A 72,089-nucleotide genomic window follows, 5' to 3' on the forward strand; every position below is an offset into this window, starting at 1 on the left:
CGATCAGCCGAGCTCAAGTAAGTACTCCCAAATTACCAATACAAGTTTTATCATTATGATTAATTGTTCCAGTTTCAGTAGAACATCATGCTAGTATAGGACTAAGGATCTAGGAGGATGCCTTCTATGCCTGCTATATGTGTTACAACTTTATGAGAGTTGCATGCTAATATTGAGTAGACAGCAGTAGGATAGCCTGTTTAGGTTATGTCTGGTAGTGCGAGCTTAGCATTGTATGCTAGTGTAGTTTCTCGTTATGAGAATAGTTTTGCCTGAGTATGCTTCCTTATCCGAATGCTGCTTGCTCTGTGCTTTGTGGGACTCTGAGTGGTGGGAGTTAGCCATTAGGTGAATATGTTGTTGGATAAGGTGTCTAAGTCCATAACTTATTTGGTATATACTTGACCCGACCGGCATGGTCCATTTGGGTTGCATCTCATCCAAACTATTATGGATAATTTTATGAGAGTTATACACATATGTTTATTAATATATTATGAGTTATAATATATTAATATGGAGTTACGTTATTTAATTAGTTTTACTCTTAAATTAATTATGGATTAATTTAGAGATTAAAAGAATACTAATTAAATTATGGGCTATTTGTTTTATATAGTGTGGGCTAATACTCATTTGTTAATGGGCTAGGCTTATGTGGAAGTCCATGGATAGTCCATGGAGCTTTTAACCCATGGATCCTTGGTATAGGAAAAGACATGGGTTATTAGGGTTTCACCCTAACCATGCATACTATATAAGCATGCTTATGGAGCATGAAAAAGAGAAAAAGATAGCCTAAGAGAAAGCTAGTGTTCTAGTGTGTGTGTGCATGTGTGTGGCCGAAAATACAAGAGTGTGTATACTCTCTCAAAGTTTTCCAAGAGTTTGTGGTGTTTGTGATTCCATTTGAGGCATTCACACTATTGGTGCTTGGCCCTCAAACTCCTAAGAACCCAACACAACAAAGGTATGTAATCTCTTCTAACTCTTTTATGTTGAAATGTTCCCCATGCCATGTTAGATAGGTTATAAACCTTGGAAAATTATTATTTTGCATGTATTTAGACAAACATAGATCCAAGGTTTATTAGGGTTGCATGCACACTTAGGAAGTGTTAGATTGCTCAAAACCCAACAGTGGTATCAGAGCCTAGGCTTGCTTGTTTGATACTTGATGCAAAATAGTGAAAAAAGTCGAAATCGTTGCTGTCTGCATGCTAGACTCGCCGAGTCCATTGGGGGGACTCGCCGAGTCCAAGGCAAACTTCAACCTACTCGACGAGTCCGTTCATGCACTCGGCGAGTAGGATCGAAAGAATGCAGAATCTCGACTTTTGCTGCTGGAAATGGACTGGAAACATTACCCTAAATTGTTTTGGTGTTGTAAAACTTATTTTAGTTGGTGTAATGGTTGTTCTAATCCATTTACAATAGCATATATCAAAAATCCATGATTTTATGTGTTCATATAATTCTTGAATTTTTGATGATCATGTTCATGTTCTTATGAATTTAGAAAATGATAGGAATTATTTGCTGAATTGTTTAGAATTAATTCTTAATCATTTATGTGTTTTAATGGAGTCCATAATTTGTCCTCAAGTTATGGATTACCAAAGGTCACTTTCATTTAACACACACTTAAAACACATAAGTTACATGAAAATGAAGAGTCTTCATTTTTATGAACCTTTAATTCATAAGTTATGAAATGAAGAGTTTTGCAAAGTTACAAAACTTGTCCTCAAGTTTTGGAATTTGTAAAGTTTCACACACTTTAATAAACTTTAATTCCAAACCTTAGAGTTTTAATAGTTAAAATTCAACCCTTATACTATTTATAACATTAATGGTTAATTATTATATATATGTATAAGAATAAGTCGTTTTACCGTTAGTAGGCCTCATTCACGAAGCCGGTCTATAAGGTGGGTATAAGGTTGTTGCCTATAAAATGGCGACTTAATGGGTGTATACTCTCACCCACCGCTTGCTTGATCGGTGGAGGGTCGTTAGCCGAACGGGTAGAACAACGACTTTAAATCCTCATTAAAAGTATAATGAATATTATAAAATAACTAAACTCTTTTAATTCCCAATCTTAGTTATTTTAGGAAAATGTGAACATGGTGCTAATCCATGGAATTCACACTTTGTACCTTACCAAGTCGTTAGTGGAGCGTGTGTGGTTAACCGGCACACTAATTAGACTAGTAAGGATCACGAAGGGTAACTTAATGTTGTCATAGATCAATGGAGCGTGTGTGGTTAACCGGCACATTGATTAGGTGATAATATTAGGAGTACCAAGTGAGTTAGCATGGTTATTCACACCTTGTTTTGTGATCCTCGGCATCCCAGTCACAAAACTTGAAGGGCACAATCGAGATTGAAACATGCCATTGAAAAGTTCAATGAATCTCAAAAGAATCTAGGAATTTCAAATCCAATTAAACCTAATTAATCATTTCGTTTTCATGGTGGAAATTGGTGAATCGTCATTCGCCTACCTTTCAAATATATTATTACTTAGATTACGGCATCCCTCTTCTAAGTGTAATATATTGTGATTGGATCCTAGCCTTAATATTACATTTGGGTGTCTTATTAAGGATCCTAAATATCTAATCTAAACTTACTTTCTTCTTTCAGATGTCTTCCAACACTAATGCTTCAGGCTCTAACCCAACTGGTTCTTTCTCTCTCATGAATCTTTGTGGGAGGGTCATCTTTGATGGTTCCAACTTCATGGATTGGATTAGGAACATCAGGATGGTTACTCGTTACGAGGACAAGGAATATGTCCTCGATAAGGAGTTAAAAGAACTTGATGAGTCTACTGCTACTCCTGAGGAGATCGCTGAATTCAGGACTCATGAGAGAGATGCTACTAAGGTGGCATGTATCATGATGGCCACGATGACAGCCGAGCTCCAAAAGTCATATGAAGATTTCTACCCTTTTGAGATGCACCAAGACTTGATGGAAAGGTACCATCAGAGTGCTCGTCAGGAGCGGTATGAAATAATCTCCTCCATAATAACTACCCGCATGAAGGACGGTGAATCCGTCACGGGCCACATGCAAAAGATGCAAAGGTATGTGGACCGTTTGCTGAAGCTGAATGTTAACATCCCCGAGGAGTTAGCAATTGACATCATTTTGCACTCCTTGCCTTCTTGTTATGATCATTTTCGAATGACATATCATATGAACAAGGAGGAAGTTACCCTCAGCAAGCTTCAAGGACTCTTGAAGACCGCTGAAACCGGTCTTAAGGGTAAAGCGGTTGTTACCTCTACTACTCCTACTCCAACTTCTACCCCTGTTTTAGCTATTGGGCAAGGCAAAGGGAAAAAGAGGAAGCACCCTTCGAAGGGTACCAAGGGAAAGTCTCTTGAAGGCTCCTCATCCAAGACTAAGAATGGTTCTGTCACTCCTTCTGCCATTCCAAAGGATGCTGAATGCTTTTATTGCCATGAAAAGGCACACTGGAAGCGAAACTGCCCTAAGTACTTGCAGGATCTAAAGGATGGGAAAGTGAAACCCACCTATGCAGGTATTTACACTATATTGTCTAATTACTCAACATATTCTAACTCTTGGGTGCTTGATACAGGATGTGGTATTCACATATGTTCTGATTTGCAGGGCCTAAGAAGAAGTGAGGATGTGGAGCACGGGAAGATAAACTTAATCATGGGGAATAGGAAGCCTTCACCTGTTTCCAAGATTGGAGTTTATACTTTGTTGCTTAATAATGGGTTAAAATTAGATTTGAATAAATGTGTATACTCGTCTGAAATGGCGAGGAATATTATTTCTTTTCATGCTTTGTACAAACAAGGTTTTACCTTTTCGTTTGATAATGAATGTGGTGGTATTAATGCTTTCTTTAATAATGTGTTTTATTTTAAAGCATTACCTTGTGATGGCGTGTATGAAACTGTGTCGATTGTAGACAACTTAGGAAATAATGTGTTGTATATTGATTCTTCTACTAGCCTAGATAAAGCATCATTGTGGCATTGTCGTCTTGGACATGTAAACAAGAAACGCATAGACCAACTCCAAAAGAGTGGAGTCTTGGAATCATTTGACCTCAAATCAGATGATAGTTGTGAATCTTGTCTACTTGGAAAAATGACAAAATCACCCTTCACTGGAACTTGTGAGAGGGGTGAAGGTTTGTTGGACCTAATACATACTGATGTATGTGGGCCATTCAAAACCGCCACAAGGGACGCTAATCGGTATTATGTGACTTTTATTGATGATTATAGTAGATATGGGTATGTCTACTTGATCAAACACAAGTCCGAAACCTTTGAAAGGTTTAAGGAATTCAAACAGGAAGTAGAAAATCAATTGGGCAGGAACATTAAGATGCTTCGATCTGACCGAGGTGGTGAGTATCTTAGTACCGAGTTCCTTGACTATCTTAAGGAGTGTGGGATTGTCTCACAATTGACTCCTCCCAGGACACCACAGCTGAATGGTGTAGCTGAGAGGCGTAATCGTACCTTGTTGGACATGGTTCGCTCTATGATGAGTCGAGTTTCGTTACCAATCTCTTTTTGGGGGTATGCCTTAGAGACTGCCGCCCATATCCTTAATCTAGTCCCTACAAAGAAGGTTACCAAAACACCTCATGAGATGTGGACTGGGAAGGTTCCCAATTTGGACCACATCAAAATTTGGGGTTGCGAAGCATTCGTGAGGCGTGAAACTCATGATAAGCTTGAACCCCGAAGTGAAAGGTGTATTTTCATCGGCTACCCACAGAAATCATTCGGTTACCTTTTCTACAGACCCAGTGAGAATGTGGTCTTTGTAGCACGAAGAGGGATCTTTCGCGAGAAAGAATTTATAAGCCAAGGAGACAGTGGGAGGCAGATTGATCTTGAAGAAATTCAAGAATCAATTGGTGAAGGAACCTCAGACACTAGCAATCAACCTGAGGTAGAAACTCCTGTTGATCCAGCTGACGAGTCTGTACCTCCGAGATGTTCCACACGGGTTAGGAACACACCTTCGTTTTATTATGGTTTTCATATTACTACGGAAGGTGATACGTTTATTAGTGATAGTACACTAGTAATTTTGGATGAACCTAGCAGTGTTAAGGAAGCCATGGCAGGCCCGGAGTCTGCTAAATGGAAGGAGGCTATGGACAGCGAGATACAGTCCATGTATGACAATCAAGTTTGGAACTTGGTTGACAATGTACCAGGCCGTAAAACAGTCGGGTGCAAATGGATCTTCAAAAAGAAGACCGACATGGAAGGAAAAGTGCATACTTATAAGGCTCGACTGGTTGCGAAGGGTTTTACTCAAACTCAAGGTATTGATTATGATGAAACCTTCTCGCCGGTGGCCAAGATTAAGTCTATTAGGGTTATGTTAGCCATTGCAGCATTTCATGATTATGAAATATGGCAAATGGATGTCAAAACCGCTTTCCTTAATGGAAAGTTGGCTGAGGATGTGTACATGAATCAGCCAGAGGGTTTTGTCAATACAGAGTACCCTAATAGAGTATGCAAGCTTAAGAAATCCATTTATGGATTAAAACAAGCATCTCGTAGCTGGAATCTTTGTTTTGATGAGAAGGTAAAAGAGTTTGGCTTCTTGAGAAGCGAAGATGAGTCTTGCGTGTATGTCAGAGCTAGTGGGAGTATAGTTAGCTTCTTGGTACTGTATGTGGATGACATACTACTCATAGGAAATGACATCCCAACCTTGCAGGAGGTTAAGTCCTAGCTTGGGAAGTGCTTTGCTATGAAGGACCTAGGGGAGGCTACCTATATCCTAGGGATAAGGATATTAAGAGAAAGGAGTAGAAGACTAATTGGACTTAGTCAGAGTATCTACTTGGATAAAGTGTTGAAAAGGTTCAACATGGAGAATTCCAAGAAAGGAGATTTACCGATCCAAAGCAATACCAAACTGAGTAAGACTCAGAGTCCGAGTACAGAGGCTGAGATAGCTGAGATGAGCCAATTACCATATGCTTCCGCAGTTGGCTCGATCATGTATGCTATGACTTGTACCCGTCCTGATGTGGCATTTGCTCTGAGCATGGTCAGCAGGTATCAGGGGAACCCTGGCAAGGCTCATTGGACCGTGGTAAAGAACATTCTCAAGTACCTGCGGAGGACTAAGGATTGGGTCCTTACCCTTGGTGGCAGTGATGACTTGAGAATATTAGGGTATAGTGATGCTGGTTTTCAGACTGATAGGGATAATTTCCGCTCTCAGTCGGGCTGGATCTTTACCTTAAATGGAGGGGTAATTTCTTGGAAGAGTTCCAAGCAGGAGACGGTGGCTGATTCGACTTGTGAATCAGAGTATATAGCAGCGAGTGAAGCAGCGAAGGAGGCGATATGGCTAAAGAACTTCATCGGAGACCTTGGAGTTGTACCAGCTATTAAGGAACCTATAGAGATTTTCTGTGACAACAATGCTGCGGTTACCTTAGCCAAGGAACCAAGAGATCATGGCAGGTCCCGACACATTGACAAAAAATATCACTTCATAAGACACAAGATTGAAGAAGGACTCCTTGTGACAAGGAGGATATCGTCAGATGAGAATCCTGCAGATCCCCTTACGAAGGGACTGACGAGGGTTAAGCATTTTCAGCATGCGAGACGCATCGGGCTGAGGGACGATATTAGTTTTACAGATTAGATAGTTTTCCTGAAACTTGTAAAATGTAATCGACGTTTGATGATGAATAAAATTTGTGATTTATTTATGAGTAAAGTGTTACTATCATTGTCAATTATTTACTATTGTTTCAGTTTTGCATGTTTTGACTTCCAGAATAATTAATTTGTTCAAACCTCCACAATCGATCATACGTCGGAAGTAGGTATGAATCAAGATTGTCATGAATTGGGTTTGTAGATGCCTTAAAGGTGTTTAGGCATGGCAATGGTTGCTGCAACATTCATGAGTACTCATAAGTTATGAGTATTGGTATAAACCCACGCTCACTTGTATCACTTCATGGAATTTATCTCGAGTGATCGTGAGACGATAACAACATATAAATCTTTAAACCTAGAGATATGAGTTGTTACCTATGAGTTGGTTGTGCATTGATTGCACGTAAACGCATCAGTAACTTGATGTTATAAAACGTCCCTTTGTGTACAATTCAATAAGTAGTAGAACAAGCATATCAGTCGAAGTTTATCTGTTCCTTCTAGAAATAGAAGCGATATCCGGGCCCCTCGATGATTTTGTGTTGACCCATATACCAGGCCTGGTCAGAACTAAACCGATGTGTTCAGTGAAGTTCTTCGTCAAACAAATCGGATAATCGAGAAACAACTGTTAGACAATAAGCAAGACATAGTTCCATGTGTTTGTCCGGCTGATATCATGAGAACAGAGGATTATGTGATCACTTATCTAAAATGGCGCTTCATAGTTCGACAGAGTCTTCATTGTTCGAGGGAGTTTTCGAGAGCTACGATTGTTGGTTGGTTCCTGAAGTTATAGGCAAATATAGTTATTAGACTTATCCAAGTGGGAGTCTGTTGGATAAGGTGTCTAAGTCCATAACTTATTTGGTATATACTTGACCCGACCGGCATGGTCCATTTGGGTTGCATCTCATCCAAACTATTATGGATAATTTTATGAGAGTTATACACATATGTTTATTAATATATTATGTGTTATAATATATTAATATGGAGTTACGTTATTTAATTAGTTTTAGTCTTAAATTAATTATGGATTAATTTAGAGATTAAAAGAATACTAATTAAATTATGGGCTATTTGTTTTATATAGTGTGGGCTAATACTCATTTGTTAATGGGCTAGGCTTATGTGGAAGTCCATGGATAGTCCATGGAGCTTTTAACCCATGGATCCTTGGTATAGGAAAAGACATGGGTTATTAGGGTTTCACCCTAACCATGCATACTATATAAGCATGCTTATGGAGCATGAAAAAGAGAAAAAGATAGCCTAAGAGAAAGCTAGTGTTCTAGTGTGTGTGTGCATGTGTGTGGCCGAAAATACAAGAGTGTGTATACTCTCTCAAAGTTTTCCAAGAGTTTGTGGTGTTTGTGATTCCATTTGAGGCATTCACACTATTGGTGCTTGGCCCTCAAACTCCTAAGAACCCAACACAACAAAGGTATGTAATCTCTTCTAACTCTTTTATGTTGAAATGTTCCCCATGCCATGTTAGATAGGTTATAAACCTTGGAAAATTATTATTTTGCATGTATTTAGACAAACATAGATCCAAGGTTTATTAGGGTTGCATGCACACTTAGGAAGTGTTAGATTGCTCAAAACCCAACATATGTCACATCACATGTGAGCAGGGTTGAATAATCTCAGAGTGCTGGATTTGGCCCTATTGCGCAGCTCTTGTCTGAGTCCAACCGTTGTAGGGACGAGTCTATTGGTCGAAGGATTATCCGAGCCTCATTGCATGTGATGGTATTCAGGTAGTGGCTAATTAGCATTACAAGGAGGCCTTCAGCAGCTGAGGACTGGTTTGAGTGGAGTCAGAGATTTCCCTAGGGCAAGCCTAGGATGAGAGTAGCAGAGATCAGTAGTAGTAGAAGTGCCTTGGTGGAGTCAAGGCAGTTCTTGAGGAAAGTACAGATAGATGTGGAAGGTAGTATGGGCCCGTACTACTGAAAGCATAGGATTAGTACTCGAATCAAGGAAGGCCGAGACAAGACCAGGAAGCTAGTAGTAGTATCAATGATCCCTTGAGATATTTCAGTTTACTGATGTTGCTATGATGTGTTTCAGAATGGTGGTTTTGCGTCCGAGGACAGCAGCCGGCAGTGGAGGTGCCTGGGAGGGATCAGGATCAGGCTCAGGAGACGAGCGCATGGATGAGCAGACCAGAGAGTTTCTTTCTTCAGAGATTACTCGTATCATTTTAGAGCAGACTCCTGTGATCTTCGGTTCGATCAAGGAGGGTATCCAAGAGCTGATGGATGAGAGATTGGGCACTTTCCGTGACGAGGTGGCGGCCATGATGGGGTTGCGTACACTTACATTCAGGGAGTTCAGGGCATGTGGAGCTCCGGACTATCATGGGGCGCGGGACCCCATAGCGAGTACTAGATGGTTGGCGGATGTGGCCAACACGTTCCGCACTAGCAGGTGTCCCGAGGGGGACAAGGTCAGATTGGCGTCCTGTCTTCTGAAGGACAGGGCACGAGATTGGTGGGAGTAGGTCGGACATCCCATGGGAGATGATGCAGCATTGGATGCCATGACCTGGGCTGATTTCTCTACCAGGTTCAGGGCGGAGTTTGCACCAGTTATTGATGTGCAACAGTTAGCCAGAGAGTTTCAGGACCTCACCCAGAATACAGAGACCGTGGCGGAGATCACCGCCAAGTTCAGGGAGAGGGCTCTTCTTGTTCCTCAGTATGCGGCCGATGAGGAGATGAAGAAGGCCCGTTATCATGAGATGTTGCGGAGCGATATCCGTCAGTTTGTGAGCCAGTCCAGCTGTAAAATGCTGGATGACATGATTGCTAGGGCTCGGGAGAGGGAGATTGATCTCGAGATGGAGAAGAAGAGGAAACCGGAGGCGGATTCCGGTGCAGGCAGTTCGGGCAAAAAGCCCAAGGTTTCAGATCACAGATCCAGGATTCAGCCGAGCCACAGTCGATGTGGCAGGTGTGGGAAGATGCACGATGGGGTGTGCAAGGCAGGGAGTTCCGGCTGCTTCAAGTTCGGTCGGACTGGGCATTTGAGCAGGGATTGTACGGATCCTGCTACTGCCGTGGCAGCATCAGATCTGATTTGCTTTCAGTGCAATCAGAGGGGACATAAAAAGTCCCAGTGTCCGAGTTTAGCTGCAGCAGGGAAGGTGGCTGCACCTGGCCCATTGAAGTTGGTCAAATAGATCGTCTATGCGAGGCAGAGGGTAACGATTTTTGACCGTCAGTTTGTTGAGTTCCCTGTAGTCGATACACATACGGAATGATCCATCTTTCTTCTTAACAAACAAGACTGGTGCTCCCCAAGGCGAGAAGCTTGGTCTTATAAAGCCCTTGCTGAGTAGTTCGTTAAGTTGACCAGATAATTCCTGCATCTCTGCTAGTGCTAATCGGTATGGCGACTTAGCTCCTGGAATTAAGTCGATTCTGAACTCGACCTGTCGTTGCGGGGGTAATCCTGGTAGCTCTTCTGGGAAAATGTCGGGGAAGTCGCTCACCACTGGGATGTTCTTTAGTTCTTTCGTTTCTAGGCTTGTATCGACAACGTGAGCAAGGAACGCGTGATATTCTTTACATAGGTATTTATGTGCTTGGATACTGGAGATAATACGAAGACTTGTACTGGGTTTGTCACCGAAGATTATGAGAGTTTCGTTAGACGGGAGGTTTAGACGGATTGCTTTCTCGAAGCACATGATGTCGGCGCGATGAAGGCTCAACCAATCCATGCCGATGATAATGTCGAAGCTTTTAATGGAAATCGGCATGAGGTCGATTGGAAATGAATGGTTATCTAGAGTTAAGGTGCAACCTAAGTATAAGGTATGACGTTTGGCACCCGCAGACCTGCCGGTCCGGCTGTAGCTAGCAGCAAGGTGTAGGATAGTCAATCCAGTATAGATCTATACGCAAACTCACGCTCTCCCTCCAAGAGACTCTGGCTACAACTCGGGTCATGACAATTAAGGCATGCTCCGATACAGTGGATCACAATTGTTAACGTATTCATGTATATGTAATTTAATGTTACTTGTTCTAGTAGTGTTGTATATGTTCTCGTCCTATTATAGTTGTATATGTTCTCTTTCTAGTATAGTTGTATATGTACTCATAGTAATGTAATGTATATGTTCTCATAGTAATAAGTATTGACTCATGAATGAACTGACTCATTGATCTAGAAATAGTATAAGTGAAATTCTATGTTACCCCAATGGTAACTTACTAATGATGTAACTGATACTCATGAATATGGAAGTACTTTTATGTCTATATATGCACATAATATATATAATTAATATTGGAACGACCCTCGGACGGCTACCCGACATTCCACCAGACCACATCCAAATCGAGGAAAAGGAAATAGGGCGGATGGCCTTCCTAAGCCTTTTAAACATTTCTTATATATCTATGCATATATGGGCATGCAATTTATAAGAAGTATAACAAGGTTTAAATAAAATTATTTGATAAGTAAAAGAGTTTGTAAAACATTTTGAAGTAAAGCAGTTTGATAAGCAGTTTGAACAGTGATAAAATCATTGGTTTTCTAGTTATTAATCACATGTGATTGATGTAATAACCATAAGCATTCAACTTGTATCCCCCCCATAAAAGTATTTAAAACATTTAAAAGTATTTCAAGGGTTAATTAAAGGGGTATGATGTCACACCCCCAAACCAGAACGGCGGAAACGTTCGGGGGCGGAGGACGTCATATTCAGTATCATAACAGTTTATAGAAAGGAAAGTACACACCACCATATATAAAGGTTTAAAAAATGTTTACATCGTTGTATTCATTACATGTTCAAAAGATAAATGCATAAACATCTTTCAAAAGAAGTAAATAATGCCAGCGCGTTATTCACCAAAAGTTGATTTCCAAACCTGCTTAACGATTCCCTGAGAATACAAGTTATTTCAAAGAAAAAGTGTCAACAATTAAGTTGGTGAGTTCATAAGTGATTTAGAAACATTGAATGCCATTCCAAAAACAAGTGTATATTTTCCAAGAAAATCCCATATTTCCTTATAAAAGTGTGAAATGCATGAGAATGTTGGTATTGAAAAACGTAGATAGTTGAAACAAGAAAATCCCTTATTTTCCTAATAGTTGTTTGTTTAATGTTCAGGGCTAACATTTTGAAGCAATCCACATGCTTTAGAAAAGTTTTAAACATAGATTTATATAATAAACCTATTAGAAGATTTCAGTTTGTTAGATAATGAATAACCGTAGTAACTGCTTATTCATTATTCAAAAGTACTATAATAGTTGTATATCCGATGAGTTTTATAACCATACTGAACATAATATGCCTGTAGCGACGTTCTTCAGGCGTCGTAGCATTATGACAAACTGTCACCCCAAAAGACGGACTGTAGCTATCAGCCAGGGTGCGGGATCATGACTTCCCGTATAGATCTATACACATTTGACACGTTCTCCGAACGGGAGACTCTGGTTATAGACAGGACTTGTAGCGATACCTTTTATCTAAAAGGCAATGTTTGAAGATATACACGTCTCATGGATTCTCAACTAAGTCTGTATTAAAGTGATATTTTTGTATGCAAAGTTTATCCTTTTTCACAATGTTTGACCAACATAAATCACAAGTTTTTAGAATATATGAAACCGTTTAACAACGAAAGATGCTTTGGTGTTACTAAATACTTTGTATAAATCTATTGCATGCAAAGTATAAGAAGAGTTTTCGCATAATAGAACTAAATCACAAGTGATTCATTTGATAGAAACGAGTAAAGGAGATTTTTATGAAATACATGATAATAACGGTATGTTTACTTGTATTCCTCCCCTAAAAGAGTATAAAAGCATTTAAAATGTATTTAAAGAGTGTTCGAAGGGGGATATGAACTCACTTGATAGTTTGAAGATAGCGAGATGGAAAACCGGACAAAGTTTCGCCTCGGGAAATGGACTTTTCTCGGGATTCTCGGGAATCTCGGGAGTAAAATCGACCCTCGGGACTTGAGCAAAAATGAACAGGGCTTCTGGTTTGAACGGGCACGGAAATCTAGGCAAGATCGTGAGAGAAAGGAAAGAATTGAGCATTTTTTTCGGAAAGCCTCGCATTCTATTTATAGGGGGTCTGAGAAGCCTCGTACGTGGGGCGTACGCTCGTACGCAGCGCGTACGCGTACGTCATGCATTACCGAAGCCTCGACTGCCTCGGCTTCGGATGGGACGGCGGGTCGGTAGCCTCGCATAGGGCGACGTGGACGATCCAAGGCCAAGGCCCTCGAGTACGCAGGGCGTACAGGGGTACGCGGCGCGTACCTCGGATGAGGACGCTGACTCCTCTTCGGATAATACTCGATTTTTGAATTATATAAATATATAATTTATTTAATAAACTTCAAAAATTCATATCTTCTTCATACGAACTCCGTTTTCGATGGACTTTATATCCACGCGTAGGTGAGACTACGCTCTACAACTTTCGTTTAGACTCCGTTGGCAAATTCCGAAATTATTTTTATTATTTATTTTATAACTCATCGTGTTTAAGGAATTTCTTTAAAAATTCATAACTTCTTTATCTAACGTCGGTTTTTGCCAGACTTTTTACCGCTGAAATACCATTGTCGAGACCTTCGATTCTCGTTTAGGTCATTCCGGCCAAAAGTCGTTCGATCTCCGATTCGAGTTTTTAGCTGTCTGCTGCTAAGCCGAACTTGGAAAAATCTTAATTTCAATATACGAAGCCGGATTTGAGCATTCTCTTTAATTATGATCCCGGTTTAATGATATTACACATAATATGAATTTAAATAGATACTTTTTGGGGCATTTTATTCCCAAAGTAAATTTTATTACCCCAAGATGGTTACAATACTTGACTTTTTAGGTCAATACAAAGAGTTGAAATATCGGGTTGTTACATCATCCCCCCGTTAGAGGGAATTTCGTCCCGAAATTTTAATACAAAATAGAAGTCTTAGGGAATGAGGAAGAGGTGCGGATACTTCTGTTACATTTGGTCTTCCCGTTCCCATGTGAATTCGGGTCCTCTCTTAGCATTCCATCGAACTGTTACTATTGGAATGCGACTCTGCTTAGTTCGTTTAACTTCCCTATCCATGATCTAGACGGGTTCTTCCAGAAAGTTAAGATTTTCGTTTAGCTCGATTTCATCGGACAAACACTTTTTCAGGTTCGATACGTGGAATACTGGATGTACTTTGTTAAGCTCGATTGGAAGTTGGAGTTTGTAGGCCACTGGACCAACTCTCGAAATGATTTCGAAGGGTCCAATGTACCGAGGATTTAGCTTTCCACGCTTCCCAAAGCGTATCATGCCCTTCCAGGGTGAGACCTTCAGTAGTACCCGGTCGCCAATCTGGAATTCCAAGGGTTTACGTCTCCTGTCGGCATAGCTCTTTTGCCTATCTCTTGAGGACTTCAGTCGTTATCGTATTTGCACGATCTTTTTAGTCGTTTCTCTGATGATCTCCGGACCAGTGAGGGTGTTATTCGGGACTAGACCTTTTGCCAATTGTGTGTCGCCCACTTCCGTCCAGCACAGCGGTGATCTGCACTTACGGCCGTAAAGGGCTTCGAATGGAGCGGTCTTGATACTAGTATAGTAACTATTGTTATAAGAGAACTCGACCAAAGGCAAGTGAACATCCCATGCCTTGACAAAGTCGATTACACATGCTCGCAACATGTCTTCCAAGGTTTGGATCGTCCTCTCACTCTGTCCGTCAGTTTATGGGTGGTATGCCGTACACATATCCAACCTTATTCCCATGGATTTTTGCAGTGATTGCCAGAATCTAGAAGTGAATCTGCTGTCTCTATCTGAGATGATGGACACGGTACTCCATGAAGTCGTACGATCTCCCGTATGTAGGTTCTTGATAGTTTTTCCATCCTATCAGTTTCCTTGATCGGTAAGAAATGGGCTGACTTGGTTAATCTGTCGACGATTACTCAAATAGTATCTTGGCCACTCTGAGTTTTGGGCAGTTTGGTTATGAAGTCCATGGAAATCTACTCCCATTTCCACTCAGGTATTTCAGGTTGTTGGAGTAGACCTGAGGGTTTCTGGTGTTCTTTTTTTATTTTGGCGCAAGTTAAACACTTGCTCACATATGTAGCAATCTCCGCTTTCATGTTTGGCCACCAGTAGAGTTGCTTGAGATCTAGATACATCTTGTCTGACCCTGGTGTACGGAGTATGGGGTCCTGTGTGCCTCGCTCATAACTACCTCTCTGAATCCACCAAACTTGGGTGTCCAGATCCGGTTCATGAGGTAGCGTGCTCCGTCACTCTTGATTTCTAAGTTCTTGTCCATTCCCCTAAGGGCCTCACCTGCCACGTTTTCGGGTTTCAAGGCCTCTATTTGCGCTTCCTTGACTTGCGCTGACAGGTGTGAATGGATCGACATAGCTAATGACTTCACTCTTCGGCCAGAGTACTCCTTTCGACTAAGGGCATCGGCTACGACGTTTGCCTTTCCCGGATGATAGTGAATCTTACATTCGTAGTCGTTGAGCAATTCGACCCAACGTCGTTGTCTCATGTTTAATTCTTTCTGGTCGAAGATGTGTTGGAGGCTCTTGTGGTCTGTAAAGACAGTGCACTTGGTACCGTAAAGATAGTGCCTCCAGATTTTAAGAGCGAAGACCACTGCTCCAAGTTCTAAGTCATGAGTGGTGTAATTGACCTCATGCGTTTTCAGTTGTCGTGAGGCATATGCAATCACCTTTCCCCTCTGCATTAGCACACAGCCCAGCCCTTGCTTCGAAGCGTCGCAATACACCACAAAGTCTTCGGTCCCTTCTGGAAGAGAAAGGATGGGTGCACTGCAAAGGGCTTGTTTCAAAGTCTGAAATGCAACATCTTGCTTTTCTCCCCAGTTGTAGGTCACAACTTTCTGGGTTAAAGCGGTAAGAGGCTTTGTGATGCTGGAGAAATTGTGGATGAACCTTCGGTAATAACCGGCAAGACCTAGAAACTGGCGAATCTCGGCTGGTGTGGTTGGTGCAGACCAGTTTTCGATAGCCTTGATCTTTGAGGGGTCCACGTGGATTCCTTCCTTGCTGACCACGTGACCGAGGAAGTCCACTTTTCTAATCCAAAACTCACATTTTGAGAATTTTGCATAAAGTTTCTCAGTTCGCAACGTCTCTAAGACTTGCCTCAGGTGTTGACTATGTTCCTCTTTATTCTTTGAATAAATGAGTATATTGTCTATGAATACCATCACAAATTTATCTAAGAATGGACTACATACCCGATTCATTAGATCCATGAGTACGGTCGGGGCGTTGGTTAGTCCGAACGGCATCACTACGAACTCATAATGTCCGTATCTCGTTCGGAAGACTGTCTTGGGAACATCACTCTCTAGGACACGCAGCTGGTGATATCCCGACCTTAGATTGATCTTGGAGAAGTAGTTGGCTCCTTGGAGTTGATCGAATAAGTCGTCGATTCGGGGTAGGGGGTATCGGTTCTTGATGGTAAGTTTGTTGAGTTCTCGGTAGTCGATGCACATCCTGAACGATCCATCTTTCTTTTTCACGAACAATACGGGTGCTCCCCATGGCGAGAAGCTCGTCCTGATGAATCCTTTTCCAAGTAGTTCATTCAGTTGGCTGGATAGCTCCTGCATCTCTGACGGGGCTAACCGATAGGGTGCTTTGGCTACTGGGGTAGCTCCGGGGATTACATCGATTTTGAACTCGACTTGTCTTACGGGTGGTATTCCTAGAAGGTCCTCGGGAAACACATCGGGAAAATCGCCTACGTCGGGCACATCCTTGATGTCCCGGACTTCGCGTTTCACGTCTACAACATGCGCTAAAAATGCATGACACTCCTTGCGTAGGTACTTCTGAGCTTGGATACTTGAGATGATACTAAGAGTGGTACTAGGTTTGTCGCCCAAGACAAGGAAGGTTTCGCCGGTTGGCAGATTAAGGCGAACGACCTTATCGTAACATAGAATGTCCGCACGATGTGAACTCAGCCAATCCATGCCAATGATGACATCGAAACTCTTAATCGAGACTGGCATGAGGTTGATTTGAAAGAGATTATCGTTTAGAGTTAGGGTGCAGTTTAAATATATCTCCTTAGTGCCTTCGGTTTTCCCATTGGCCATTTCTACTATGAACGGTTCACTTAATGATTGTGGTATTGGTTTTAGCATGCTTTTAAAGTCACGACTCACAAAACTCCTTTCCGCTCCACTATCAAACAAAATGCATGCATACGAGTTATCGAGAAGAAACGTACCCGTAACAACAGTGGGGTCCACAATGGCTTCATCTTGTCCCATTGCGAAAACTCGGCCTCTTCCGCCGGTATTCCTATTGTTTGTCTTCGGGCAGTCCTTGCGGTAGTGCCCTGTGTCTCCGCACTCAAAGCAAGCGCGGCTTACTCCGGTATTAGCAGTGGGGGCGGATTGTTGGGTTGGCTCCCTGCAATAGCGGGCTGTATGACCCTTCTTATTGCACCTGGTGCATTGAAGGTCATGACAGAGACCGTGGTGGTGGAAGTTGCACTTGTTACATTTCGGTAGTTTTCCATTGTATGAACTTGTGGGGGCGGAGTTGGTACGTACAGTAATAGCGTGGGTCGCTATCACTTGTTATTTCTTGGGGTTCTCCTGGAGGGTTTTTCCCCTCCACTTATTCCAAGGCTTACTCTGGCCCAGAGCTTCCCTAGGTGGATTTGCGGCTGCTGTAATGGTACTCTGTTTCACTCCGTGGTCGATGAGTCGTTGCGCCAGGCGTTTAGCGCTGTTGTAGGTGATAGGGTTGGAAGCTAGGACATGCCCTTGAATCTGGGGTGACAACCCCCAAATGTACCTTTCGACCTTCTTTGATTCTGGGTTGACCATGGTGGGGCACAAAGCAGCGAGATCGTTGAACCTAGCTGTGTAGGTGACTAGATCAGACCCAACCATTTTCAAATTCCAGAGCTCCTGCTCAAGCTTTTGCACTTCACCCCTTGGGCAGTATTCTTCCAGTAGTAGTACCTTCAGTTCTTCCCAACTCATGGTGTTAGTGACAGTGAGCGTCACTAAGTTCACATGGCTTTTCCACTAAGTGAGGGCTCAATCTATGAAGGTGCAAGCAGCGAACTTAACCTTGCTTGTTTCTTGGCACGAGCAGATCTCGAAGACCGTTTCGGTCTTTTCGAACCATTGCATTAGTGCAATGACTCCTCCACTGCCATTAAAAGTCTTTGGCTTCGAGTTGGAGAACTCCTTGTAAGTACACTCCCTTACATGGCCCTGGCCGGTGCCACGATTGGGATGATTCGTGTTGCTTCCTGTACCTCCATTTGCATTGGAGTTTATATGAAAGAGGGCTGCTGCTACTGCTATTGTGATAGCAGCCTAGACCATTGCCGGATCATAAGTTAGTGGTGGAGGTGGTGGTGGGGTTGCGTTGGAATGCTCTGATCTACGAGGAGGCATTATGCTGCCAAAAGAAAAAATGAGATATTATAAGTTTCGGTGGTTGCGAGTTTCAATGATATTGAGTTAACTATCTTAAATAGATTAAGAATTTGGTTTTTCCAACACTTGGTTTTGATCTTGATTCATTAATAATGTTTGAATGGATGTACTTCTGAATTGTACGGACTACACATAATTAAAATGAGAAAGAGATATGCCCTATATATATTAAACATATAGTTGTGTTACATCAGAGTTTAGACAAAACTTTTTGACCTTTCTAAAGGTCTCCGATTACAGAAAGTTTTAAAGAAAAATAATATTCTTATCCGAAGTCCTAATTTATAACAAAATTTGAAATCCTGGCAGGCACTATTTGCGACGTAGGTTGCGCTTGGAGCTTGACTCCGCATCTGATTGCTTCGATTCCATTAGGCGCCGATCAAAAGCGGCTTGTTGCTCCCTTAATTCGGCTAGGTCTGCAATCATCTGTGCCTGAAATGCCTCAGACTGGAGTTGAGCATTATCTTGTATCTTGTCCAGCCTATGGATGTCAGAAGTGTGAACCTGCACTTCCACATTGACATCCCGGAGTCGGCTTGCTTGAACTCCGGACTGATAGGACTGATTGGCTAACTTACCCACCATTACCGGGAGTGCTCGATCAGTCGAACCTCCACCGCGGACATCATAGAAGTCCCGACACATGCCGTAGGGAGGGCGTATGCCTTGTTGTTGGCTCCAATGATGGAGGTAACTTCCCCAGACGGGAGTGGGTCCTTGGAAGTTCCTCACATGGACAGGAGGTTGAATGGGTGGTGGATCGATCACTTCCGGCTCTGAGTCAGTACCAGAGTCATCACCCAATTCTATGGGTTCCTCGTCCTCTTCGGGATCATCTTCGATCCATCCTCCGTTGCCTTGGTTGGGAAAGTAGGGGTCATTGGGGTGGTGAAATCCAGCCATTTGACTGTACGAGAAATAGGGTTATAAGAATTGAATAAAGTCGAAACATGCAAAACATGTAAGTTAAATTAGTTTAGATAGCAAATACTCCTATAGTATTTAAATTCTTGTGTTTGATTCTAGTAACGGTTTGGTAAGTTTTAAAATTTGTTGTCCACTGCAGACACTCCTCAGCACACGTTAGTCGGCTCTCGGACAAATATAGTTGATCAGGCTATATACTTCCCAGTTCCGATTACGTGTCCCAAGGTGTACCTGTACTGCACAACTTATTTATAATACTTCTAAAATGGTACGATGTGAAACTCTTATTAGTACGAAATGAATGCATGCTTACTTTACAAAAACTAAATAAATTTAATTTCAAAAGTATGACTCTTCTCAGAGTGTTTTTGCCCAGATGAGTTTATAGTTGTATACCAAAAATGGTTTGATATACTTAATTCACTATAAACGGTGCTCTGATACCAAACTGTCACACCCCCAAACCAGAACGGCGGAAACGTTCGGGGGCGGAGGACGTCATATTCAGTATCATAACAGTTTATAGAAAGGAAAGTACACACCACCATATATAAAGGTTTTAAAAATGTTTACATCGTTGTATTCATTACATGTTCAAAAGATAAATGCATAAACATCTTTCAAAAGAAGTAAATAATGCCAGCGTGTTATTCACCAAAAGTTGATTTCCAAACCTGCTTAACGATTCCCTGAGAATACAAGTTATTTCAAAGAAAAAGTGTCAACAATTAAGTTGGTGAGTTCATAAGTGATTTAGAAACATTGAATGCCATTCCAAAAACGAGTGTATATTTTCCAAGAAAATCCCATATTTCCTTATAAAAGTGTGAAATGCATGAGAATGTTGGTATTGAAAAACGTAGATAGTTGAAACAAGAAAATCCCTTATTTTCCTAATATTTGTTTCTTTAATGTTCAAGGCTAACATTTTGAAGCAATCCACATGCTTTAGAAAAGTTTTAAACATAGATTTCTATAATAAACCTATTAGAAGATTTCAGTTTGTTAGATAATGAATAACCATAGTAACTACTTATTCATTATTCAAAAGTACTATAATAGTTGTATATCCGATGAGTTTTATAACCATACTGAACATAATATGCCTGTAGCGACGTTCTTCAGGCGTCGTAGCGTTATGACAAACTGTCACCCCAAAAGACGGACTGTAGCTAACAGCCAGCACTACAAGAAAAAAGGCCTTTTACCACGCTCATTGCGCGTCGTAAAAGGCTCAGACGACGCGCAAATGCATGTCAAGGAAGGCCCTGTCATAAAGAGAGACGACGCACTTTTGCGCGTCGTCTATAGACGACGCGCATTTACAACGCTCATTTACGACGCTCATTTACGACGCGCGTTTACGACACGCAATGCGTATCAAGGAAGGCCCTGTCATAAAGGAAGATGACACGCATTCGCGTGTCGTAACCTTACGACGCGAGTGTTAATGACACGCAATGCGTATCAAGAAAGCCCCTGTCAAGAAAGGCCATGTCATAAATGAAGATGACACACATTTTTGCGTATCGTAAATTTAAATGTTTAAAAAAAATAAATTTATATACTTATTAATTTTTAAATTAAATTTGCATTTAATTTCTCATAATAAAAATAAAATACCATATACAAAAAATACAATCCATTGCATAATATAAAATAAAATTTCATACTCAAAAAATAAAATAAATTACACAAATTGTAATGTCATACAAAGAATCATTCAAATGTTAAACAAAAATAAAACATTGCTAACATGGGTTATACATTCCTATAAAACTAACAAATAATCATACAACTCTTTTTCTTACTGGAAAGGAATGTCAAACATGATTACAAGTCTCCCTTAATCTTGATTACTCACCTGCTTAAGTAGAATGTTGTTGTTGAGAAGGTTACCTAGCAACAGAGAAAAACACAACACCTCTCCCACAATCACAACATCATTTACAGAGAAAGGTTGTCAATTACTTTCATTAAGACTTTCATTCAATCACAAAAATATTAAATAAAAGGGTGAAACAGTAACTTACTTGTGATAAGTTGATCTACCTTAGAGCAAACACAGCTAAAGCATTGAACAAGACCCTATTTCCCTCTTCTTTTAAAGTTTCCAGAATGTTTAGAATGCTCTCCTTACTCATAATATATAATCAATAATCAGATTGAATTATATATTATGAGTAAGTAATAAAGTACATGTAACACAATAAAGTATTATTAAGGAACTTATGAGTTCAAATATTATTATTTACACTCAGATGCCAAAATATTTTATGTTATTCTTCTACAAGTTGAGAACCAACTCAAACATGAAAGATAATAGTCCATCTGGCAGCTTTTGATGACATGGCAAATGAAATTTCTCAGAGATAAAATAATACCTGTACTATTAAAATGATGGCAACCACAACAGGTGGTCCAATAACTACAGCCAAAAACATGCCTTTAATCATGTCTAGAAAGAAAAGAAAGATTGTTTGCTGCAATCATAAATCCCATGTGTTACAAACTTATATCCAAATTTAAATTAAATAAAAAGAGAAAACTGTAAAAACAAATTATATCCAAGGTAATACACCATACAACAAAATAGCAAAGTCCATCAGTATTTTTCAAAAAAACATCGTTTTCTTAATTATTAGAACACATTAGGAAAGCTTTATACTCTTTGATTTAAGAAGCTAAGTAAACTATAAGAAATCCACAACAAAAAGAAACTATAATAAATCCACAACAAAAAGATTTGAAACTTACCTGTCCAGTAAGAAGAGGAGTATCAGCAACAAGCTTGAAAGCAACAGGCCTTGGAGTACGCACAGGCCAAGCCTGCAGATAAAAGGTGCATCAAGTATAAAAGAGAACAAGGAAACTGATATTAAAAACAAGAACTTTGATCATTAGAATAAAAGAGAGAGAGAAAAATAGAGAGGGAAGAAATGGAATGGAATGACTCATTCCATTCCATTCCATTCTATATTCCAACCTTTACCTTGTTTTCTTATCATTATCAGTTGTATCTGCACCTCTTTCATTTCCTGCAAGATTTATGAACGAAGAATGGCATGTGATCGTGAAGATTCCTCATTTGCATCTGTTGTCCCTGTGATTGTAAATTAGTAAAAAAGTACAGAAAACATGAGAATTTAATCATTTATATATTGAAATTTGTTAAATATGAGGATTGATATAACTTACAGGCAAACGATCCCAAACAAGGTGACCATCATTTGGTTTGAGGTGATAATAAGAGCATCCAAAAGCAACAGCAGCCACACCAATGTAAAAGCATGTCCAACCACAAAGCTCACCTTGTAGACTTAGGCATTTTATACCAGGCAGAATCAGGGGCAGTATAAACCTGAGAAGTGGATGCTACTTTGTTTAATTGTAGTTATCACTATTATATAGGTCATCCATAAAAGTTAAAAGGTACACCATTTGAAAGAGAAAACAAGAAAAAGATAAAAAGTGTTATCTGTTAAGGATGAAAAGTGGAAAGAGTAGCTCTTTAAAAAGATTGACAAAATCAGAAAATATATTTCCGTTAACTTGTTAACACAAACCCCTCGCTTTATCAATCTTTTATACGTATATCATAAATCCAAAAAGTTATCTACGTTGAAACCCAACAAACCAAGTTTCAACAAACATAGCAATGGAAATGGAACACCCATGTTAAAATATATACAAGATGAAGGGCATAATCGTCAATCTACCATCGACATATCCCAGGTGCTTCTGTCCTCAACATTGATATCGCCTCTTCATACTCTGAAGCATATACAAACCCCCACAGCTGCACACATTGACATTCATATCAACTCAACTTATGCAAACTATTTATATTAAATTACACTTTTGGTCCCTGAGAATCTCTAATTTTTCTAATTTTGGTCCCAAAAAGTTTTCTCTTGCAACTTTAGTCCTTATTTGACTATTTTTGGTCCCGAACCATTTTTTCAATTTTGGTCCCCAAAAATTCTCTTACAATTTTGGTCCTTTGAAATTTCTTGTAGAGTTTCAGTCCTTGTTCTAAGTAAGATGACCATTTTTGGTCCCTGAGTATTGCTGATCTTTTCAATTTTAGTCCCAACTCATTTTACTTGGAACGAAGAGTAAAAACGTTACAAAAACCTCAAATAACGATCAAATTTGCAAGAGAATTTTGTAGGACCCAAATTGAACAAAATCAGCCATACTCGAGGACCAAAAATGTAATTTTTGCAAAAATAAGTGAGAGAAAGCACCTCAATTTCCTTCACTTCAAATTCTTGGGTGTGTGACAAACAAGAGTTACCATAAGTTTCTGAGGCCAAACTTGACCCATTCAATCTGGGGAAAAAAAATATGCAAATTGCCAAATTACCATATTATCCCTCAAAAAGAAAAATAGGAATGATGCAAGTGCAACACTCTTACAAGTCACTATCGAGATACAATGCAAAATGATTTCCCCCACCAAGCGCTAAATACTCAGTTGAACAAAGAGTAAAATACCGATTCACCCCTAATAAATGCACAATTAACATAATAGATCCCAAATAAATATTAAAATTATAAAAGATTTTTTTATATATTATCAAGAAAATGCAGTACCTGTGGGGCAATATATAACAGGACGCCCTGGTGTATTTGTAAACACAAATGTATCATTCGATCCCTGTATAGTATTTACTCATCATAGTGAAAAAGGGTAGAAAAGTCTTTTGTCAACATATAGAGAAACGAACTTAATTAAACAATTACAAGCCTGATATCTTTTCTTTGTTGATGGTTTCAAAGGTGCCTCAACTAAACCACCAAACACTGCACCTTTACGATCTCCAACAACCTGAAAATGTTTAATCAAGTTTCAGTTAAAGGGTAAAGTTGACATTTTGCATAGTTACTGAAGACAAGACATTACCAGTAGACTTAACCCAGGGCAAAGATTGCTTCTTCTATATAAGGTTGAAAGAGATATGCCATGCCTCCATGTACTAACATATAAAAAAGACAATGATATATCAAGATTCAAGAATAATGTGAAACTGAAAGTATGATGAAGATGAAATTTTACCTGTATAGTAAGACCCATTTCTTTCCTTGACTGAGAACAGGGAGTGCAACATAAAGATCAGAACGTGTATTTTCTGTCATAAGTTGTGAAGGTTCTAACATTTTTGGAAGTTTATCAGAAGGAAAATCTGAGAAAAAGAGCCTCAACAAGTGCTCCAGTTCCACCAACAGGGTATTCTAAACTACAACCTGGTTTATACCATTCTGCAAACATATAAATCTGCAAATATGTGGATATATATACAGGCAAAAGATTAGACATTTAGAGAACTATAAAATATGAAGGAATAGAATGGATTCTGTTTGGTTGGAATGGAATGGATGAGGACATGTGGTAATGGAATAGCCCATTCCATTCCTTCCTCAATTCCATCATACCAAAAAGTAAAACTACCTTAAAAGAAACTTTTTAATGTATGATATGATTATGTACCATTTCTGCTGAAAGAACACCATCGGATTTCACTCCAGCAAGTAAGAAAGACAAAAGATCCACCCAATTTCTAATGAAAGGATCTTTGAGTCCCAATGAATCAACTATTTCTGAAAAAGGGCGTAAAAGCTTTGTGGCACCAAGAACACCTTGATCCCATTTTTGCAAATGATTTTAGGAGTGGATATGCATATCTAACTCCAGCAGTAGAAACAACTCCCAAATCACCTCGAATAGATAAAGGTGGCAAAGCCATGGCAGCTGCAGATAATGGAAGTATTGCATCAACCAAGACTGGAACATCTTCTTCTTGATTACATTGTTGTGTGTTTCTCCTTGGTTCATTACTCGCATCGCCCTAACAAAAACGAAGGAATCCCATTACTAAACCCTAATCCTAAAGTGTATTAGTTCGTTCACAGAGATTAGATTTCATGAAGATAAACCCTAAGATTAAAAGGTCAAAGAATTGCACAAAAGGTCATATCAGAAATAGAATTTCAAATCGATGATCAGGAATTGAACTAAACTTGATCGAACTATTTTATTATTGATGGTGGCAGCTTAGGGCTTAGAGAGAGAGAGAGAGTGTGTGTGTGAGAGTACAGAGGTAAAGGAAGACAAACCGATTCAAAAGGATGTGCTGATCCCAATTTCACAAATCGGAGTTCCAAAACCAAAATTCCCGATCCCAATCGCGTTTCTGTGCAATCCAATTTGCCAATTTCACGTTTCAGGTATGCTTACTTTTGCAAATTACAGTCTTTAGGCTGCCACCTCCACTTTTGATATGAAGTCGCCGCTTGCTTTACAGAGAGATATGAAGTCGAGACAAAAAGACGAGATTGACCCATCTGGTAATAAACGGACTCGAGAAGCTGAACAAAATGACCCGAGATTGACCCATCTAGTAACAACGCTATTGATGCCATTCCTTCCATTTTCGACTGTTCATCCTCCACTTCCTCTACTGCTACTTCTTCACCATCTTCTATTTTTTCTGTATTTAGACTTGAGAGTATAATTAGGGCTTTTTCTAACAATTTCAACATCGAGTGGGAGATATGGTGGTTCCAGTAGGTAGAAGTGAGGGAAGAAGTAAGCAGCAGTCAATGTCGGGAGGGGGAAGGAAGGAGCGTCCAGGGCAAGAGGGAAAGGAGAAAAAAAAGGAAGGCGGGATTTTTAATTTTTCCAGAATTTCATTTCCCCCTACTGTTAAAGGATGGAACGCGCGTTCCATTAAAAATTATAAAGCGACATCCTTAGACGACGCGCATTTTATTATAGGTGTCCTCCGTGTTTTTTTTTAGACACTAATTTAAGGGCGCGCAATAATGCGTGTCTTCTATCCGTAAATTTTTTGAAGAGATGACATTTTTCTAATGTCACTCTCCTTTGCGTAACATAGATCAATGAGCGTCGTATTTTGCGCGTCGTAAAAGGCCTTTTTTCTTGTAGTGCAGGGTGCGGCATCATGACTTCCCGTATAGATCTATACACATTTGACACGTTCTCCGAAGGGGAGACTCTGGTTATAGACAGGACTTGTAGCGATACCTTTTATCTAAAAGGCAGTGTTTGAAGATATACACGTCTCATGCATTCTCAACTAAGTCTGTATTAAAGTGATAGTTTTGTATGCAAATTTTATCCTTTTTCACAATGTTTGACCAACATAAATCACAAGTTTTTAGAATATATGAAACGGTTTAACAACGAAAGATGCTTTGGTGTTACTAAATACTTTGTATAAATCTATTGCATGCAAAGTATAACAAGAGTTTTCGCATAATAAAACTAAATCACAAGTGATTCATTTGATAGAAACGAGTAAAGGAGATTTTTATGAAATACACGATAATAACGGTATGTTTACTTGTATTCCTCCCCTAAAAGAGTATAAAAGCATTTAAAATGTATTTAAAGAGTGTTCAAAGGGGGATATGAACTCACTTGATAGTTTGAAGATAGCGAGATGGAAAACTGGACAGAGTTTCGCCTCGGGAAACGGACTTTTCTCGGGATTCTCGGGAATCTCGGGGGTAAAATCGACCCTCAGGACTTGAGCAAAAATGACCAGGGCTTCAGGTTTGAACGGGCACGGAAATCGAGGCAAGATCATGAGAGAAAGGAGAGAATTGAGCATTTTTTTCGGAAAGCCTCGCATTCTATTTATAGGGGGTCTGAGAAGCCTCGTACGCGGGGCGTACGCTCGTATGCAGCGCGTACGCGTACGCGTACGTCATGCATTACCGAAGCCTCGACTGCCTCGGCTTCGGATGGGACAGCGGGTCGGATGGGAGGGCGGTTCGGACGGGCGGGTCGGATGGGTCGGTAGCCTCGCATAGGGCGACGTGGACGATCCGAGGCCAAGGCCCTCGGGTACGCAGCGCGTACCTCGAATGAGGACGATGACTCCTCTTCGGATAATACTCGATTTTTGAATTAAATAAATATATAATTTATTTAATAAACTTCAAAAATTAATATCTTCTTCAAACGAACTCCGTTTTCGATGGGCTTTATATCCACGCGTAGGTGAGACTACGCTCTACAACTTTTGTTTAGACTCCGTTGGCAAATTCCGAAATTATTTTTATTATTTATTTTATAACTCATCGTGTTTAAGGAATTTCTTTAAAAATTCATAACTTCTTTATCTGACGTCGGTTTTTGACAGACTTTTTACCACTGAAATACCATTGTCGAGACCTTCGATTCTCCTTTAGGTCATTCCGGCCAAAAGTTGTTCGATCTCCGATTCGAGTTTTTAGTTGTCTGCTGCTAAGCCGAACTTGGAAAAATCGTAATTTCAATATACGAAGCCGGATTTGAGCATTCTCTTTAAGTATGATCCCGGTTTAATGATATTACACATAATAGGAATTTAAATAGATACTTTTTGGGGCATTTTATTCCCAAAGTAAATTTTATTACCCCAAGATGGTTACAATACTTGACTTTTTAGGTCAATACAAAGAGTTGAAATATCGGGTTGTTACATATGAACTCACCTGTAGTGAGTGGTTCTGTTGACAATGTTGGATTTGGTGCTAGGTGTCAAGTGGTGACTTGAGTACATGTGCGAATCCTATTTAGCATATATAGGCACATATATGGATTTAATTAGTGTTATGAACAACTAATTAAGGATTTTGGGACCACCTTAGGGACTAGTAAAACATTATAATGAAGTGTTATAGTCATATATGATTGTATGAGGGTTTATAAGGCTATACAAGAGGGTGTATGGCCAAAATACACACTATATGTGTGTGTGCGGCCAGGTGTGCGACCTAGTGTGCTGCCAACACTTGTGTGCGGCCATGTATGCTGCCAAGTGGTGTGTGCTGCCTTGTGTGCGGCTAGATGAAGATCTTGGTGTTCTTGGTGCTCTTGGTACCTTTTATGAAGATCTTCAAGGAGAATGGATGATACTTGAGAGGATTTTCGTGTTCTATGCTTGAAGAAGTGAAGGAAGGGTTCAAGAATGATCTAAGTGTGGCATATATAGGTGGAGTGTGCGGTTGGGAAGGTGTGAGGCCGCAAACAAGAGTGTGTGGCCGCACACTCAAGTGTATGGCCGCACACTCCATGTGTTGGACTGTTTGGCCTGGTTATGATTCCTACACTTCGAGTTAACCCTTCTTAACACTCCTACCTTGATTATATCTCATTTAGATTGCTTCATTGGACTCAAAAGGGTACTACTATATAGTAAAATAAGTCTAATATTAGAAAGAATTGAAGAGTGCATGCGAGAAGTTTTTCGGGTTGTCACATCATTCCCTTGTTATGGGAATTTCGTCCCGAAATTTGAGTTTAAGTTACTAGATTATTATAAATAACTAAGTAAAAAGATGAGGATATTTCAGTTTCATCTGATTCTCGCGTTCCCAAGTGAATTCCGGCCCGCGCTTGGCATTCCAGCGAACCTTCACAATCAGGATATGGCTTTGCTTCATCTGCTTGACCTCACGGTCCATGACTTCTATGGGTTCTTCCACGAAGTTGAGGCTCTCGTTGATCTCGATCTCGTCGAGTGGGATTACAAGAGTCTCGTCGGATAGACACTTTTTCAAATTGGAAACATGGAATGTAGCATGTACGTTACGAAGTTCGTTCGGTAGATTAAGTTTGTAAGCTACTGGGTCGATTCTTGCGAGAATCTCGAAGGGTCCAATGTACCTTGGACTTAGCTTTCCATGTCTTCCGAAGCGTATCAAGCCATTCCATGGTGAGACTTTGAGAAGGATTCGGTCTCCCACCTAAAATTCCAAAGGTTTTCTTCTTTTATCAGCATAGCTCTTCTGTCGATCTCTGGAGGCTTTCAATCGTTTACGGATCTGAACGATCTTCTCCGTCGTTTCCTGAATGATTTCCGGACCGGTGAGAGTACTGTCAGAAGCTTGACCCTTAGCTAATTGGGTATCACCCACCTCAGCCCAGCACAGAGGAGATCTGCACTTTCGGCCGTAGAGAGCTTCAAATGGAGCAGCCTTGATGCTCGTGTGATAACTATTATTATAGGAAAACTCGACAAGGGGTAAATGAGTATCCCATGCCTTTCCAAAGTCAATCACACAGGCTCTCAACATATCTTCCAGTGTTTGGATGGTCCTCTCACTTTGTCCGTCGGTCTGAGGATGGTAGGTTGTGCTCATGTCTAGCCTTGTTCCTAGGGAACGTTGCAACGATTGCCAGAATCTTGAGGTGAATCTACTATCTCTATCGGAGATAATGGATATAGGAACACCACGTAGTCACATCTTTTCCCTAGTGTATGTTCTCGTAAGTTTCTCCATCTTATCGGTTTCCTTGATAGGTAGCAAGTGTGCAGACTTGGTCAATCTATCGACGATGACCCATATGGTATGAAGTCCACCCGTTGTCTTGGGCAACATGGTTATGAAATCCATAGTGATCCGCTCCCACTTGCATTCTGGGATCTCCGGTTGTTGCAGTAAACCAAAGGGTTTCTGGTACTCGACCTTTACCTTTGCGCAAGTAAGGCATTTACTTACGAAGGTAGCAATCTCTGCTTTCATATTAGGCCACTAGTATAGCTTTTTAAGATCTAGATACATCTTATCTGAACCTGGGTGGACGGAATATCGAGTGTTGTGCGCCTCGGTCATGACCAAGTCTCGGAAACCACCGTGCTTCGAGGTCCAAATCCGGTCCATGAAATATAGGGCTCCGCCACCCTTGGCTTCTAAGTTTTTATCCATTCCTCTGAGGGATTCACTCGCCACGTGTTTAGGTTTCATAACTTCAAGTTGAGCCGCCTGAATTTGTTTAGACAACTGCGAATGGATAGTCATTGTCAACGACTTGACTCTTCGACCAGAATATTCCTTCTGACTTAGGGCGTCTGGTACTACGTTGGCTTTACCCGGATGATAACGAATGTCACATTCGTAGTCATTGAGTAGCTCGACCCACCGTCGTTGTCTCATGTTGAGCTCCTTCTGGTCGAATATGTGTTGTAAACTCTTATGGTCGGTAAAAATAGTGCTTTTTGTGCCATACAAGTAATGTCTCCAGATCTTCAGGGCAAACACGACTGCCCCCAACTCAAGATCATGTGTGGTGTAGTTGACTTCGTGTGTCTTCAGCTGTCTCGAGGCGTAGGCGATGACCTTACCCCGTTGCATCAGGACACAACCGAGCCCTTGGTTTGACGCATCGCAATAGACCACGAAGTCTTCTATCCCTTCGGGTAGGGATAGTGTTGGTACGGTGCACAAGGCTCGTTTGAGCGTTTGAAATGCTCTCTCTTGTTTCTCTTCCCAGTCGAAGGCCATGCCCTTCTAGGTCAGGGTTGTAAGAGGTTTCGCAATACTGGAGAAGTTCTGTATGAATCTACGGTAGTAGCCAGCAAGACCTAGAAATTGACGAATTTCTGTAGGCGTCTTTGGTGCTGACCAGTTCTCAATAGCCTTAATTTTGGATGGATCCACGTGGATTCCCTCTTTGCTTACCACATGTCCTAAGAATTCGACTCTTCGGATCCAAAATTCACATTTCGAGAACTTCGCATAGAGCTTCTCCGTTCGTAAAGTTCTTAAAACTTGTCGTAGGTGATTGCCATGCTCTTCCTTACTCTGGGAATAGATCAGGATGTCGTCAATAAAGACAATAACGAACTGATCCAAGTAAGGTCGGCATCCTCGATTCATCAGATCCATGAAAACTGCGGGCGCATTGGTCAGTCCGAATGGCATTACCACGAACATGTAGTGTCCGTAACGAGTCTGGACGGCTGTCTTCGGAACATCTTCCTCTAGCACTCGTAACTGGTGATATCCGGATCTCAGATCAATTTTGGAAGAATAGTTCGCCCATTGAAGTTGGTCAAATAGATCGTCTATGCGAGGCAGAGGGTAACGATTTTTGACCGTCAGTTTGTTGAGTTCCCTGTAGTCGATACACATACGGAATGATCCGTCTTTCTTCTTAACAAACAAGACTGGTGCTCCCCAAGGCGAGAAGCTTGGTCTTATAAAGCCCTTGCTGAGTAGTTCGTTAAGTTGACCAGATAATTCCTGCATCTCTGCTAGTGCTAATCGGTATGGCGACTTAGCTACTGGGGTAGCTCCTGGAATTAAGTCGATTCTGAACTCGACCTGTCGTTGCGGGGGTAATCCTGGTAGCTCTTCTGGGAAAATGTCGGGGAAGTCGCTCACCACTGGGATGTTCTTTAGTTCTTTCGTTTCTAGGCTTGTATCGACAACGTGAGCAAGGAACGCGTGATATTCTTTACATAGGTATTTATGTGCTTGGATACTGGAGATAATACGAAGACTTGTACTGGGTTTGTCACCGAAGATTATGAGAGTTTCGTTAGACGGGAGGTTTAGACGGATTGCTTTCTCGAAGCACATGATGTCGGCGCGATGAAGACTCAACCAATCCATGCCGATGATAATGTCGAAGCTTTTAATGGAAATCGGCATGAGGTCGATTGGAAATGAATGGTTATCTAGAGTTAAGGTGCAACCTAAGTATAAGGTATGACGTTTGGCACCCGCAGACCTGCCGGTCCGGCTGTAGCTAGCAGCAAGGTGTAGGATAGTCAATCTAGTATAGATCGATACGCAAACTCATGCTCTCCCTCCAAGAGACTCTGGCTACAACTCGGGTCATGACAATTAAGGCATGCTCCGATACAGTGGATCACAATTGTTAACGTATTCATGTATATGTAATGTAATGTTACTTGTTCTAGTATTATTGTATATGTTCTCGTCCTAGTATAGTTGTATATGTTCTCTTTCTAGTATAGTTGTATATGTACTCATAGTAATGTAATGTATATGTTCTCATAGTAATAAGTATTGACTCATGAATGAACTGAATCATTGATGTAGAAATAGTATAAGTGAAATTATGTGTTACCCCGATGGTAACTTACTAATGATGTAACTGATACGCATGAATATCGAAGTACTTTTATGTCTATATATGCACATAATATATATAATTAATATTGATACGACCCTCGGAAGCCTACCCGACATTCCACCAGACCACATCCAAATCGAGGAAAAGGAAATAGGGCGGATGGCCATCCTAAGCCTTTTAAACATTTTTTATATATCTATGCATATATGGGCATGCAATTTATAAGAAGTATAACAAGGTTTAAATAAAATTATTTGATAAGTAAAAGAGTTTGTAAAACATTTTGAAGTAAAGCAGTTTGATAAACAGTTTGAACAGTGATAAAATCATTGGTTTTCTAGTTATTAATCACATGTGATTGATGTAATAACTATAAGTATTCAAATTATATCCCTCCATAAAAGTATTTAAAACATTTAAAAGTATTTCAAGGGTTAATTAAAGGGGTATGAACTCACCTGTAGTGAGTGGTTCTGTTGACAATGTTGGATTTGGTGCTAGGTGTCAAGTGGTGACTTGAGTACACGCGCGAATCCTATTTAGCATATGTAGGCACATATATGGATTTAATTAGTGTTATGAACAACTAATTAATGATTTTTGGACCACCTTAGGGACTAGTAAACACTTATAATTAAGTGTTATAGTCATATATTATTGTATGAGGGTTTATAAGGCTGTACAAGAGGGTGTATGGCCAAAATTGATGGGTTTTGAGCATTCTAACACTTCCTAAGTGTACATGCAACCCTAATAACCTTGGATCTATGTTTGTCTAATTATCATGCAAAGTTGAATTCCAAGGTTATATTCCTATCTAGCATACATGGGGAACAATTTTAACTTGAATCATAGATAGAATAACTTACCTTGTTGTTGCTTGTGTTCCTTGAAACCTTGTGAGCCTAGCACCCCAAGTGTGATGCCTCAAATGCTTCACACAACACCAAATGCTCTTGGAAAGACTCTTGAGATAACACACACTTCTCAAAATCGGCCAAGCCCTCTTGTTTCCTTAGTAGTGCCGATTTTGGTGGAGAATATGCTTCTTATATAGTGTTGACACATCTAGGGTTACACCATGTAAACCCTAATGTGTCATGACTCTTCATTTTCATGACCCATGGGTTTGTAACTCCCATGGAGCATCCATGGAGCATCCTATGGGTAGAACCCAACTTGATAATCCATGGAGCCTCTAAGCCCACTATACAAGATATGGATGATTTACACAATCAACCCATATATTTAATTAGTTATCCTTTGATCACTTAATTAATTCCAAATTAATTCTTTGATCAACTAATCAAATAATATTATTAATATATTAGAACTTATAATATATTAATAATCTCCAAGTGTTATTTCTCTCATTTAGTCTAACCAATTGCATGGTGCCATGCAACCCAAATGGACCATGCCGGGTCGGGTCAAGTACAAGCCCGAAATAGTTATGGACTTAGACACCTTATCCAACAGTCTCCCACTTGGATAAGTCTAATAACTATATCTCTAGTACTTCAGGAACCGACCGGCAATCGTAGCTCTTTACAAGGTTTCTCGAAACTTGAGAAGATGATGGTACGCCATTTAAGATAAGTGATCATATAATCCTCCGTTCTAGATATCAGCCGGACAAATACATGGAACATAGTCTTGCTTATTGTCCAGCATTTGTTTCCCGATTTCCGATTTGTTTGACATAGAACTTAATTGAACACATCAACTTAGTTCTGACCGGGCCCGGTACATGGGTCAAAACAAAATCATCGAGGGGCCCAAATATCAGCTTCTAATCCAAGAAGGAACAGATAAACTTCGACTCATATGTTTGTTCTACCACTCATTGAATTACACACAAAAGTACGCTTTATAACATCGAGTTACCAATGCGGTTTCGTACAGTCAATGCATAACCAACTTGTAAGTAACAAATCATATCTCTAGGTTTGAAGACTTATATGATATTACCGTCTCACGATCACTCGAGATAGAATTCCATGAAGTGATTCCAGTGAGCGTGGGTTGAGTCCAATGCTCAGAACTTATGAGCACTCATGATTGTTGTAGCCTTGTCCAACACCTTGGACCTCTACAATCCATCATGACAGTCTTGATTCATACCTACTTCCGACATATGACCGACTGTGGAGGTTTGAATAATATGTTACACCAAACAAAATTATTCCGGAAGTCAAAACATGCAAAAGAAATATAGTAAACGATTGACAAGAGATAGCAACACTTTACTCATAAATAAAACACCTTTTATTCATCATCAAATGTCAATTACACTTTACAAATTTCTGGGTTATCTAACTACTAAAACTTATATCATCCTTCAGCCCTATGCTCCGAGCATGCTGGAGATGCTTAACCCTACTCAGTCCCTTCGTGAGGGGATCTGCTGGGTTCTCATCCGATGATACCCTCTTTGCCACGAGGAGTCCTTCTTCGATCCGATGTCTAATGAAATGGTATTTTCTGTCGATGTGTCTGGATCTCCCATGATCCCTTGGTTCCTTGGCTAAGGCAACATCACTTTCACTATCACAGAAAATTTCCATTGGCTCTTTAATAGCTGGTACAACTCCAAGGTCTCCAATGAAGTTCTTCAGCTATATCGCTTCCTTTGCTGCTTCACTAGCTGCAATATACTCTGATTCACAAGTAGAATCAGCCAATGTCTCTTGCTTGGAACTCTTCCAAGAAATTGCTCCTCCGTTTAGGGTAAAGACCCAGCCCGACTGAGAGCGGAAATTATCCCTATCAGTCTGGAAGCTAGCATCACTATACCCTACAACTCTCAAGTTATCACTCCCACCGAGGGTAAGGACCCAGTCCTTAGTCCTCCGTAGGTACTTGAGGGTATTCTTTACCGCAGTCCAGTGTGCCTTGCCAGGGTTCGCCTGATACATGCTAACCATGCTCAAGGCAAAAGCTACATCAGGTCGAGTACACGTCATAGCATACATGATCGATCCTACAGCCGAAGCATAAGGTGTTCGACTCATTTCTGCTATCTCAGCCTCAGTGCTAGGGCTTTGTGTCTTACTCAACCTGGTGTTACTCTGGATGGGTAACTCTCCTTTCTTGGAGTCCTGCATGCTGAATCTCTTCAGCACCTTATCCAAGTAGGTACTCTGACTAAGTCCAATTAGTCTTTTACTCCGATCTCTCAAGATTCTTATCCCTAGAATATAGGAAGCTTCACCAAGGTCCTTCATAGCGAAACACTTTCCAAGCCAGGACTTTACTTCCTGCAGGGTTGGAATGTCGTTTCCTATGAGCAGTATGTCATCCACATACAATACCAAGAAGCTAACTATACTCCCACTAGCCTTGACATACACACAAGATTCATCTTCACTCCTAGAAAAGCCAAATTCCTTGACCTTTTCATCAAAGCAAAGATTCCATCTGCGAGGTGCTTGCTTCAATCCATAAATGGATTTCTCAAGCTTACACACTCTATTAGGGTACTCGTTGCTGACAAAACCCTCTGGCTGACTCATGTAAACATCTTCAGCCAACTTCCCATTAAGGAAAGCGGTTTTGACATCCATCTGCCATATTTCATAATCATGAAACGCAACTATGGCTAACAGAACCCGAATAGACTTAATCTTGGCTACCGGAGAAAAGGTCTCATCATAGTCCACTCCAGGAATTTGAGAGAAGCCCTCTGCAACCAGTCTAGCCTTATAAGTGTGTACTTTACCATCCATGTCGGTCTTCTTCTTGAAGACCCATTTGCACCCCACTGTCTTACGACCTGGTACATTCTCAACCAAGTTCCAAACTTGATTGTCATACATGGATTGTATCTCGCTATCCATAGCCTCTTTCCATTTAGCAGACTCGGGGCCTACCATGGCTTCCTCGTAGCTGTTAGGGTCATCTTGACTTACTAGTGTCTCATCACTAATAAGTGTCTCACCTTCTGCAGTAATATGGAATCCATAGTAATGCTCAGGTGCACTCCTAACTCTCGTGGAACGTCTCAGAGGTACAGATTTGTCAATTTGCTCAACAGGAGTTTCCTCCTCAAGTTGAGGGCTAGAGTTTGAAGTTCCTTCACCGCTTGACTCTTGAATTTCTTCAAGATCAATTTGCCTCCCACTGTCTCCTTGGCTTATAAACTCTCTTTCTCGAAAGACTCCTCTTCTTGCTACAAAGACCACATTGTCACTAGGTCTGTAGAAGAGGTAACCAAAGGAATGCTGTGGGTAGCCGATGAAAATACACCTCCCGCTTCGGGGTTCGAGCTTATCATGAGTCTCACGTCTCACGAAAGCCTCGCAACCCCAAATCTTGATGTGGTCTAGTTTAGGTACTTTACCAGTCCACATCTCGTGAGGAGTTTTGGCAACTTTCTTTGTAGGGACTAGATTGAGGATATGGGCGGCAGTCTCTAAGGCATACCCCCAGAATGAGATTGGTAGCGTAGCTCGACTCATCATGGAACGAACCATATCTAACAAGGTTCGATTACGCCTCTCAGCCACACCATTCAACTGTGGTGTCCTGGGAGGTGTCAATTGTGAGACTATCCCACATTCCCTTAGATAGTCGAGGAACTCTGAACTAAGATACTCACCACCACGATCGGATCGAAGCATCTTAATGTTCCTGCCCAATTGATTCTCGACTTCCTGTTTAAATTCCTTAAACCTCTCGAAAGTCTCTGACTTATGCTTGATCAAGTAGACATATCCATATCTACTATAATCATCAGTGAAAGTCAAATAATAACGATTAGCATCCCTTGTGGCATGTTTGAATGGTCCACACACATCCGTGTGTATAAGGTCCAACAAACCTTCACCCCTCTCACATGAACCTGTGAAGGGTGACTTTGTCATCTTTCCAAGTAAGCATGATTCGCAACTATCATCTGACTTTAGGTCAAACGACTCCAAGACTCCATCCTTTTGGAGTTGGCCTATGCGTTTCTTGCTTATATGTCCAAGACGACAATGCCATAATGATGCTTTATCCAAGTTATTATTAGTAGAATCAATACACAAAACATTATTTCCCAAGTTATCTACAACAGATACAGCTTCATACACACCATCACAAGGTAATGCTTTAAAATAAAAGACATTATTATAGAAAACTTCTATAGAACCAACTTCATTATTAAATGAAAAGGTAAACCCTTGTTTGTACAAAGCATGAAAGGAAATAATATTTCTTGCCATTCCTGGCGAATAACAACACTTATTCAAATCTAAACTAAACCCACTACTTAGCGATAAAGTATAAACTCCAATCTTGGTAACAGGTATAACTTTCCTATTCCCCATGATCAAGTTTATCCTTCCTTGCTCCACATCCTCACTTCTTCTTAGTCCCTGCAAGTCACAACAAATGTGAATACCACACCCGGTATCAAGGACCCAAGAATTAGAATGGGGTGAGTTATTAGAAATGATAGTGTAAATACCTGCATGGTTGGGTTTAACTTTCCCATCCTTCACATCTTGCTGGTATTTTGGGCAGTTCCGCTTCCAATGAGCTTTTTCATGGCAATAGAAGCATTCAGCCTCTTTTGGGTCAGAAGAAGGAGTAACGAAACCTTTCTTGGTTCCACTTGAAGAAGAGCCATCAAGGGTCCGAACCTTGGTACCCTTAGAAGAGCTCTTTCTCTTCCTCCCTCGATTCTTCCCGATTGCCAAAACCGGAGTAGAGTTTTGAGTAGGAGTGATAGCAACCGACTTCCCCTTAAGACCTGTTTCTGCTGTCTTGAGAAGTCCCTGAAGTTTGCTGAGGGTGACTTCTTCCTTGTTCATGTGATATGTCATGCGGAATTGATCATAGCACGATGGTAAGGAATGCAAAATAATATCTATTGCAAGATCCTCCGGGAAGTTCACATTAAGCTTCAGCAAACGATCCACATACCTTTGCATTTTCTGCATGTGGCTCGTGACGGATTCCCCGTCCTTCATCATGGTTGTTATCATGGAGCAGATGATTTCATACCTCTCTTGTCTTGCACTTTGATGGTATCTTTCCATCAAATCTTGGTGCATGTCATAAGGGTAGAAATCTTCATAAGACTTTTGGAGTTCCGCTGTCATCGTGGCCATCATGATGCAAGCCACTTTCGTAGCATCCCTTTCATGTGCCCGAAATTCAGCGATCTCCTGAGGAGTTGCAGTGGACTCATTAATCTCCTTAAGCTCCTTGTCAAGGACATATTCTTTGTCCTCGTAGCGGGTAATCATCTTGATGTTTCTGATCCACTCATTAAAGTTGGATCCATCAAAGGTGACTTTCCCACACAAGTTCATAAGGGAAAAGGAGCCATTAGGATTAGAGCCAGAAGCATTGTGGAAAGACATCTGAAGGAAAGAGGACAAGATTAGTTTAGATATAAGAGAGTACTTAATAAAACACCCAAATGTAATATTAAGGCTAGGATCCAATCACAATATAATATAACTTAGAAGAGGTATGCCGTAATCTAAGCTATATCATATTTGAAAGGTAGGTGAATGACGATTCACCAATTTCCACCACGAAAACCGCAATATTTTACTATTAGGTTTTTTGAATGGTTCTTAGAAATTCCTAGATTCTTTGAGATTCAATGAACTTTTCAAAGGCATGTTTCAATCTCGAGTGTGCCCTCCAAGTTTTGTGACTGGGATACCGAGGATCACAAAACGAGGTGTGAAGTAACCATGCAAATCACTTGGTACCCTTAAAGTTTATCACTCAATCGATGTGCCGGTTAACCACACACGCTCCATCGATACTATAATAAACCCTAAGTCACCCTTTACCTACCTTGTTAAGTCCAAGTTAGTGTGCCAGTTAACCACACACGCTCCACCAACGACTTAATCAAAGTGTAAAGTGTAATTTCATGGAATAGGACCTTATTCACATTTTTCCTAAAGTAACTAAGACTGGGAATTTAATAAAACATTTAGTTACTTTATAATATTCATCATACTTTGAATGAGAATTAATAAGTCCTTGTCTTACCCGTTCGGCTAACGACCCTCCACCGATCAAGCAAGCGGTGGGTGAGAGTGGACACCCATTAAGTCACCATTTTATAGGCAACAACCTTATACCCACCTTATAGACCGGCTTCGTGAATGAGGCGTACTAGCGGTAAGACGACTTTGTTCTTATACATATATATATAATTATTAAATCATAATAATATAAGTATAAGGGTTGAATTTTAACTTTTAAAATTCTAGGGGTTGGAACTAAAGTTTTAACTTAACTTTACTTGTTCCAAAACTTGAGGGCAAGTTTTGTAATCTTTCAAAACTTTTCATTTCTTGTAACTTATGAGTTTATAGAGTAATAAAATGAGGACTTTTCATTTTTCTAACTCTTGTGTTCTTTTAATGGTTTTTTTAATCCAAGAGACTTTTGGTTTTCCATAACTTGAGGACAAGTTATGGACTCCATTAAAACACATTATGATCATGAATTAATCTACCACATAGGTTACAAATAATTCCTATGATCATCTAAACATCATAAGAACAAGAATATGAGTATGAACACTTTCAAGAATCAAAATCACATTTAATCTTTGTAATTTTGATAACTAGTTGTTGTAAATGAGTTAGAAAAGACATTACACCTTCTAAAATAAGTTTTCAAGTACCAAAACATTTTAGGGTAATGATTCTAATCCATTTCCAGCAACACAAGTCGAAATTCTGCACTCTGTCGACCCTACTCGCCGAGTGCATAAACCTACTCGTCGAGTAGGTTGAAGATACACGTGAACTCGTCGAGTCCTCCCCATGGACTCGCCGAGTCCATCAGTCAGACAGCAAGATTTTCGACTTTCTTCAACTTTTAAGCACAAATAACAAACAAACAAGCCTAGGCTCTGATGCCACTGATGGGTTTTGAGCATTCTAACACTTCCTAAGTGTACATGCAACCCTAATAACCTTGGATCTATGTTTGTCTAATTATCATGCAAAGTTGAATTCCAAGGTTATATTCCTATCTAGCATACATGGGGAACAATTTTAACTTGAATCATAGATAGAATAACTTACCTTGTTGTTGCTTGTGTTCCTTGAAACCTTGTGAGCCTAGCACCCCAAGTGTGATGCCTCAAATGCTTCACACAACACCAAATGCTCTTGGAAAGACTCTTGAGATAACACACACTTCTCAAAATCGGCCAAGCCCTCTTGTTTCCTTAGTAGTGCCGATTTTGGTGGAGAATATGCTTCTTATATAGTGTTGACACATCTAGGGTTACACCATGTAAACCCTAATGTGTCATGACTCTTCATTTTCATGACCCATGGGTTTGTAACTCCCATGGAGCATCCATGGAGCATCCTATGGGTAGAACCCAACTTGATAATCCATGGAGCCTCTAAGCCCACTATACAAGATATGGATGATTTACACAATCAACCCATATATTTAATTAGTTATCCTTTGATCACTTAATTAATTCCAAATTAATTCTTTGATCAACTAATCAAATAATATTATTAATATATTAGAACTTATAATATATTAATAATCTCCAAGTGTTATTTCTCTCATTTAGTCTAACCAATTGCATGGTGCCATGCAACCCAAATGGACCATGCCGGGTCGGGTCAAGTACAAGCCCGAAATAGTTATGGACTTAGACACCTTATCCAACAAAAATACACACTATATGTGTGTGTGCGGCCAGGTGTGCGGCCTAGTGTGCTGCCAGCACTTGTGTGCGGCCCTGTGTGCGGCCATGTGTGCTGCCAGGTGGTGTGTGTTGCCATGTGTGCGGCCAGATGAAGATGTTGGTGTTCTTGGTGTTCTTGGTACCTTTTATGAAGATCTTCAAGGAGAATGGATGATACTTGAGAGGATTTTCGTGTTCTATGCTTGAAAAAGTGAAGGATGGGTTCAAGAATGATCTAAGTGTGGCATATATAGGTGGAGTGTGCGGTTGGGAAGGTGTCAGGCCGCAAACAAGAGTGTGTGGCCGCACACTCAAGTGTATGGCCGCACACTCCATGTGTTGGAGTGTTTGGCCCGGTTTTGATTCCTACACATCGAGTTAACCCTTCTTAACACTCCTACCTTGATTATATCTCATTTAGATTGCTTCATTAGACTCAAAAAGGTACTACTATATAGTAAAATAAGTCTACTATTGGAAAGAATTGAAGAGTGCATGCGAGAAGTTTTTCGGGTCGTCACAGTATGTGTGCATGTATGATGCTTACTTCATGGCAACAAATTTTCAATCAAACACTTTATAAAAGCACTACAAATAGTCAACAAGCAATTGGAAACCCTAGAAGTTCTTGTTTAGGTCCATTTTGGACTAGGACTTCCTTATTGGACTCAATGGACCAATAAGCTTCCAATTTGACTATCTTGGGCTTAGAACCTTTAAATGGGCTCTAATTGGACCCCCTTTCATTTATTTCAACATTTTGGGCCATATTGGGCCTAGAATGAAATAAATTATTTAAATGAACTATATTGGGCCATAATCAACCTAATTTAGCCTTAATAGGTCATAAAAATCACATTTATAATTAATTGGGGCCAAACATCACTTAACATAACCATGGAATGGGCTTAAGCATACAAGGCCCTATCCTCATCTTTTTCTCTCCATTCTCGGCCCAAGGCAAGCCCAAGAAGAAGAGTTGACTTACCTATGCCACCTCATAATTGTCCATAGGATTCCCATGCACCATCTCATGTTTTCATGCAAATCAATTCAAGAGCCTCACTTCTCTCCTCTCTCTTCTTACTCTCGGCCGAACACAACACACATACACTCAAAAAAATTTAATCCACTCTCTCTAGATCTTAAAGAACATCTCCTCCCTCCTTCTTCAAAAATTTCGAGAATCAAGAGCTTTTCAAGGAGGTTTTTCCCACACACACATCAACTAAGGTAAGTTGATGACTAATCCATGATCTAGCTACTTCATTTCATCAAAAATCTCTTCTAAATCTATTCCAACTTGTGATCATGCACCTTAGAAGTCACTAAACTCGAGATCTACCAAGGTAGGATCGAAATTTTCTTCTTTTCTCTCTTCAAAACCGAAACTACAACTCAAGGTGAGCTTCATAGCCCCTGTTTTTCGGTTTTTATAAGTTTTGCGGGGGGGGGGGGGGGGGAGGAATACAAGCAAATGTGTATATCTATGAATATATGTATGCTTTGTGTGATTTCTATGTTTATTTACATGTTCTTATGTGATTATGGTGTTGGATCTAGTCCAAAAGAACTCAAAACCCAGATCTACATTATGTTGAATGAAATGAGTATAAATCATATTATTTCATACAAATCAACTCTAGAATAATAACCAAGTTAGTTAATATGAACTCTTTGGGCTAAATTCCCATTTTTGGACTCAAAATGTTAAAAATATAAAGTTAAAGGGCCCAAAACGACAAAATACAAATTCTGATGGTTGAAATGAGTCAAAACAGTTTCCATAATGTATTTTCTGGAAATATTCTCTTTTGAAGGAGTAAAATGTGAAATTTTAAGCATAATGGGCCAAAAATGAACTTTTCGGCCCAATAAAGCCCAAATTGCGAGATTTTCAAATTAGAGGGGCTGAAACTGTATTTTTCGGTAAAACAGGGGACTCTTAGTGCTCCAAGCCCATTTCAAGGGTTAAAAATACTTTTCATATTTAAAAGGGACCAAAGATGCAAAAATTTTCTATTTTGGGCCAAAAGTGTAAAAATTGCGAAAATAGAGGTTTCAGCCGAGAAAACTTCATTTTGAGGGACTAAAACTGTTTTTCAAATAAATTTGAGCTGAAAAATACCTTTTCAACAAGTTTTTATACTAACGTGTCAAGAAAAATGGTTTAACGACTAAAATGGAAACTCTTTTATACAAAGGGTCAGAATTGTAATTTATCCAATATAAAGGGGTTGCAAAAAGAAAAATTCTAGTGTTTTTAAACAATAAATCTGTATGATGAAATACTAGTACCATGACTATCGGCGAAATATAATACACCTTCAACACCAAAATCGTTATCAAACGAACTGATTCGGTCTCGAATCAATAACGAATCTGAAATTAATAACACGACGATACTTCAATACACACGCATAAATTTTGGGAAGTCAATACACACGTGGGAATACACCAGACGTCGATACACCATCTTTGGGCCCGAAAGTTTCAAATCGTGCTTGTTGGGCCTAGCTAGCCCAATGACATGATCTTTAGGCCCGAAGGAAACTCGCTTACATGTAGTTGGGTCTTATATGACCTAATTCCGTGTAAAAGGACTTTCAATGGCTTTTGTGATGTTGGGCCCCAAGGGTCCTTTGGTACTGCTAGTGAAGTCCAGAATTCACCAATGCGAGTCGGGCTAAGGGCCCTTCGCATTCACGATGGCCTTGAACGACTTATGGAAATATCGGGGGCTTCGCACCCTCTTTTCCTCCTCGGTTTTGGGGCTATGAGAAGTCAGGGTGATTGGATTAAGTGAATAGTGTGAACGATGCCTAAGGGATCGTTTGTATAGTTATAAACTAGTCATTTTTATTAATGTGTGTTTATAACAATTCACAATCCATAATTAATCCAATGTCACCGGGACTCAACGAATACACACGTCGCCACGAAATAACAAAATATAAAACGCTTGATTCAAAGTATTAGGAAAACATTGGGTTTTCCTAGGGTTTTCAATTAATACATCTACGAAATGCATACCGAGTTTAACAAATTTTACTTTTACATTTATAGAAACAAACTCGCATACTTACGGATCTTCACACTTTTTATACTATGCTCTTTTCAGAAAATATCGGATTTTCTGGTGATTTTCAAAAGAATACAAACCATTATATTTCAAACATTACTTATGAACTCACCAACATTTCATATGTTGACGTTTTTCAAAATACTTGTATTCTCAGGTAACAGGTAAATCGAAAAGGAAAAAATGTACTCAGTAATGTCTTGCTAATGGTTTAATTAGTATCGAACAATTTACTTTTGGGCATGTAATATTATGGATCAATGTACTGAATGTGAATGCTACCAGTTGTAATGTTTCAATGCTTGGTGAAGTATAAGGTTATGTTTCATATATATTCATTGTGATGGTATTCAATTGAGTCACAATAGCCCTCGGACGTTTCCGCCGTCTGGTTCGGGGGTTTGACAGGTTGGTATCAGAGCTCTGTTTAGAGTGAACTAGCATATCTAGCCACACATTGATATGCAACTATAAACCAAAAGAGGGACTAACACAACTCTGAACAAAACAAGTAAAATACAAAAATAAAACACCCTTGCTTGCATTAGGAATAAGGAACATAACGCCGAACCAAACAAGATAATGCTAGTATCTCGGTTAATTCAGGACTGTTTTTAGTGGTACCAAGGAGTGGATGTAGCCTGATCAACTACATTCTCTCCAAAGTATAACTAACACACATTCTGATGAGATCGTGATAGCTAGGGAATCTAAAACTATGCCCCTTTATCACCAAAAAGAGAACGTCTGTTTAGTATATATCATAGTCATGGGAGTGACGATAGTTTATACTTTCCCCCAGTCGTCATGGAGGGAGATCAGCCGGGTATCCAGTTTCATCAAGTCCTAGTGGGTCACGGGATGCTTGAAGATGAACCAGAAGGGAATCCAGAGGAAGCAGACGACGTCAGACCTGACGAATACATAGACACCGACTACGAGTGTGGAGAGACCGATGATGACGTCGAGGAAGGGCAAGACCGGGACAAGGATCACGTCACGTCATGTGTGGACGAGGCGCAACCAGACCACCCGCTCCACCAGTGAACCCCCCAAGGTAGAATCGTTCTCCCGAAGCTGAGATCGCCGCACTGCGACAACAGTTGTATGCTATGGAGGCCCGGTCAGTGCGAGCTGAGCATGAGAGGGATGAGGTTATTGGAGACATGACGGAGATGACTCAGTTGCTGGCATAACATTTCAGCATATGACCCCGCCACTACGTAGGACACAGCTCATCGCGGTTAGGGATAGACTTATCTTACTAGGTCATTAGGAACTATGCTATGTACCTCGACTCTATGTTTAAGTGACTACACTACTCATAGAGTTGTTATGCTGTCGAACTAGTCTCACTCATGTATGCTCTTACGAGCAACATTTTCATGTATCAAATGCGGATAATATTAGTAAACTTTTACCTGCTTTGTTATGATATTACAAATTGCTATGTGTTGCGAATCTATGATTGTATGCTAAATGGTAGAAGTGTTTAAGTTCGTACCATGCACCTAGTCAGTAGGGTCACAACCTCACAGAAACCCCAAACACTCAACATCTTTCCGTTTCATGACAGAAAGATTCCTTGCCGACCTAGTCGCGGAAACCCTGGACCAACCCCACCCGAAGTTGACTCCACTGCATTCCAGGCAGTCGTGTCTGCTACGGTCACAGCAACTATGGCACAAATTCACCAAGGGAACAACGGACGAGGCAACAGGCAAGGGGCCGGGAGTTCGAACAACGGGAAGAATCAAGGACCCACCAAAACATGTACCTACAAGGACTCCACAAACGCCAAACCACGAACTTCTAACGGCACTGGAGGGGTGATCACTCTGAAGCGATGGATCGAGAAGGTGGAATCGGTATTCGAGATATGTGATTGTCTTGAGGAGATGAAAGTGAAGTTCGCAGCCTGCAGTTTTGTTGATCAAGCGCTCACTTGGTGGAACGGACACGTGGAAGCCATGACACTCCCTGTAGCCAACTCCATGCCGTGGTCGGAAATGAAGGAAATGCTGATGGCTAAATACTGCCCACGAGGTGAGATTCAGAAAATGGAGCAAGAGCTGTGGAACCTCACTGTGCAAAATGCGAATATCGATGCCTACATATCGAGATTTAGTGAACTATCTCTGTTATGCCCGGGTATGATCACCTCGGAAGGAAAGAAGATTGAGCGATTCATCTGGGGACCAACCTCACCGATCCAAGGTAATGTGATAGCTGCAAACCCCAAAACCTTCGACAGTGCTAAAAGATTGGCGAAGAAGCTGTATGACCACTACAACAAAAAGGGTGAGAAGCCAGCGGAGGTTGAAGGCAAGAAGGAAGGTGATGGCAAGAAAGGGAAGAACAACAAAAGGAAGGGGCCCCAAGGCTCCGAGACTTCTAAGAAGCAGCAGACAGTGGCAGTTAATGCTGCCACCGTACCAGTTCCAGCCGCACCACATGCTCCAGCCTCAGCTGCTTCAAATGCCCCCAGACCTTATTCCGGTAATCTTCCCAAGTGCAACAAGTGCGGTTTCCATCACAATGGAGAATGCAAGGAGTTGCAGTGCACCAGTTGCCATCGAAGGGGACACACGGCGAGGTACTGCAGGACTTACCCTCCCCAGAACCAACAACAACGAAACAGCAACAACAACAACAATCGTAACAACAACAACATCACCACCGGCGGCAACAATGCAGGGCCTAGCCACACCTGCTATGGGTGTGGGAGGACTGGGCATTTCCGCCGAGATTGCCCTAACAACAACAATCCCGGAAATGGAGGAACAGGATGGATGCTGATCATGGGTCAGGGAGAGGCGATTCAGGACCCCGCTGTTGTTACCGGTACGTTTCTCCTAAATCACACTTATGCATGCATCCTATTTGACACCGGAGCAGAGCGAAGTTTTGTGAGCAATAGATTTTAGCATTTACTAAAACAACAACCCCAAAAGCTCAATGAAACCTTTACGGTGGAAATGGCCAATGGGAAAACCGAATCCACGGGGGAATTCTACATCGGATGTACCCTAACCCTAAACCAACACGTCTTTCGAATAGACTTAATGCCTGTGTCCATAATGAGTTTCGACGTGATTATTGGCGTGGACTGGTTAAGCCCCCACCATGCTGAAGTTATGTGTCACGAGAAGGTCGTTCGCCTTCACCTTCCCAATCACGAAACCCTAGTAATTTACGGAGACAAACCTAGCATGAACCTTCGCCTCATCTCGTGCATCCAGGCACGGAAACATCTACGAAAGAACAATTTGGCGTTCCTGGCTCACATAGTGGATAAAACGAAGGAAGAGGTTAACATTCAAGACATTCCCATAGCATGTGAGTTCCCAGACGTGTTTCCCGAAGATCTTCCTGGAGTACCCCCAGAGAGACAAGTGGAGTTCCGAAATGACCTCATTCCAGGAGCAACTCCTCTCGCTAAATAACCTTATCGGCTAGCTCCTGCTGAAATGCAGGAATTGTCCAGCCAACTCAATGAACTCTTGGACAAAGGATTCATCCGACCTAGTTACTTGCCATGGGGAGCTCCAGTCCTCTTTGTCAAAAAGAAGGACGGATCTTTTAGAATGTGCATCGATTATAGAGAGTTAAATAAACTCACTGTTAAAAATTGCTACCCACTCCCACGAATCGACGATCTATTTGACCAGCTAGTTATTTTCTAAGATAGATCTACGGTCCGGATACCATCAACTCAAAGTCCGGGAAGAGGATATTCCAAAAACCACTTTCCGAACTCGTTACGGACATTATGAATTTGTCGTAACGCCCTTCGGTCTAACAAATGCCCCTGCCGCATTTATGGATCTGATGAACCGGATCTGTCGACCATTCCTCGACAACTTTGTCATTGTCTTCATCGACGACATTCTAGTCTATTCCCGAAGCGAAGAAGAGCATGGCCAACATCTCCGACAAATCCTAGAAACTCTGCGATCGGAAAAGCTATACGCAAAACTCTCCAAGTGTGAGTTCTGGCTCCGTAGTGTGAACTTCCTAGGTCATGTTGTTAGCCAAGATGGAATTCATGTGGATCCCTCTATGGTCAAAGTTGTTGAAGGATGGGCAGTCCCGACAACACCCACGGAAATCCGTCAATTCTTGGGTCTAGCAGGCTACTATAGGAGATTCATTAAAAACTTCTCTAAGATCACCAAGCCACTTACCTCGCTTACGAAAAAGGGCGTACCATTCAAATGGACGGACAAACAAGAAGTCGCATTCCGAACCCTGAAGCAAGCTCTCTGTAGTGCCCCGGTACTGTCTCTACCGGAGGGAACAGAAGATTTCGTGGTCTACTGTGACGCGTCAAATCAGGGCTTAGGTTGCGTTCTCATGCAGCATGGAAGGGTGATAGCTTACGCATCCCGCCAACTAAAGACGCACGAAGTGAATTATACGACCCATGACCTAGAATTGGGAGCCGTGGTCTTTGCCCTGAAGATTTGGAGGCATTACCTTTACGGTACGAAGTGCACCATCTTCACGGACCACAAGAGTCTCCAGCACATCTTGAACCAGAAAGAGTTGAGCATGAGGCAACGAAGATGGGTTGAATTATTAAACAAGTACGAGTGTGAAATCAAGTACCACCCAGGAAAGGCCAACGTGGTAGCTGACGCATTGAGCCGGAAGGAGTACTCTAATCGTCATACGAATACTCTGTCAATAAACATTCAATCTTACCTAACCACTCAAATTGCAGTAGCCCAGTCAGAGGCCATGAAGACGGAAAATAGAGCAAGCTAAGCATTGCGCGGAATGGAGAAGAACTTAGAGGCAAAGGAGAATGGAGTATACTATTTCATGAACCGTATTTGGGTCCCTAAACTCGGAGGATTTAAGGAGGTAGTCATGAAGGAAACTCACAAGACGCGATACTCCATCCATCCCGGCTCAGACAAGATGTATTTGGATATCAAACAACACTATTGGTGGCCTAACATGAAGGCGGAAATCGCCACCTATGTTAGTAAGTGCCTTACGTGTGCGAAGGTAAAGGTGGAGTACCAGAAACCCTCAGGGTTTTTGCAGCAACCGCTAATCCTTGAGTGGAAATGGGAAGGAATTTCTATGGATTTCGTGACCAAACTACCTAAAACGTCGGATGGACTGGACACCATATGGGTAATAGTCGACCGATTGACGAAATCTGCCCATTTCCTGTCAATAAAAGAATCCTACAAGATGGAGAGATTGACACGCTTATACATTCGAGAAGTCGTGAGACTCCACAGAATACCAGTGTCTATTATCTCGGATAGAGACAGTAGGTTCACTTCACGTTTTTGGCAATCACTCCAAAAAGCACTAGGAACTCATCTCGACATGAACACCGCTTATCATCCACAAACGGATAGTCAAATTGAACAAACCATTCAAACGCTCGAAGACATGCTTCGCGCATGTGTGATAGACTTTGGGAAGTCTTGGGATACCCATTTACCTTTAGTCAAATTCTCGTATAACAACAGTTACCATTCGAGCATTAAGGTCGCTCCTTTCGAAGCACTATACGGGCATAAGTGTAGATCACCGTTATGTTGGGCTGAGGTGAGCGATACCCAGCTAGCAAAAACACTCGCAACGAACAAGGCTCTAACAGGGCTGGAGATCATTCGTGAAACCACAGAAAAGATCATTCAAATCAGAGCTCGATTACAAGCATCGCGCGACCGACAAAAGAGCTACGCCGATAAACGGCGAAAGCCCTTAGAATTTCAGGTCGGGGATCGAATACTGTTGAAAGTCTCACCCTGGAAAGGAGTTATTCTTTTTGGGAAACGAGGAAAACTGAACCCACGGTACATTGGACCTTTCAAAGTCGTCGCCCGAATAGGTCCAGTGGCATACAAACTGCAGCTACCCGCAGAACTAAACAGTGTACACCCCGTGTTCCATGTCTCCAATTTAAAGAAGTGCCTGTCGGATGAAACACTCGTCATTCCCCTTGATGAGATCAAAATCAACGAGAATCTCCTGTTCTTGAAGAACCGGTTGAAATCATGGACAGGGAGGTGAAGCGTACTAAGCAAAGTCGCATCCCGATCGTGAAAGTACGGTGGAACGCAAAGCGTGCGCCAGAATTCACATGGGAACACGAAGACCAAATGAAGCAAAAGTACCCTCACCTATTCTAGCATTCTCAAATCTAGCTTTCAAATAGAATTTCAGCACGAAATTCCCTCTAACGGGGGGATGATGTCACAACTAGAAATTTGGAGTCTTGTAATGACAACATTCAAGTAAAATGTTGAATCAAAAACTTAAGAGCATGTATGATGCTTACTTCATGGCAACAAATTTTCAATCAAACACTTCATAAAAGCACTACAATTAGTCAACAAGCAATTGGAAACCCTAGAAGTTCTTGTTTAGGTCCATTTTGGACTAGGACTTCCTTATTGGACTCAATGGACCAATAAGCTTCCAATTTGACTATCTTGGGCTTAGAACATTTAAATGGGCTCTAATTGGACCCCTTTTCATTTATTTCAACATTTTGGGCCATATTGGGCCTAGAATGAAATATTTTATTTAAATGAACTATATTGGGCCATAATCAACCTAATTTAGCCTTAATAGTTCATAAAAATCACAGTTATAATTAATTGGGGCCAAACATCACTTAACATAACAATGGAATGGGCTTAAGCATACAAGGCCCAATCCTCATCTTTTTCTCTCCACTCTCGGCCCAAGGCAAGCCCATGAAGAAGAGTTGACTTTCCTATGCCACCTCATAATTGTCCATAGAATTCCCATGCACCATCTCATGTTTTCATGCAAATCAATTCAAGAACCTCACTTCTCTCCTCTTTCTTCTTGCTCTCGGCCGAACACAACACACATACACTCACAAAAATTTAATCCACTCTCTCTAAACCTTGAAGAACATCTCCTCCCTCCTTCTTCAAAAATTTCGAGAATCAAGAGCTTTTCAAGGAGGTTTTTCCCACAAACACATCATCTAAGGTAAGTTGATGACTAATCCATGATCTAGCTACTTCATTTCATCAAAAATCTCTTCTAAATCTATTCCAACTTGTGATCATGCACCTTAGAAGTCACTAAACTCGAGATCTACCAAGGAGACTTGCTAGGATCGAAATTTTCTTCTTTTCTCTCTTCAAAACCGAAACTACAACTCAAGGTGAGCTTCATACCCCCTATTTTTTGGTTTTTATAAGTTTTGTGGGGGGGGGGGGGAATACAAGCAAATGTGTAGATCTATGAGTATATGTATGCTTTGTGTGATTTCTATGTTTATTTACATGTTCTTTTGTGATTATGGTCTTGCAAAAGAACTCAAAACCGAGATCTACATTATGTTGAATGAAATAAGTATAAATCATATTATTTCATTCAAATCAACTCTAGAATAATAACCAAGTTGGTTAATATGAACTCTTTGGGCTAAATTCCCATTTTTGGACTCAAAATGTTAAAAATATAAAGTTAAAGGGCCCAAAATGACAAAATACAAATTCTGATGGTTGAAATGAGTCAAAACAGTTTCCATAATGTATTTTCTGGAAATATTCTCTTTTGAAGGAGTAAAATGTGAAATTTTAAGAATAATGGGCCAAAAATGAACTTTTCGGCCCAATAAAGCCCAAATTGCGAGATTTTCAAATTAGAGGAGCTGAAACTGTATTTTTCTATAAAACAGGGGACTACTAGTGCTCCAATCCCATTTCAAGGGTTAAAAATACTTTTCATATTTAAAAGGGACCAAAGATACAAAAATTTTCTATTTTGGGCCAAAAGTGTAAAAATTGCGAAAATAGAGGTTTCAGCCGAGAAAACTTCATTTTGAGGGACTAAAACTGTTTTTCAAATAAATTTGAGCTGAAAAATACCTTTTCAACAAGTTTTTATACTAAAGTGTCAAGAAAAATGGTTTAAGGACTAAAATGGAAATTCTTTTATACAAAGGGTCAGATTTGTAATTTATCCAAAAGAAAGGGGCTGCAAAAAGAAAAATTCTAGTGTTTTTAAACAATAAATATGTATGATGAAATACTAGTACCACGACTATCGGCGAAATATAATACACCTTCAACACCAAAATCGTTATCAAACGAAATGATTCGGTCTCGAATCAATAACGAATCCGAAATTAATAACATGACGATACTTCAATACACACGCGGAAATTTCGGGAAGTCAATACACACGTGGGAATACACTAGACTTCAATACACCATCTTTGGGCCCGAAAGTTTCAAATCGTGCTTGTTAGGCCTAACTAGCCCAATGACATGATCTTTAGGCCCGAAGGAAACTTGCTTACATGTAGTTGGGTCTTATATGACCTAATTTCGTGTAAAAGGACATTCAATGGCTTTTGTGCTGTTGGGACCCAAGGGTCCTTTGGTACTGCTAGTGAAGTCGAGAATTCACCAATGCAAGTCGGGCTAAGGGCCCTTCGCATTCACGATGGCCTTGAACGACTTATGGAAATATCGGGGGCTTCGCACCCTCTTTTCCTCCTCGGTTGTGGGGCTATGAGAAGTCAGGGTGATTGGATTAAGTGAATAGTGCGAACGACGCCTAAGGGATCGTTTGTATAGTTGTAAACTAGTCATTTTCATTAATGTGTGTTTATAACAATTCACAATCCATAATTAATCCAATGTCACCGGGACTCAACGAATACACACATCGCAATGAAATAACAAAATATAAAATGCTTGATTCAAAGTATTAGGAAAACATCGGGTTTTCCTAGGGATTTCAACTAATACATCTACGAAATGCATACCGAGTTTAACAAATTGTACTTTTACATTTATAGAAACAAACAAGCATACTTACGGATCTTCACACTTTTTATACTATGCTCTTTTCAGAAAATATCGGATTTTCTGGTGATTTTCAAAACAATACAAACCATTATATTTCAAACATTACTTATGAACTCACCAACATTTCATATGTTGACGTTTTTCAAAATACTTGTATTCTCAGGTAACAGGTAAATCGAAAAGGAAAAAATGTACTCAGTAACGTCTTGCTGTTGGTTTAATTAGTATCGAACAATTTACTTTTGGGCATGTAATATTAAGGATCAATGTACTGAATGTGAACGCTACCAGTTGTAATGTTTCAATGCTTGGTGATGTATAATGTTATGTTTCATATATATTCATTGTGATGGTATTCAACTGAGTCATAATAGCCCTCGGACTTTTCCGCCGTCTGGTTCGGGGGTGTGACATTGTCTATGCTGGATGAATGATTTTATACATGTTTTAAATGATTTAAACTATATATTTATATCTACTAATATGTTGGGATGAAACATTGGTAGATGAAATAGTTGGTGTGTGATGAAATAAAATAATGAGAGATAGGTGATGATAGGAAGGAGATGATAATTAGGTGACGGTAGATATGTGATGATGAATTGGTGATGTAGGACACTACAACCTTGTCCGACAATTTGGAGATGTAGTCATCTACCAAAGAATAGTTGGTGACCACGGACTATTATAGACAACCCCGTGGAAACACCAGCAGGCTCATAACCTATAGGTGATTAATTACGAGTTCGGGCGATGTTGTAACTACGTATTCATGTGATGATACTCTAACCCCCTTACTATGAATTATGAGTTCAGGCGATGCTGTAACTACGTATTCATAGGATGATACCCTTACCCTTAGTGGGCATGTATTGAGGGACTAATCCCTGAATCAATATTGTCTAGGCGATGTAGGCGATGATCCTTAGGGAAAGTCCTTAGGAACAAACATATAAGGAGATACGATGTAAAAAGATGAGAGGTAAAATATGATGTAGGAGATGACCCCTAGGTTAAATCCTATGGGAGGGTACTTAGTAATAAAGAAGATAATGGGGATGGGTAATTGGGTTAATTGTTTGATGATTGAACATAGTAATTATATTATTGTGTGTTGAAAACCCTATGTACTCACCAGGTTTCCCAACCTAACCCACTCAGTTTATTTATATCATAGGTGTCGATATGAAGTGACATTACACTGATAGATTAAAGAGATGTAGATCACTAGTGTAATAAGTGGAAGTTCCATTTATGCTTATGTTCATGTATTGACGATGACATCCCAAACGTTTTAAAATGAATAAAATACGTTTTTTCGAAAATGTTTTGATAACATATTTATCGTATTTTTATGGGAACAAATTCTGCGACATTTTTATGAAAAGAAGTACTCTGATTTTTATAAATCATAAACACAAAAAAATCGATCTTTTCTGGCCGTGAAAATGGGGATGTCACATAAGATAATTACTTGTTTTTGTGAAAATTAAACTAATTATTTGTAAAATTTGAATCATTTGCTATATGAGTTGAATTAGGTCAAATTTAGTAAAACATAAGATGATATGATAATTTTATTAGTTTTAAAAGTTTGATCTAAAGAGTTTCTTTTTGAGACCTCCATAAGTTATGGATATGAAAAGGTTTTAAAAAAATTGATTCAAAGTTTTTATGGAGTTACAAAATTTGGTGTTAATGTTTTAAAAGAATTCCATAACTTATTCTTAAGTTATGGAACATGAAAAATTTCATCATAAAACAAGCATTTAACTCAATAAGTTATGGATTACCAAAAGTTTTATGTTTCCTTGATTTATGAGTTAATTTAGATTAATGAAAAAAATTGTGTTTTAGTTGTTTTTAATCCTAATTAATCTAGAGGTAGTTCATAAAATGTGTTTTTGGAACTTGTCCCCAAGTTACATAAAAGGTCACATTTATGAATCTTAAAACTTATAAAAGTCTCATAGGTTACATAAAAAAATGAAGAGTCTTTTTCATTAAATAGTATTATGACTCCATAACTTGACCTGAAGTTATGGATGTTTAAGTTCCACTTCTTTAAAAGTGTTATTAAAGAATAAGAGGTTACATAAAAAATGAAGAGTCTTCATTTTAATGAACCATTAAACTCATAAGTTATGAAATGAAAAGTTTTGAATAGTTTCAAAAACATGCCCTCAAGTTTTGGAATTTGTAAAGTTTTCCCATGAATACTTTAATTCCAAGTTAAGCCCTTAGAATTTTTAAACTTAAAATTCAACCCTTATACTTTATAATATTATAAGTTAATAATATATATATATATATATATATATATATATATATATATATATATATATATATATATATATATATGTATGTATGTATAAGAGCAAGTCGTCTTACCATTAGTAGGCCTCATTCACGAAGACAGTCTATAAGCGGGTATAAGGTTACTGCCTATAAAATGGCAGTTTAATGGGTGTCCACTCTCACCTACCGCTTCCTTGACTGTTGGAGTGTTGTTAGCCGAACAGGTAGGACAAGGACTATAATTCTCCCTTCATTAAAAGTATTAATGATAAATATAAAGTAACTAAATGTATTTTTTTTATAATTCACAATCCTAGTTACTTTAGGAAAATGTGAATAAGGTGCTAATCCATGAAATTACACTTTGCACTTTGTTTAATTCGGTTAGTGGAGCGTGTGTGGTTAACCGGCACACTAACTTGTATTTAACAAGGTAGGAAAAGGGTAACTTAATGTTTATCATAGTATCGATGGAGCGTATGTGGTTAACCGACACATCGATTGAGGGGTAAACACTTAAGAGTACCAAGTGATTTGCATGGTTACTTCACACCTTGTTTTGTGATCCTCGGCATTCCAGTCACAAAACCTAAAGGGCACACTCGAGATTGAAACATGCCATTGAACAGTTCAATGAATCTCAAAAGATCTAGGAGTTTCAAATCTATGTAAAACCAAATTAAATTATTTCATTTTTCGTGGTGGAAATTGGTGAATCGTCATTCACCTAGCTTCAAATAGTCTATAGCATGGATTACGGCATCCCTCTTCCAAGTTATAAAATATTGTGTTGGGTCTTAGCCTTAATATTTCATAGTAGGTTTTATATTAAGGACTTTAAATCAAATATCTTTAATATCTCCCAAAAGACGTCTAATTCAGACATCTATGATCTTCCCAAATCTCTTGGAACTTCACTTCCTCCATCTTCTCCAATTATTCTCCCTAACCCACAAGTTCAAGGTCACTCAATCCCTATTGGCAAGCAAATTGACAAGCCGGGAGAGTTGGGTGTTAAAGTCTTGAGAAACTTGGATGTTCAATCACTTTCTATGTCACATAGTGAGTTCCTTTGGAACTACTATGAATTAGACTATGACATGACCCTTAATGATCTTATCTATTTGCTTGGTGCTTCTAAATTAGCAATGATTAGCAGAACTAGTAAAGAAAATTTGATTAGAAGATCAACTTCCCAAACTTCCATGGACATTGACAATGGTCATGGTAAAGGGCATTGGTTACGAAGCTGCCAAATTTACCTGAAAGATCTTCAGGTAAAGTTCACTATCAAGCTATGTTAAGTTTCTATTATGGGATTCTTTTTACATGATGTGACTGGATCACATATTGATGTTTTAAGAATCAAAGAAAAATTGAATGAGGAAGTATATGCTGATTCTGATCGCGAAGATGGATTTCGATCGCATGGTTCGGTGATCAAAATTTTGGGTTGTTACTTAGGAGTTATGTTGTAACTATTGGATTAATGTCTAAGTCCATAACTATAATTGGTAAGACTTGACCCGACCCGGCATGGTCCATTCGGGTTGCATGGCATCATGCACTTGGATAGACTTTAATGAGAGAAATAAGACACTTATGGTTATTAATATATTATAAGTTCTAGTATATTAATAATAAGAATAATAAGATTATTTAATTAGTATTGATCAAGAATTAATCTAGGATTAATTAAGTGATCAAAAGAAGACTAATTAAATATATGGGTTGATTGTGTAAATCATCCATACTTGTATAGTGGGCTAATGCTCCATGGATAATCAAGTTGGGCTAAAACCCATAGGATGGTCCATGGATGATCCATGGTGTATTTGTACCCATGGATCATGGAAATGAAAGGCCATGTCAATTAGGGTTTACATGGTGTAACCCTAACTATATAAGCATCTTATTCTTGACCAAAATCGGCCACTAGTGTGAAGTAAAAGGGCTAGCCGATTTCATGAAGTGTAGAATTCTCTCAAGTTATTCTAAGTGTATCTGGTGTTGTGTGATTCCATTTGACGCTTCCACACTATTGGGGCTAGGCACTCAAGCTTCATGAAGACCTTCTACATCAAAGAGGTATGTATTCTATCTTGTTACACTCATTGTTTTTGTATGCTAGATTAGGATAATACCTTGGATGTTCTTATTTGCATGTATAATAGAGAAAACATAGATCCAAGGTATTTAGGGTTGCATGTACACTTAGGAGTGTTAGAATGCTCAAAACCCAACAGTAACAACGTAAATTTTCAAAACAAAATTTTCATTTCTTAAAAACATGTTTTCATCCAAAACAAGTCATAAAGATCTAATGTATCATATCATAATACAAATCATATAAATCCCAAGATCATAAATCCTCCATCAGTGTGTACAGATCACGCCGGCGCCTTCCCACGGTCCTCGCTAGTACCTGAAACACATACACAACAACTGTAAGCATAAATGCATAGTGAGTTCCCCAAAATACTACTTACGCACATACGCCTTTCCAGGCCAAGACCTTCCAGTCCATGTGTCTCAGGGGACTTTCGTCCCGACCCGGTAAACCTTCCGGTCCCACCCGCGTCGACCTTCCGGTCCACATCAGAATGCCTTCCGGCCCATAACATAAAATGCCTTCCGGCCCATAACATAATGCCTTCCAGCCCATATCAAGCATATCATACATAGCACATACAAATGGTTAACTTATCATGTTCAATGCATACAACTCATAACATATCCGACCTCTCGGTCACACGTAAATACCCTTCCAGGTACAGTATAGTGAGAAGACTCACCTCGCAGGAAGTCTAGAATCTCACGTGCTCGCTATCTCCGAATCTCGAAACGAAGACCCAACCCCGCCTAATCATAACGAAATATCATTCTAATTAATATAGACATTCAAGACTACGGTACACCCTTATCATTATTCCACAGAGAGGTAAAAGACCATTTTACCCTTCCTTGACTTATGTTGACCAAACCCCAAAAGTCAACGAAAGTCAACTGACCACAGTACGCGGGGCGTACCAGCTTCTGTACGTGGGGCGTACATCAATGAGTCACAATCGGGGGTCGTAACCCCTTATGTTGCGCGTACTGGGAGTTACGCCCATCGTAAATCCTAGATTCATCCATACCATATTTCTTGTCTTAAATGGTTAAGACACTCCTTCAACTTCCAGATCTGGCTCTCTCTAAGCCTCTTAATCCATAAAGTCGGAACCTTTAAGCCTTGGCATGGCTGTAAAGGCTCCTACACCCTCTAACACCTTCCTTTTCACCTCCAAAGACCTAGATCTCATGAATGGCTAAATATATACGTCCAATATCACATTTTTATGAACATACAACTCAAATGGACCTGGAATATGGTAGATCTAAGCCAATGGAGACTACTTGCTCATAAAGTCTCCATCTTTGGTGTTGGATTAGTCTCTAAGACCATAACTATTTTGGTATGTACTTGACCCGATGGTGCATGGTCCTTTTGGGTTGCCTTCACCAAAGCAACTTGATAGGATGAATTATGGAGAGAAAGGATTAAATATGATTTATTAATATATTATGGGAATAATATATTAAAGGAGAAATCATATTGTTTAATTAATATTAGTCAATAATTAATTGGTAATTAGTTTTGTGACTAAAAGAGATTAATTAAACTTAAGGGACTGTGTCACACCCCAAAACCAAGAACGGCGGAAACGTTCTGGGGCGGAGGACGTCATGTATAGTATCACAACACAGTAAATGTAAATAAGCAAACAACATCATCCATTGCATTAAATATATAATTTTAATACAAGTGTGTTCTGTACAGTTATAGACACCAAAAATAATGTAACACAAAATAATATGAGATTAGTCTTGAATACGCTCCATCTTCTCAAAAGCTGGCCTCGGTACCTGTCTACTGATGACCTGAGAATACAAGTTATTTTGAAAGAGTTTATTAGCATTAAGCTGGTGAGTTCATAAGTATTTTAGTGCCAATGTTTGTTGTCAAAAACGTTTGAACCTGTCTCAATGCATAAGCTTGTAAAAATGTAAGTAAGTGTTTGAAAGTGTTTGTAAAAGTTTGGATCCCTCAGAAAACCCTATATTTTCTATTAAAGTAACGTTCTACCAAGGCTTAACTGTCTTGTATACTCGTTGTTGTAAAAGTATGTAATTTCCCAAGTGTAACTATCATTTAATAAAATATAGTATGTACATTAATGCTTAAGTGAGGTTATCACTAAAATATGTAATGGGTAAATCATTGTAGTACTGTAGTTTTGTATAATAAGAACTAATGTTGTACTAACTACCTTAAACCGGATTTATATTAAGGTATAATGTGATAAATTGCACCATGCTATGGACTGGTAACAACGAAATAATGAATAGTCGTAATAAAGAAATGACGTTTGGCACCCGCAGACCTGCAAGTCTGGCTGTAGCTAGCAGCAAGGTGTAGGATAGTCAATCCAGTATAGATCTATACGCAAACTCATGCTCTCCCTCCAAGAGAATTCTGGCTACAACTCGGGCCATGACATTTAAGGCATGCTCTGACACAGTGGATCACAATTGTTAACGTATTCATGTATATGTAATGCTTCTTGTTCTAGTATACTTGTATATGTCCGGTTTCTAGTATAGATGAATATGTTCATGTTTCTAGTATAACTATATATGTACATGGTTCTGGTATAGCTGTATATGTACTTGTTTCTAGTATAGCTGTATATGTACTTGTTTCTAGTATGACTGTATATGTACTTGTTTCTAGCATAACTGTATATGTACTTGTTTCTAGTATAGCTGTATATGTTCCTGTGTTACCCCGATGGTAACTAACTATTGATGTACTGATAAGTATGAATATGGAAGTACTTTTATGTCTATATATGTATATATGATATATAAGTAATATTGAAACGACCTTCGGATGGTCACCCGAAATCCCACCAGACCACATCCAAATCGAGAAAAAGGAAATAGGGCGGATGGTCTTCCTAAGCCCTTTAAACATTATTTATACATCTATACATATATGGGCATGCAATTGAATATATAAAAGTATAAAATAAGTTTTCATAAAACATTTGAAGCATAAATATTATTTCAGGAAAAGATCGACTTGATGTCAATCTTTAAAACAATTAGAAGGCATAAGTTAATAAAACGGTTTAAGTATAAGAAGCATTTGCTTGAATCACAGTCTATAAATAAGTTTGGATAGTTAAAGGGTTTGTAAAACATTTCAAAGTAAAGTCGTTTGATAAACAGTTTGAACAGTGGTAAAAATCGTTGTTTTCCTAGTTATTAATCACATGTGATTAAGTGCAATCACCTATGATTGAAGCAATAACTATAAGTATTTGACTTGTATTCCCCCCCCATAAAGTATTTAAAACATTTAAAATCATTTCAAAGGTTGATTCAAGGGGTATGAACTCACTTGTGGTGAGTTGTACGAATTGTAGTGTTGGATACCGTGCTAGGTGGCAAACGGAGACTTGTTTACACGCACGAGCCTAGTTATCATATAATAAGCATATATATAACTAATTAGCCAAATAATAACTTAATAAATAAGTTAAAATACTTAGGAACATGTAAACACTGTTTATAAGTGTTTAAGCTCCTAATGGTTGCATCTAAGTTGCTACGGAACAAGGCAAAAGGGTTTGAAACATCAAATGGCCTTGCATAAGAGTTCACCACCCAACAAACCCCACCCTTTGGAGTTTACGGTCGTAAACTCATGGGTTTATGGTCGTGAACTCCTCATTTGGTGGTTTTGGGTGTTTTAAGGTGTTATCTTGATCCTAGAACACTCCTAGCTTTGTTGGAATAATACATGAAGTAGTTTAAGGCCCTAGAATGCTCCATAGGGGAGTTTACGGCCTAATGTCCATATACCCTAGAGTTTACGGCCGTAAACTCCTATGGGGTGATGGCTTTTAATTCATTTCAGGCACTTGCACATCTAGGATAGCTTCCATAATTTTCTCTAAGGCTAATGGGGACAAGAGGCACACATTTAGGATTTCACTTGGAGTTTATGGCCCAAGAGGTGTTCCTTGGCCGTAAACTCCCTTTAAGGGATGTTCTTGATGTCTTTTACTCCCCAATCAAGTCCTAGGTGTTCAATGGTAATTGTCTTAAAGCCTTAAGGATGTTTGGAGTGCTTTTTACCCTAGAAAAAGGGGTTTACGGCCCAAGAGATATTCTTGGCCGTAAAATCCTATAACTTAATGATTTTGAAGTGTTTTGATGTCCAAAATAGGTACAAGCATTTGAGTGTTAAAGTCCTTACGCTTTAGGGGTTGTTTAGGGCACTAAATGCCCTTGAAAAGGGGTTTTTATGGCCCAAGAAAAGTCCTTGGCCGTAAACTCCTATTACTTGGGTTTCTTGGATGTTTTTTAGTCTCTAAAGATCATACACAAGGTCCTTTACAAGTTGTCTATCAAGGGAATGGGACTAGGAAGCCTTAAAGTTCCATTTTGGAGTTTACTCCCCAAGAATGTTCTTGGGCGGTAAACTCCCAGATCTTGCAATCTAAACATGTAATTGATGTTATAAAGCATCTAACAAGTATTGAAACACATTTAGTAAAGTAGACTCACAATCTGGGATGAAAACCCGAAGATCCGTCAGAGAGAAAATGGTTTTTCTCTATTTGGAATTGTGAATAATTAATTAATTTAATTCAGTAAACTATTTATAGTCCTGGAATATTTTGGCAGAAAATATTTTTATTCCTGATATAGGATTGCAACATTATGAAACTTGGAATGCTCAAATTTCACAAAACCAGGAGCATCCACTCTCCTGATATTTCCCTAAACATAAACCCTAATGTACACAAACTGGTTCGGAAAAGTGTGAAAAATCACTGAAACTGGACTAGCTTCTATTGAATAGATAATGTTCGTACAAATGGAAATTTCGGGTTGTCACATCATCCCCCTGTTAGAGGGAATTTCGTCCCAAAATTAGAATTTAAGCTAATATAAAGTTACAACAATTAAGCGAAAAGATGAGGGTATTTCAGCTTCATCTGATCCTCGCGTTCCCAAGTGAATTTCGGTCCTCGCTTGGCGTTCCAGCGAACCTTCACGATAGGGATACGGCTTTGTTTCGTCTGCTTGACCTCACGGTCCATGATCTCTACAGGTTCTTCCACAAAGTTGAGGCTCTCGTTGATCTCGATCTCGTCGATTGGGATTACGAGAGTCTCGTCGGACAGACACTTTTTCAATTTAGATACGTGGAATGTAGAATGTACGTTACGAAGTGTGTCGGGTAGGTCGAGATTGTAAGCTACGGGGCCGACTCTTGCAAGAATCTCGGAAGGCCCTATGTACCTCGGATTAAGCTTCCCACGCTTGCCGAAGCGTATCAAGCCCTTCCAGGGTGAGACTTTGAGAAGGACTCGGTCTCCCACCTGAAATTCCAAAGGTTTTCTTCGTTTATCGGCGTAGCTCTTCTGTCGGTCTCTAGAGGCTTTCAATCGTTCACGGATCTGAACGATTTTCTCTATCGTTTCCCGAATGATTTCCGGACCGGTGAGAGTACTGTCGGAAGCTTGCCCTCTTGCTAATTGGGTATCACCCACCTCAGCCCAGAACAGAGGGGATCTGCACTTTCGGCCGTAGAGAGCTTCGAATGGAGCAGCCTTGATGCTCGTGTGATAACTGTTATTATAGGAAAATTCGACAAGGGGTAAATGAGTATCCAATGCCTTCCCAAAATCAATCACACAGGCTCGCAACATATCTTCCAGTGTTTGGATGGTCCTCTCACTCTGTCCGTCGGTCTGTGGATGGTAGGCTGTGCTCATGTCCAGCCTTGTTCCTAGGGAATGTTGTAGTGATTGCCAAAATCTTGAGGTGAACCTACTATCTCTATCGGAGATAATGGAAATAGGTACACCATGTATCCGTACAATTTCTCTAATGTATGTTCTCGTAAGTTTCTCCATCTTGTCGATTTCTTTGATAGGCAGGAAGTGTGCAGACTTGGTCAATCTATCAACGATGACCCATATGGTGTCAAGTCTACCCGTCGTCTTCGGCAACTTGGTTATGAAATCCATAGTGATCCGCTCCCACTTCCATTCCGGGATCTCTGGTTGTTGTAATAAACCAGAGGGCTTCTGGTACTCGACCTTAACCTTTGCGCATGTAAGGCATTTACTTATGAAGGTAGCAACCTCTGCTTTCATATTAGGCCACCAGTATAGCTTTTTAAGATCCAGATACATCTTATCTGAACCTGGGTGGACGGAATACCGAGTGTTGTGGGCCTCGGTCATGACCAAGTCTCGGAAACCACCATGTTTCGGTGTCCAGATCCGGTTCATGAAATACAAAGCTCCGTCACCCTTGGCTTCTAAATTCTTGTCCATTCCTCTAAGGGATTCACTCGACACATTTTTAGGTTTCATGGCCTCAAGTTGAGTCGCCTGAATTTGCTTAGTCAGGTGTGAATGGATGGTTATCGATAATGACTTGACTTTGCGACCAGAATATTCCTTCCGACTTAGGGCGTCTGCTACTACGTTGGCTTTACCCAGATGATAACGAATATCGCATTCGTAATCACTGAGTAGCTCGACCCACCGTCGTTGTCTCATGTTGAGCTCCTTCTGATCGAAAATATGTTGTAAACTCTTGTGGTCGGTAAAGATAGTGCTCTTCGTCCCATACAAGTAATGTCTCCAGATCTTCAGAGCAAACACTACTTCTCCTAGTTCAAGATCGTGGGTCATGTAGTTAACCTCGTGTGTGTTCAACTGTCTCGAGGCGTAGGCGATGACCTTACCTCGCTGCATCAGAACACATCCGAGTCCTTGATTTGATGCATCGCTATAGACTACGAAGTCTTCTATCCCTTCGGGAAGGGATAGTATTGGCGCGGTGCACAAGGCTCGTTTGAGCGTTTGGAATGCTCTTTCTTGTTTCTCTTCCCAGTCAAAGGCCACGCCTTTCTGGGTCAGGGTTGTAAGAGGTTTCGCTATTCGGGAGAAGTTCTGAATGAACCTGCGGTAGTATCCAGCAAGACCTAGAAATTGACGAATTTCTGTAGGCGTCTTCGGTGTTGACCAGTTCTCAATGGCTTTTATTTTGGATGGGTCACGTGGATTCCTTCCTCTCTTATCACGTGTCCTAAGAATTCGACTCTTCGGATCCAAAATTCACACTTCGAGAACTTCACATAAAGTTTCTCCTTTCGTAATGTCTCTAGAACTTGTCGCAGGTGATCGCCATGCTCTTTCTTACTTCGGGAGTAGATCAGGATGTCGTTAATGAAAACGATGACGAACTGATCCAAGTAAGGTCGGCATACTCTATTCATCAGATCCATGAAGACTGCGGGCGCATTGGTCAATCCGAATGGCATCACCACGAACTCGTAGTGTTCGTAACGAGTTCGGAAGGCTGTCTTCGGCACATCCTCCTCTAGCACTCGTAACCGGTGATATCCGGATCTCACATCAATCTTAGAAAAATAGTTCGCCCCTTACAGTTGGTCGAATAGATCATCTATGCGTGGTAGAGGGTAACGATTCTTGATCGTCAATTTGTTGAGTTCTCTGTAGTCAATACACATACAGAATGATCCGTCTTTCTTCTTAACGAACAAGACCGGTGCTCCCCAAGGTGAGAAGCTTGGTCTTATAAAGCCCTTGCTGAGCAGTTCGTTAAGTTGACCAGAGAGTTCCTGCATCTCGGCTAGTGCTAAATGGTAGGGCGACTTGGCTACTGGGGTAGCTCCTGGGACTAAGTCGATTCTGAAATCGACTTGTCGTTGCGGAGGTAACCCGGGTAGTTCTTCTGGGAAAATGTCGGGGAAGTCGCTCACTACTGGGATGTTCTTTAGTTCTGTCGTTTCTAGGTTCGTGTCGACGACGTGAGCAAGGAATGTGTGGTATTCTTTGCGCAGATATTTATGTGCTTGAATACTAGATATAATGTGAAGACTCGCACCAGGTTTGTTGTCGTAGACTATAAGAGTTTCATTAGATGGGAGGTTTAGACGGACTGCTTTCTCGTAGCACATGATGTCGGCGCGATGAAGACTTAACCAATCCATGCCGATAATAACGTCGAAACTTTTTATTGAGACCAGCATAAGGTCCATTGGGAATGAATGGTTATCTAAGGTTAGGAGACAACCTAAGTATATGCTATTAGTACTTTCAGTTTTCCCATTGGCCATTTCTACTGTGAATTGTTCATTAAGTGCGTGTGGTAGTTGCTTAAGCATGCGAGCAAATTTGTGGTTTACGAAGCTTCGCTCCGCTCCACTATCGAACAGAATGCATGCATAGGAGTTATCAAGGAGGAACGTACTAGTCACCACTGACAGGTCAGCTACTGCTTCCCCGTGGCCTATTGCTAGTACCCTCCCTGCTCCTCCAGCATTCCTCGCTTTAGGGCAGTCCCTTTTAAAGTGGCCTGCTTCGCCACATCCATAGCAAGTTGGGCTTGCGCCTGAGCCAGGAACTTGGGAGATCGGTTGGGCTGGGAACTTACAGAAACGGACGGTGTGTCCTTTTCTATTGCAATTAGAACACTGCATTTCACGGCAGGCGCCGTTGTGGTGGTAGTTGCATTTGTTGCACTTGGGCAAACTTCCAACATACCGACTCACCGGAGCAGTAGCTGCAGTAGGGGTTACCGCGGCATGCACTGCCACGATTTGTTGTTTCTTTGCAGCTCGCTGCTTCTTCTTCTCATCCCAAAACTTCCGCTTGGTGCCAGCGGGTGTGGAGGGTTCAGGGATGGCTAGGGTGGTTGTGGTTGCATGGGTTTTGACTCCATGGTCAATGAGTCTTTGTGCCAAACGCTTGGCACTGTCGAAGGTAGCGGGGTTCGATGCTAAGACATTCCCCTGGTACGGAGGCATTAGCCCCCATACGTACCGTTCGATCTTTTTCCCTTCAGTGGGAACCATATTGGGTCATAGGGCCACCAGTTCGCTAAATCGGGCAGTGTAGGCGATTGCATTGGTGCCCTTCATGGTCAGGTTCCAGAGTTCATGTTCTAACTTCTGGACTTCGCCCCTCAGGCAGTATTCCTCAGTCATGAGTTCCTTCATCGTTTCCCAGCCTATGTCGTTAGCCACGAAGAGAGTTAGGGCTTTGACGTGGCCGTTCCACCACGTTAGGGCTTTACCCTCAAAGGTGCATGCGGCATATTTCACCTTGCACGCAGCAGGGCATGAACAGATTTTGAAGACTGATTCAGTCTTCTCGAACCATTATGAGAGGGCAATGACTCTGCTGGTGCCATAGAAAGGCTTCGGCTTGCAGTTTGTGAAATCCTTGTAGGAGCACTCTCTTGAGCGCACAGGGATTTCGATCGGAATAGATTCCACAGGGGTTCCACCTCTGCTGGCATCTGATGAGTGATACTGAGCCATGGCAGTTGCCACTGCTGCAGCTACGGCAGAATTTGGGGCTGTAGTATCGATGACCGGAGGTGGTGGAGGCGGTGGAGGTGCAGGATTATTCCTATTCCTGGGAGATTTGCGAGGAGGCATCTTTCAGCTATAAGTTTATAAAGATAAGAAAGATGGTAAGAATCAATTGGTAAGCAACGTGAGAGTGACACATGGACTAACTAACCCTAGTCCAACAGTTGAATGAGTGTTTGAAATCACCATAAGAAATATTAGTAGGAATACACAAGTGTACAAATTTCCCACAGATTAGATAGAATTCAATAGTACGGGTATTACTGATGTAATAAGTTCAAGGAAAAATCGACCTAGCATTAGGTCTTACATCATACCAAAAGGATAAGTTTGACAGTTCTTAGATTCCTATTTAGAGTACTGAAAGTTAGGAATATTTTACAGACAAGTGCTACTTAGAGCACAGATGTTTAAAGCTAATCTCTAATCAAATGAGAGAGAGATGTACTAGACATCATCTAATGGCGATGGGAATTTCCTCGGGCGAGCCCTGAGGTCGGACACTTGGTGAAACACCTCTTGAAGGTGTCGATCCTGAGCTCTCTAACGAGCTCGAAGTTCTAAGATTTCAGCTCGTGAGGTAGCCAGCTGTTGTTGAAGGGTTTCGTTGGTTCTCCGGGTCCGTTCCATGTCTTCGTGAGGCAGCCAGCTGTGTTGACACCTGAATTGGCATCAATCTCCATGACCCGGTCGATGGCTGCTCGACCTTGCTCGACATTACGAGCTATTCTGCGGATAATGACAGGCAGAGCTCTGTCAGCAGAGCCACCATCGCTGACGTTGTAAAAGGTTCGGTCCCAAAAGTATGGTAAGGGTTGACCCTGCTCATCACTCCAGCGATTTAAGTCGTTTGCCCACATGGGAGTGGGACCTGGAAACGCTGGTCGAGGGTTGTTGTTCGGGGCTTGACCTAGAAGCGGTAGGTTGCTGACTTTAGGCTCGGAGTCGGATCCATCAGAAAAGCCTTCTGCGAGGTGATCATCCAAAGGGATTCGATGCTCATCTTCGGGCTCTTCATCGATCCACCCGACATTGCCTTCATTTGGAAAGTACGGGTCGCCATGATGGAACCCAGCCATTTAGATCTACGCGAGAAGAGAAGTATAAAAATATAGTATACGTGTAACTAGTAGTACAAAAATACACCTATTGTATTCTAAGTTTAAGTTCTACTGATCTTCTTGTGGTATTGTCGGTAAGTTTTTAGACTTGCTAACATATCACAACCATTCTAGGGCATATGCTAATCACTCCTAGGACCAGCATAGTTGATCAGGCTATGCCATTCCCAAGACTGACCATACATCCCCGAGCTCACTTGTGATATTTAACAATCGTAATACTTTTGTTCTTGTCATTGTGACACTGATTTTAATATGAATGCAGACTAGTATACTTAATTAAATATTTTAATATTTAAAGTATAGACTCTTGGTCAGAGTGTTTTAATCCCTTTTGGGTTTATAGATTAGTATATCTTTCATGGGTTGATATACTTGATTCACTATAAACAATGCTCTGATACCAATCTGTCACACCCCAAAACCAAGAACGGCGGAAACGTTCTGGGGCAGAGGACGTCATGTATAGTATCACAACACAGTAAATGTAAATAAGCAAACAACATCATCCATTGCATTAAATATATAATTTTAATACAAGTGTGTTCTGTACAGTTATAGACACCAAAAATAATGTAACACAAAATAATATGAGATGAGTCTTGAATACGCTCCATCTTCTCAAAAGCTGGCCTCGGTACCTGTCTACTGATGACCTGAGAATACAAGTTATTTTGAAAGAGTTTATTAGCATTAAGCTGGTGAGTTCATAAGTATTTTAGTGCCAATGTTTGTTGTCAAAAACGTTTGAACCTGTCTCAATGCATAAGCTTGTAAAAATGTAAGTAAGTGTTTGAAAGTGTTTGTAAAAGTTTGGATCCCTCAGAAAACCCTATATTTTCTATTAAAGTAACCTTCTACCAAGGCTTACCTGTCTTGTATACTCGTTGTTGTAAAAGTATGTAATTTCCCAAGTGTAACTATCATTTAATAAAATATAGTATGTACATTAATGCTTAAGTGAGGTTATCACTAAAATATGTAATGGGTAAATCATTGTAGTACTGTAGTTTTGTATAATAAGAACTACTGTTGTACTAACTACCTTAAACCGGATTTATATTAAGGTATAATGTGATAAATTGCACCATGCTATGGACTGGTAAAAACGACATAATGAATGGTCGTAATAAAGAAATGACGTTTGGCACCCGCAGACCTACAAGTCCGGCTGTAGCTAGCAGCAAGGTGTAGGATAGTCAATCCAGTATAAATCTATACGCAAACTCACGCTCTCCCTCCAACAGAATTCTGGCTACAACTCGGGTCATGACATTTAAGGCATGCTCCGACACAGTGGATCACAATTGTTAACATATTCATGTATATGTAATGTTTCTTGTTCTAGTATAGTTGTATATGTCCTGTTTCTAGTATAGATGAATATGTTCATGTTTTTAGTATAACTATATATGTACATGGTTCTGGTATAGCTGTATATGTACTTGTTTCTGTTGGGTTTTGAGCATTCTAACACTTCCTAAGTGTAGATGCAACCCTAAATACCTTGGATCTATGTTTTCTCTATTATACATGCAAATAAGAACTTCCAAGGTATTATTGTAATCTAGCATACAAAACAATAACTATAGCAAGATAGAATACATACCTCTTTGGTGTAGACAATCTTCATGTAGCTTGAGTGCCTAGTGCCCCAAGTGTGACACCTCAAATGGAATCACAATCATCAAAACACTTGGAATGACTTGAGAGAATTCTACACTCTTCAAAATCGGCTAGCCCTTTCTTCACTATCTCTAGTGGCCGATTTTTCCTCAATAATAAGATGCTTATATAGTTACACAATTAGGGTAAACTCTTAATTGTCATGGCTTTCCATTTCCTTGGATCCATGGGTACAAATACACCATGGAGCATCCATGGACCATCCTATGGGTTTTAGCCCAACTTGATTATCCATGGAGCATTAGCCCACTATACAAGTATGGATGATTTACACAATCAACCCATATATTTAATTAGTCTTCTTTTTGATCACTTAATTAATCCTAGATTAATTCTTGATCAATACTAATTAAATAATCTCATTATTCTTATTATTAATATACTAGAACTTATAATATATTAATAACCATAAGTGTCTTATTTCTCTCATCCAAGTGCATGATGGTATGCAACCCAAATGGACCATGCCGGGTCGGGTCAAGTCTTACCAATTATAGTTATGGACTTAGACATTAATCCAACAGTCTCCCACTTGGATAAGTCTAAAACTATTATTGCGTATGACTTCAGGAACCAACCGGCAATCGTAGCTCTCAAAAAGCTTCTGTCGAACTCTGACCTTGTAGATGAACTCTGACCTTTGTCAGTGACTTTTCCATTAGATAAGGGATCATATATTCCTCCATTCTAGATATCATATGGACTGAGACATGGATTATAATCATTCTCTCTGTCCATTTGTTGTTTCCCGATTTCCGATTTATGACGATTGACTAATTGAACAAATCAAATCAGTCCTGGCTCGGCCGAGCACTTCCATTTGTCATCATCAAATCATCGAGGGGCCCACAGATATCGCTTTTATCCCGAAGGTAAAAGGAATGGATAAACTTCGACTCATATGGCTTGTTCTACTACTTGTTGAATCATACACAAAAGCACGTTTTATAGCACCGAGTTACCAAATGCATTTTCATGCAATCAATGTACTATCAACTCATAGTAACAACTCATATCTCTAGGTTTGAAGAATATAAGATATTACCGTCTCATGATCACTCGTGATAAAATCCATGAAGTGATTCCAATGAGCGCGGGTTGAATCCAATACTCAGAACTTATGAGCACTCATGATTGTTGTAGCCTTGTCCAACACCTTAGACCTCTACAACCCATCATGACAGTCTTAATTCATATCTACTTCCAACATATGACCGACTGTGGATGGTTTGAATAACTTAGTCATTCCGGAAGAATAACCCAGTTTATTCGGGAAGTCAAAACATGCAAAGTGAAACACAATAATAATTGAATCCAATATGGTATCAACTCTTTGAACATAAATAAAACACCTTTTATTTATCACCATATGATTACACATTATTCATTGTATACTGTTTCAGCTATCAACTTTATTCTTGAATTTAAAACAATAGTTGTCCCATGCTCCAAGCATGTACACTATGTTTTCTTAAACACTAGTCATGCCACACACCAAGTATGCATACTATGTTTGTCTATGATCTTTACTTTGTGAACTAGATCCATTGAACATAACTTTAATGATTCTCTTTTCACACTCCCAAATCCTTACTGCAAATGCAAGAATTCCAAATTCATGCCATTTACTGAAATCTGTTAGATTCTAAACTTATATGCATTGATACTCTTGTAATGATTATGCACAAAGTCATAAAGACTTGACAACAATCATTACAGAGCATTCCAAAGGAGATCAACTCCTTGGAAATATCCTTCTTGCATTATGTTTCCTTAATCTTACACATATTGAAATTTCTAACTTTGAAACATTTCCAGATTCCATTCTGACTTATCACTTCTGAACAGGAGTTGCCTCCTTACAGACTATGTCAATATGGTCCTTCTAGAATTATCACTATACTTCCAACTGTCCTTGAGCAACCAATCTTTGGTAAACCTTAGATTGTCCTCGACAACTGTTTAATCCTTTTAGTCATATCCAGTTCTAAACCTTTTCCCTTCTTAATGCCCTAGGCATTTGGAAAAATTTAGAACGGATGATTATAGCACATGTAATCGATCCTATATCCGAAGCATATGGGACACGATTCATGATGTCTCAGATAAAGACTAAACCAGTCTTTTGCTATAACATTTCCATTTCTATTTGCCAAGTTCTCATATTTCAGATTATGAAAAGGGATGCCGTAATCATAATCGAATTTTAGAACGCAAATAATGGACCCGTATACAGAATTTCCTTATGTTGAGCCATTCCAATATGAAATTCATATATATCCTTGACTAAATGATTAAAACCTCACGATCTAAGCTTATAGATTTGAGATGAAAAACCTCACGATCTAAGCTTATAGATTTGAGATGAAGTATAATTTCCTCTCCCTTAATTATAGCAAAACAACTCTTTCCAAATTGAAACTTTTGTTTTCTATAATTAACATTGCTAACTTGCAATACTTATCATAATTATCATGCTCCCACTAACATGATGATTATTAGCATAACACTTATGCTCCCACTAGCTTTGACATGTACTCAGAAATCAGCTGGACTTCTAGAAATCAATACTTCATTGACTTTCTTACCAAAGTTCAGATTTCTGATTCTAGATTGTTTTGATAAAGTTGTATCAAAATCATACATCTTCCCTTAGATAGCACACTTGTGAGTCTAAACAATTATGAAGAGGTATGCCGTAATCATAATGGTTAGACCTTTTTGCCACTTCTCACAAGTCCATATTAGTGTGCCGGTTAACCACACGCGCTCCACTAACGACTTTGAGAATGCAAATATCACAATTGCTATCTAGCTAAAATCTACTTTGTGAAAGTGTTTCCTCA

General features: G+C 40.1%; 1 protein-coding gene, 1 long non-coding RNA gene and 1 pseudogene across 3 annotated transcripts; all 3 read right to left on the reverse strand.

Moving 5' to 3' along the window:
* Nucleotides 1-20,841: 20,841 nt before the first annotated feature.
* On the reverse strand, nucleotides 20,842-21,711 carry LOC128127576 (uncharacterized). 2 transcript variants are annotated; one of them, XR_008225459.1, is made up of 2 exons: nucleotides 21,553-21,711; nucleotides 20,842-21,307 (listed from the first exon to the last, which is right to left on the reverse strand). It is a non-coding gene; the product is annotated as an uncharacterized LOC128127576 (long non-coding RNA). The 2 variants fall into 2 exon arrangements; XR_008225460.1 differs by having other exon boundaries at nucleotides 20,842-21,303; nucleotides 21,553-21,693.
* Nucleotides 21,712-22,085: 374 nt separating this feature from the next.
* Nucleotides 22,086-24,331, reverse strand: LOC128128030 (uncharacterized). Its single transcript, XM_052766802.1, has 8 exons — nucleotides 24,231-24,331; nucleotides 24,078-24,150; nucleotides 23,918-24,002; nucleotides 23,591-23,678; nucleotides 23,419-23,503; nucleotides 22,888-22,967; nucleotides 22,367-22,529; nucleotides 22,086-22,262 (listed from the first exon to the last, which is right to left on the reverse strand). Exons 1-8 carry the CDS (start codon nucleotides 24,329-24,331, stop codon nucleotides 22,200-22,202), a joined length of 738 nt encoding a protein of 245 aa, XP_052622762.1. The 3' UTR covers nucleotides 22,086-22,199.
* A 13-nt stretch (nucleotides 24,332-24,344) lies between these two features.
* On the reverse strand, nucleotides 24,345-25,603 carry LOC128128031 (uncharacterized; annotated as a pseudogene).
* Nucleotides 25,604-72,089: the final 46,486 nt, after the last annotated feature.

This window comes from Lactuca sativa, chromosome 8 (assembly GCF_002870075.4).
Source record: "Lactuca sativa cultivar Salinas chromosome 8, Lsat_Salinas_v11, whole genome shotgun sequence".
NCBI lineage: Eukaryota > Viridiplantae > Streptophyta > Magnoliopsida > Asterales > Asteraceae > Lactuca > Lactuca sativa.

Bases quoted from the DNA above. Each gene is read 5' to 3' on its own strand.
- LOC128128030 (XM_052766802.1), bottom strand. From the start codon at position 24,331: ATGTTAGAACCTTCACAACTTATGACAGAAAATACACGTTCTGATCTT. The intron at 23,504-23,590 runs GTAAGAGTGTTG...TTTTTTCCCCAG, and splicing joins TTGTATCTCGATAGTGACTT to ATTGAATGGGTCAAGTTTGG. The intron at 22,263-22,366 runs GTAAGTTATATC...CAGGGACAACAG, and splicing joins TTGTTTGGGATCGTTTGCCT to ATGCAAATGAGGAATCTTCA.